This window comes from Dendropsophus ebraccatus, chromosome 8 (assembly GCF_027789765.1).
Source record: "Dendropsophus ebraccatus isolate aDenEbr1 chromosome 8, aDenEbr1.pat, whole genome shotgun sequence".
NCBI lineage: Eukaryota > Metazoa > Chordata > Amphibia > Anura > Hylidae > Dendropsophus > Dendropsophus ebraccatus.
The window spans coordinates 38,401,960-38,474,048 of NC_091461.1; the positions used below are offsets into that span (position 1 = coordinate 38,401,960).

The 72,089-nt window shown below is 42.4% G+C and overlaps 1 protein-coding gene across 1 annotated transcript; it reads right to left on the bottom strand.

Moving 5' to 3' along the window:
• Nucleotides 1-1,425: 1,425 nt before the first annotated feature.
• On the bottom strand, nucleotides 1,426-42,682 carry KAZALD1 (Kazal type serine peptidase inhibitor domain 1). Its single transcript, XM_069980184.1, has 5 exons — nucleotides 42,433-42,682; nucleotides 29,221-29,824; nucleotides 18,434-18,594; nucleotides 4,775-4,922; nucleotides 1,426-3,660 (listed from the first exon to the last, which is right to left on the bottom strand). Exons 2-5 carry the CDS (start codon nucleotides 29,720-29,722, stop codon nucleotides 3,569-3,571), a joined length of 903 nt encoding a protein of 300 aa, XP_069836285.1. The 5' UTR covers nucleotides 29,723-29,824; nucleotides 42,433-42,682; the 3' UTR covers nucleotides 1,426-3,568.
• Between the last annotated feature and the right edge of the window lie 29,407 nt (nucleotides 42,683-72,089).

Below are 72,089 nucleotides of genomic sequence, written 5' to 3' on the forward strand. Positions count from 1 at the left end.
GGACTACCCACTACTCTATGTCAGATTTACATTAGGTTTCTGGAGTGAGACCTCGTGTGATGAGTAACTTTTGACATATCAAAGGCAGAAGGTACTTGAAATTACATTAACACTTTAATTCAATGGCCTATCAACAGGACCCCCCCCCCCCCAAACGTGCAGAGGAGCCCATTCTTTTCAATACGAACACATATGTTTGTTGTTTTGTCTACTACTATGGGTTTTCCAAGGTCAGCTGCTCCCCAAACACCACTGCTGTCTCATTCTGTCGGAAGGCTCCAGGGCTGTTATATCCACAATTATACATAAGGGCATCAATATGGAGTCACAGAAAACGTCATTTTCATTATCTTTTATAGGGGGCGGCTGCATTATGAAGTTGCAATAAACTTTCAGGAGAGGTTGGGATGAGGTCAGTGAACACATGGGACAGTCCGTTCACATGCATTCTACAGTGCATGACTGGTAGGAGTCGCTCCGTTACAGATAATTCAGGTTATTGTAGAGATGATTGCTTAAATAGAAAGGTTGAGCTGCACAACCTGCGGAATCCTTGGACTATAAAGCAGTATTTTGGCTTTTGGATAAATCATCTCACACTTTTGTATATTAAAATAAAATGTGCACTTCCCAATGATGTCACAAAATGATTTTTCACTCTTTGGCTGACATGGGCCGATGTAGGTGTTACCGATGAGTGTAGGCCAAGTGAATAAAGCAGCTATGGTCAGTACGTCCAAAAAAAAACGGGGACTGCGAGGTTGCCAGAGTTAACCAGGTTATTGTGGAACATTCAAAAGTAGACTTTATTTTTATATAACACTAGTACAAAGAATGATCCACTCCATTGTAGGTAACAAGCAGCTGATGCACAGATTCACATGGACCAACCATGGTGGAAAAGGCAAGGATGGAAACATATCCCTTTCCTTGACTCCATGTTGTCCTGCTCTTAGAAACCAGGTTCATTTCACTAGGACCAGACACTACTGTTTGTATGGAGGATGGTGGTGACCCATGGTTCTTCTCAGACCACCCTTGAGATCCAGATTTACCCCAAGCATGCTAGCCCTTACCTAAATCATCAGAATGATCAAAATAGCAACGAAATCTGAAGAATAAACTGATGTCCTGTGCTGCTAATCTATGTGAAAGAAACAGATTGCAATTGATAGAAAAGAAGGAGGAAGAAGACATATTAGAGCGATATTGGGAAAATCCATTGCTTAGCTACACCGGGAATTCAAGGGCACATCCATGGGTTTGTTTTTGGATTTTTGCTCTGAATGTTGTGGATATTGCAGCAGTTTTGGATACAGATTAGGTCAATACAATGGGGCTGGTATATGTCCTGCCAACCCAACATGGTTTACACACACAATCAATGTGGACTGTCAGTGAGAGACAGTTGTAAAAAAAAAAAAAAAAAAAAAAAAAAAAAAAGAGACTCACTGCTATATAAACTAGGAGGAATTATAAATAAAAATAAGAGGACATTGTTTTGAAGCAGAATACACAAAGATTTTGGCATGGAATACATAAAGATTCCCCACCGAAATCAGTGTGACCAGGAGCTTAGTTTTAAAGAACAACAGATCACTGATGCAATACTCCATTGCTATGGAAGGTATGAGAAGGAGGAAAAGCGGACAAACACCGTTTCATTGTGGTAAAATGGGGTGACCGAAACTACATCCTAAGGCCATGTTCCCACTGCGTCAGTTTCGTAATATTCACAGCCGTTGTAACAACGGCCGTGATTACTACGGAACTTACGTAGTGGTACCTTCTAAGTAATCCCTGCTGGAGTGTATTCACATGGTATACACTCCTGCCCAGATCCCTAGTGGCGCCACAAGAAACTGACATGCCAGTTTTCTGTGGCCACTATTCATTGAACAGTGGCAGCAGGAGACATGTCAGTGTACACAATGGAGAGCAGCAGTGCACTCCATTGTGAGCAGCGGGGAATTCGGATTCGGGCACACACGGATGCTCCCGCATCCGAATTCTGTGGCAGAGAAAATCATCCGGCCGGTACTGCAGTACTGGCCTGGGATTATCTTCTCTGACACTGGCCGTTCTGTGACCCGGTCGGGTCACGGAACGGCCGGTGTCATACAATGTGGGAACATAGCCTAAAGGTGGACCACTGTTTTCCTCTGGGTGTCATGGTCAAAGTTGGCCTGGCCCACTAGAGTATTCTTGCATATTCAGGCTCTGACTACAAATGTGTAAACGGATTAGACATGAATCTCAATGACTGTTCAGACCCCGACCAGTCAGACGAATACATGGGAAGAGAAGCACGCTGCCATGTCTATGAGAGACAGCCCTATACACTTACTGTACATTATGTGGCCTTCTCAGTCACGTATCACGGAGCCAGGAGAGAACACGTTAAGCCTAGACTTCTCCTTATTCCTCGTTCTCCTGATCAACCCATGTCTGACTGATTTCTGACATATCAAAGGATTCCATTGTGAAAGTTCCAATTTAATTCCAAATTTCTAAAAAAATATAGGCAATTTGACAAATCTAAAAATTTTGAGATTTCTAGGGCTACACGGCCACAGACCTCCTGCGTTGTCAATCATGTTCTATAAAGTACTGCTATGATCCCTACCCTGCACAGGATAAATAAAAATATAACCCTGAAACCTAGAAGAACTCAGAGTTTCACATGACTTTAGATCAATCATGGCAATCTCAACTTGGATGAAATTAATTCGGACCTTATCAAATCTGATGGCCGATGCCAATTATTAAGACCAGAAATGGATTTGGGGAAAATTCGCTTATCTGTAGATTTGACCCAACAAAGGGCCGAAAGGTCTATCAGAACAACAACCCATATGGAGTCTATCAATTGATACTAGGGTCTATTTCTTATTGGGTCATTCAAAGATAATCTTACCGATCATATGTCCTGTATGTACAATGATAACAAGGATTGTGATGCAATGAAGTGAGGACGTGCACAAGTTTTATATAGATGAAGGAGCACTCGGAAACATTTCCGTTGGTAGTCCTGAGGTTTTCTAGCACATGCTATAAAGTGCTCTCTGCCCTTTCATATTCCATCAAGTTATATTTTTCTACAACTGCACTTCAAAGCATGAAGTCTATTTCAGAAAATGATAGGTTGTATATATAGTAACACTAATTATCGGATCGGTTTCCGCATCCATTGGCAAAAATACAAAATGCACAGAGAGTGTGGTTTAGGCCGAGCAGTTGGTTGTAAATAATACATAATGCTCATTACAGACAATATATAAACATAGAGAATAAAAAAAGGAAATTCTTTTCGAAATCTGTATGTACAAATAGCACATGTAACACGTGTCTGTTCCAGTCTCAATTTACAAATCATTGTCATAGTAATACTGAAAAAAAGAAGCAAAATAGGCTATTCTACAGGCGGGTCGAAAAATATAAAGTGCTTTCAATTTGTCCCTTGTCGCAAAGTATATTGTTGTTGTCTTCATGGATTCCTTCCCTTGTAAAAAATGGGATTTTTATTTTTTATTCATAGCAGATTTCTGTGTCAATGGTACTATGGAATTCAGTAATAATCCGAATCCTCGCCGTCAGCATCGTCTTCTTGTAAATGGTTACGGAATTTTGGCAGCATCAGCCCAGTCATGTTCAGTTGATCTATAGAATTGAAAGAGCAGACGCTGCACTTTAATAAGTGTGAAGTATTTTTTTGTTCCTAACAGTAAAATGTATATTGTCTGAAGAAAGTATAAAAAGTCACATAAAATACATAGAGACATAGAGTTTAACAAGGAAATACTTTCCATTTGTTCCCACTTACACAATGCGTTGCTTTGTCTTAAGACAGAAAAAAAAGACAGAACTGTTACCCTAATTTGATTACTAGAGTACGTACACCTCAGTTCCATTGGTCAATGACTCTACCACTGTCATGAGACAGAAACATTCAACAAGGTATTTTCCTCCATACAGTAGTATGGATGCTGGGGGTCACCACTATAGAACTCCCGAAAGACAGCCTGGCGTACAACTGAGATGAACACAGGAGATAGTGTATGTCAGCATAATCATGAGCATTCCCTAAAATCCTGATTAATAGAAATTTGACAGACAAGGCCGTCCTCAACATGCTCCTCTACAATCTTTGCATTATTCTGACCTTTTATGACATCTTCTATATGCCCTTTCTTTTACCCCTTTGTGGTCAACCTAATTTTGGCCTCATTGGCCAAACTGTTTTCTTCAAATTTTATATCATTTTAAGAGCTGTAATTTTTTGTTAGCATTGGTAATTGGGACTTGTTTTTGTAGAACAATTTGGATTTTTTTTAAATAGAAGTTTGAATAACTCATTGATTACATTAAAGAGGTTAAAGAGGTTATCCAGCGGTTAAAAAAAACTTAATGAACATCTTTTGCTTACCGTGCTCCCCTAGTATCCTGCTATTTTAGAGAGGAACTTGTCCCAGGTGTGACAGCCTGCTCAGCCAATTACTGGCCACAGGGCTGTCCTGACTCAGCCAGTGATTGGCTGAGAGGGCTGTCACTCCTGAGACAAGTTCGTCTCGGAATTTGCTGATCTGCATTCAGCATCGGGGGAGCGATGAGAGGTAAGAATAATATGTTTATTATGTTTATCAACATGGCCAACAATGTATAAAATTTCTTTAACACTGAATAACCCTGTTAATAATTAAGACTAAAGTCTTAATAAAGCCCCCTTCAATTATTATAGCAAAAAAATATACATTACCTTTCTCTACACACGTACCTGGAGTTAGCACTGTGAGGGTAGCTCCTGCCACAACTTCACCAACTTTGTTCTTGGCAAAACAACGATAAATTCCCTCATCCGTAACGCGTACCGATTGTATCTGAAGCCATCCAGTCACTTCATACTTCTGAGGGCCTCCTCTAAACTAGAAAGTCAATGAAGATAAATTGAATTTGGAAGACGCTAAATAGAATATATGTTTGCAGAACTGATATTTAAAGGTTTTTTTTTAGCATCGTAGACAAGGTATAGACGGCCACAGAACTCAGGTAGGGAGCTACTGTTTCTTAAAGGGGTACTCAAGTGAAAAGCTTTTTCACAGTAATTGAAACACATTACAAAGTCATATAACTTTGTAATATGCTTCAATCCCCCATCTGCCCCCCTTCCCTATCTTTTCCCCCCTCAATACCCCACCAGGAAGTGAAGTAAACTCATTCTTTCCTAATGACTGTTGACCCCAGGAAGCCATTTTGTGACAATGACATTATCAAGAGGGAGGTGGGTCTAAGCCCTGTAAGGCCAGCCTTCCTTTGTCAGATGACTAGGGTTGCTCAGCTCTGATTGGCTGAACAAGCTGTAAGCCATCTAACAGTTCTACAGAGTCAGTTAGACATCATAGGAGACAAAGTGCATCATGGGAAAGCCCAAACCAGGAAGCAAAGAAAAAAATGAAGACACCAACTGGAGCTTCAGCGACCTGTAAACATCCGAAAATTTAAACGGAGACAGACTTAGGAGAGATGATAAATGTAAAAACTATGTTTGATTGATTTTTTTTTTTTTTCAGCGTCGGAGTACTCCATCTCATGAAGATTATCACTCTTTGCTTGAAATTCATGAGCCAAAATAGAGAAGAGCTCTCGATGGCCCAAAGAGTTGTGTCCCACCAAGCTGCACTCCTGTCCCAGCCATAAAATTTAAATCTACAAAACATATAAAGCTTTTACTATAATGTTCCTTTAAATCACCATCTAAACGTGCAGTATAGTAGGTGGAAAATATATGCAGTTTACAAAACTGAGAAAATAACATAAGTATTTCTTTACTTCCCACTACCCTTCTTATGTTGATCTCTCGCTTGGCATCTGGTTTAGCGGAATGAATCAAACCTTGTGATTTTAACTTACAAATAAGTTTTCATTAAAAAGTAAATGAAACTTCATAAAAACCTGACCTGCAATTTCCACTACACTTGGCTTTGTGACAAGTCCTCTTGGTAATGCTTAATTCAACATTAAACTGTCTTAATGATTAAACTCCAGACATTTCAATACACTGAATGAGAACCAGTAGCGAAATTTGATGGGGGGCAGAGGGGGCGGCCGCCCCCGGGCCCACTCTGGCAGGGGCCCACTGTGATCTCCAGAGATTATAATTTGACGCCGCTGCCCGCCGCTGTCCGCCGCTGCCCGCCGCTGCCCGCCATTGGATGGGTGAGTGCAGCCCCCCCCCTCTGTTACCAGCAGCCCGATGCAGCCCGGCCCCGGAGGCTCACAGCTCCAGCCCCGCCTCCTGCATCCCTCTCCTCTCCTGCTCGTCGGCAGACGTGTGACGTCATCCGTTGCTGCCCGCCCGAGCAGGAGGGGAGAGAGATGCAGGCGCCGCGGGTCTGGAGCTGTGAGCCTCCGGGGCCGGGCTGCATCGGGCTGCTGGTAACAGAATATGTAAGCAGCTAACGGCACCGGACCAGAGAGGACCTGCTGGATCCACCAGAGGTGAGTATACTTTTGTTTTTTTGTTTTTTACATGAATGCTCATGTGGGAGCTTCACTTGGGGCCTATAACATGTGGTTACAGAGGGGGTCCTATACTATGTGGGGGCTGTACAGGGGAAAAATGCCATGTGGGGGGCTACAGAGGGATGCTTTTACTGTGTGGGGGGCTTCAGGGGGGGATAATATGTTGTGATTATTCTATGTGGGGGCTGGCTGCACAGGGACCTATACTATGTGGGGGGGGGGATAATATGTTATGGCTATACTATCGGGGGAGGGAAATATGTGGGGGCTGGCTACACAGTGAGTGACATCCCCGTATACTGTGCATATACTGAGTGACATCCCTGTATACTGTGCATATAGTGAGTGACATCCCCCTATACTGTGCATATAGTGAGTGACATCCCCGTATACTGTGCATATACTGAGTGACATCCCCGTATACTGTGCATATAGTGAGTGACATCCCCGTATACTGTGCATATAGTGAGTGACATCCCCCTATACTGTGCATATAGTGAGTGACATCCCTGTATACTGTGCATATACTGAGTGACATCCCTGTATACTGTGCATATACTGAGTGACATCCCTGTATACTGTGCATATACTGAGTGACATCCCTGTATACTGTGCATATACTGAGTGACATCCCCCTATACTGTGCATATAGTGAGTGACATCCCTGTATACTGTGCATATACTGAGTGACATCCCCCTATACTGTGCATATAGTGAGTGACATCCCTGTATACTGTGCATATACTGAGTGACATCCCTGTATACTGTGCATATAGTGAGTGACATCCCTGTATACTGTGCATATACTGAGTGACATCCCTGTATACTGTGCATATACTGAGTGACATCCCTGTATACTGTGCATATACTGAGTGACATCCCCGTATACTGTGCATATAGTGAGTGACATCCCTGTATACTGTGCATATAGTGAGTGACATCCCTGTATACTGTGCATATACTGAGTGACATCCCTGTATACTGTGCATATACTGAGTGACATCCCTGTATACTGTGCATATACTGAGTGACATCCCCGTATACTGTGCATATAGTGAGTGACATCCCTGTATACTGTGCATATACTGAGTGACATCCCTGTATACTGTGCATATACTGAGTGACATCCCTGTATACTGTGCATATACTGAGTGACATCCCCGTATACTGTGCATATAGTGAGTGACATCCCTGTATACTGTGCATATAGTGAGTGACATCCCTGTATACTGTGCATATACTGAGTGACATCCCTGTATACTGTGCATATAGTGAGTGACATCCCCCTATACTGTGCATATAGTGAGTGACATCCCTGTATACTGTGCATATACTGAGTGACATCCCTGTATACTGTGCATATACTGAGTGACATCCCTGTATACTGTGCATATACTGAGTGACATCCCCCTATACTGTGCATATAGTGAGTGACATCCCTGTATACTGTGCATATACTGAGTGACATCCCCCTATACTGTGCATATAGTGAGTGACATCCCTGTATACTGTGCATATACTGAGTGACATCCCTGTATACTGTGCATATACTGAGTGACATCCCTGTATACTGTGCATATACTGAGTGACATCCCCGTATACTGTGCATATAGTGAGTGACATCCCTGTATACTGTGCATATACTGAGTGACATCCCTGTATACTGTGCATATACTGAGTGACATCCCTGTATACTGTGCATATAGTGAGTGACATCCCTGTATACTGTGCATATACTGAGTGACATCGCTGTATACTGTGCATATAGTGAGTGACATCCCTGTATACTGTGCATATAGTGACATCCCCGTATACTGTGCATATAGTGAGTGACATCCCTGTATACTGTGCATATACTGAGTGACATCCCTGTATGTTGTGACTTTACTATGTGGGGGCTGGCTACACAGGGACCTATACTATTTGGGGGATACAAGAAGGGGGGAATAATATGTTGTGGCTATACTATGCGGGGGCTACAAAGGGGGATATACTATGGGCGCTACACAGGGGGAAGGGCTATACTATGTGGGGGGGCCTATATTATGTGGGACTGCACAGGGCATCTTTATTATGTGTGGGGGGCTATATGCCTGACTACTATTTGGAGGCACATATTGGGCCTGACTGCTTATGTGGAAGCACAGAGGGGGCACTGTTACTGTGTAAAGCAATGGGGAATATAAGGTTATAATGAGGTATAAGGTTAGGATGATGCTAGAACGTGGAGCCTAAAGTGTTTGTCTCGCAGATTCTGGGGAGACGAGTCATGGCTGGAGAAATCTTCATGATGGGATGAGCCAGATGAAAAGAAAAGGAAAAAACAGACAGCTTTCACTACCAAGAACGTCACTTATGATTCATGTAGGAAGACGCCTCCTGTAAGTCACTGGAAGTAACTGCACAATCATGCATAATCACTTTTTTGGTGCATTCACACGTACAGGATCTGCAGCAGATTTGATGTCGGGTTCCGTCATTGAGTAATAGAACAGGAAAAGAGTTGTCAGCTCACCCACTCAGTCTTGCTTCACCTGATGTGTGGATCTCCGTGATGTGGAAGCTCGCGGGTACTAATATTGGAGACCGCAGCCCGAATCATCCATGATAAGAAAAAATGTGTTCATCCGCAGCTTCATAAAATTCAATGGCTTTATTCAACGTCACAAAACATAAAATAACAGGTGATTTAAAAGACACGCCGACGCGTTGCAGGGTGAGAACCCCTTAATCATGGGGATGATTAAGGGGTTCTCACCCTGCAACGCGTCGGCGTGTCTTTTAAATCACCTGTTATTTTATGTTTTGTGACGTTGAATAAAGCCATTGAATTTTATGAAGCTGCGGATGAACACATTTTTTCCGTCATTGAGTAACAAAGCTATCTGCAGCATCAAATCTGGTGCATATCCTTTATGTGTGAACACACTCTTAAAGGGGTAGTTCACCCAAAAAAATTTTCTTTCAAATCAACTGCTGCCATGAAGTGCCAGAGATTTGTTAGTTACTTCTATTAAAAAATCTCAAGCCTTCCAGTACTTATCAGCTGCTGTATGCCCAACAGGAAGTTGTATTATTTCCAGTCTGGAGAGCAGGAGATGTTTTCTATGGGGATTTGCTGCTGCTCTGGACATTTCCTGACATGGACAGAGGAGGCAACAGAGAGCACTTTGTCAGACAGGAAAGAAAACACCACTTCGTGCTGGACACACAGCAGCTGATAAGTACTGGAAGACTTAAGATTTTTTAATAGAAGTGAATTACAAATCTCTGGCACTTCATGGCACCAGTTGGTTTGAAAGAAATTATTTTTTTGGTGGACTGCCCCTTTAAGGTCTGTAGATCCTTTGTATAGCTGGATCTCTACCTCTATTTGGTCACTGCTAGAGATGAGTGACCTTACAGTAAGTTCAGGTTCACATGAACCCAAATTCTCTGAACTTCATCTCTAGTCAATGCTGAGGTAGAATATTGCATTTTATATACTGGTGCTATAAAGGGAATATTATTTATAGACAGTACAGCAGTATTATCCAGTCACTGTATGGTGATGACGGCAGTGGTCATGGTATTATTTGTCCTGTGTATACTCCTTTTATTGGTATTACTTGTGTTCGTGTAGTGGATTTTATTCAGTGACAGTATAGTGGTATTAGTCATGTTGTTGTAATGATGGTAGTGGCCATAGTGTTGAGGTATTATCTGTTACTTGTATACTGTAATAATGGTAGTATCAGTCTCTTTATAATAGATTGGCCAGTAACAGTAATTATGATATTCGCTTCCTGTATACTGGTGTTTTTTGGTAACTATAATAGCTATTTAGAGATATACAGTATTATCATGCATAGAAAATTGTCTTACCAGTGCTAACATTATACAGGAAATGTGTAATATTATTTTACATATCCTACAAATTTCCCTAGGACCCTACTTATATATATTATCACTGCTGTAACCTGTTGTTGCATAATAGATAGATAGATAGATAGATAGATAGATAGATAGATAGATACAGTAGATAGATAGATAGATAGGAGATAGATAGATAGAAGATAGATAGATACAGTAGATAGATAGATAGATAGATAGATAGATAATAGATAGATAGATAGATAGATAGGAGATAGATAGGAGATAGATAGGAGATAGATAGATGGATAGATAGATAGATGATAGATAGATAGATAGGAGATAGATAGGAGATAGATAGGAGATAGATAGATGGATAGATAGATAGATGATAGATAGATAGGAGATAGATAGATAGATAGATAGATAGATAGATAGGAGATAGATAGGAGATGGATAGACTTGGCACCATTTCTGTAAATAAAAATGAGTTGAAATACAACACAACACGACCTAAGTGTGTTATGGTATGTGGGCTGGAGGGGTGTGAGTGCCAGGGCTGATTTTCAGTCCCAGTCCGGCCCTGCCCCCCCATGTCACTCCGCCGCGGCCGCCGCCATCTTAAGCTGATCGGGTGCACTGAGGTTGAGTATGGCCTCAGCGCACCACTGCTGGTACGTGCGCCGCCCACCTGTCAATCACCTCCGGCGCGGCGCTGTCCCTCTGGGTTCCGTCTCCCGCGCTCGCACCAGGTCAGTCACTTGCTGAACAGCATAGGAGCCGGACGGCCGCCTATGACTGCTGCTGCTGCACACAGAACAGGGGAAGGCCGACCTGGATATGTGGAAAACGGGGTGAGGCTGGACATGTGGAAAACAGAGGTGTGCTGGACATGTGGAAAAGGGGGGGTGGTGCTGGACATGTGGAAAAGGGGGGTGGGGTGCTGGACATGTGGAAAAGGGGGGGTGCTGAACATGTGGAAAAGGGGGGAGCTGAACATGTGGAAACAGGGGGAGCTGGACATGTGGAAACAGGGGGAGCTGGACATGTGGAAAACTGGGGGAGCTGGACATGTGGAAAACTGGGGGAGCTGGACATGTGGAAAACTGGGGGAGCTGGACATGTGGAAAACTGGGGGAGCTGGACATGTGGAAAAGGGGGGAGCTGAACATGTGGATACTGGGGGGGCTGGACATGTGGAAACAGGGGGAGCTGGACATGTGGAAACTGAGGGAGCTGGACATGTGGAAACTGGGGGAGCTGAACATGTGTAAACTGGGGGAGCTGGACATGTGGAAACTGGGGGAGCTGAACATGTGTAAACTGGGGGAGCTGGACATGTGGAAACAGGGGGAGCTGGACATGTGGAAACAGGGGGAGCTGGACATGTGGAAAACTGGGGGAGCTGGACATGTGGAAACATGTGGAAAGCAACCGAGCTTCAATACCACACACACACACACACACACACACAAGATAAAGACAGGGGTGGTGTTTTTTTTTTTCTAGAAGAGAGCAATCATGTTTTTCTTATCCTGAAGAACCTCTTTCATTTTATGTGTCTATATATGTAAATGTAGAAGCCTCTAACACTGCTCTTTATCTTAATTCACTATGAGTAATGGAGCAGAATATACCCTTTATTATTTAGAAAGCATTGTTGTTAAGTGAGGTTCCCTTTGGGTAACATAATCGGTTGGGGGCCCACTCAGACTTGCTCGCCCCCCCTAGGCTGAACCCCTAGCTACGCCCCTGATGAGAACACATGCTGGGGCTACACAATGTCCATGTGTGTACAGTGCAGTCAGTAAAGGGCATTCTATACGGCTCATAAGGGAGAATCTCATTCAATTTAAACTTCACTGTGCAACAATGGAAAGGAAGGAAATCCCCAATCTGCAGGTGGTGGTCTATGGTGGTCTGCTGTCTATGGGGACTACAATAGAATCCCAATCCAATTCATATACAAGAGAGAATTTACACGCTCCAGAATAATATACAAAATATATATTTATGAATCAGTCCACAGGATAGGGGGGGTCCGACCTACGAACCTCCCGGTGATCTCTGTATCGACCCCTGGCTTTTGTGTTATGAATAAAGCTGAGGCTACGGCACATGACCCATGGCTCTATACATTCCTATGGACATGCTGGAAAGAGCTGAGTAGGCCAGAAAAGCTCTGGATTCTGCTCTCTCCGGTGGCTCTGTTCATTCCTATGGAGCCTCTGGAGAGAGCAGAGTACAGCGCTCTTCTGGCCTACTCGGCTCTTTCCTATTCTTTCTGACTTTACTGCTTTACTATTGAAGTATGTTGCACTAGCATTGTCCAGTATTCATACAATTTATTGTATGTACAGTATATAATTGGGGGGGGGGGGATTTACATCTGCAATATTACTATTGTACACCTCTTGCGTGTTGCTTTTCCATGCTTATTCGCAATATTGTATCATCACAGAAAATAGCCAAAATACAAATACTACTGAACAGATTTTAAAGAACAATAAGAAAGACGACTGATTAGGATTTGTCCCCTGACATAGATGCAGCAGACAACATGCCGACTGGAGGCTTTGTGAAGATGTGTCTGGAGTGGATTATTAGGCTAGGCTAATAGGCTCCAATGTGCTATACGATTAAGTGGGCTTCAATAAGATTTTTTGGCATATGAAATTTTTTTTTCTATTTGATCCTAAAAACATCAGCTCATCAGTCCACATATCACCTCACTATCCCTAGATAGAATTTTCTTTAGTTGCAGTCACTTCTTATTCATGCCAGACAAGTTTAGAAAAAAGCAGATTCCAACGTTTGCAATAAATGTTCATTAAAATAACTTAGACACAGATTTTTTTTTTTAAAGGTGTCACTCGTTTTATGACTAAAGTATTTACTATATCAACCGTCTTACTGTAAGATCAGATCCAATAAAATACAGTATTGGCTTCCTAGTCGGACATACCCTAAATAAGACAATTCTGCTCTGAGCTAGAATTGTGCAATGGAGGTTTGTCACTGTCCTCAACCGTCCTTCTATCAAAGTGACTACCTCCAATAGTGTATTTCAGTCGGGAGTTAACACCTTGAGGGTATGTTCACACAACGTTTTTTGAGGTATTATTTAGACAAGCATCATTTCGAGGTGAAAATACGCCTGCATTTTTAGGCTATGTTCACACTACGTAAAAAAACACGGCCGTTATGAAATACGGCCGTGTTTTTTACGTAGTGTGAACATAGCCTTATAGCGGTAAATAGAGGGCATGTTTATTTTTATAAGTTGTGTGCACTTTTTGACAATTTCCCATTGACTTCAATGGGGCACTTTATATTTTTGAAATTACAGCTGTATTTTGCCCTTATTTTTACACTGTGTGAACTTACCCTTATAATGTCTCCAATCAGTTGATAGACAAGCATGTAAAAGAAACATACTGGAAGCCTGGAATGAAGATCCATCTAGGCAAAAAGTTTGATAATGACATGGAATATCCATGGAAAATCAGGACTATTAGAAAACCTTTAAACCCCTGTGCAAAAAGCGGTATTTTACAAGCTGTTAATCTGACATTGCCTCTGCCTAACTTGTGCATAATACACTGACTCTCCTGTCCACTAAGGTGGAACTGGTGCCACCTGTCATGACTCCCCTGCCTTGACCTGACTCAGCTACACGGCTGCTAGCCTTCCAACCGCAGCAACTTTGCCTCTGCCAATGCACTGGTCCTTTCATCGGATGTGTCTCACGCCAGGCATATTAGAAAGACTTTTGGGGTAGCATCCTCATGCCTTCTAGCAGCAGAAGTCCAGCTTCTGCATCTTGAAGCCAGATAAAAGGTAAAAACCTAGAAGGTACTTAGACTCCCCTCCCAAATTTGGCCCTAAATCAGACTGGTGTGGTAGCATAGTGGCTGAACACCTGTTAGACACATGAAGCCCTATCCTCAGGTTATGACATAGTATTAGACGAGCAGGGGCCCAACTCTCAGGAACCCAACAATGAGTTGTTTGAAAGAGTCGTGGCACTTGGGCAAGGGTGGTTGCCTCTTCATCATTTGTATTAGGTCTTGTCCTGCACAGTACATTACTTTTTTTGCAACTGTTCTTGGTATTACACCTATTCACTCATTGCAATATGAAGCAGAGTAGAACAAGTTGCTGAGGTCGCCTGAGTCCCATGGCTCCTTTAAACAGCTGATCGGCAGGGGTTCTGCGAGTTGGACCCCCACGGATCTAATATTCTGAGGATAGGCCATCAATTTTACAAGCCTGCAAAACCCTTTTAAGTAGCAGTCAAGAGGTTGTACTAAGTAAATGTATGTTATATGTGTTACATTGACGAAGACTCAACATTTGGATGTTATTACAGTAGATTTCCCATTGGGACTTTACATCTCAGTCAGATCCAGGTCAAAAAAATCCAACTGTTACTGTACAGAAAGCAAGAATCATCAATTTCGATGTCATGAAATGTATAAGTCTTTTTCTAGACAGACAGGAAATCCCTAAGTAAGAGCAGTAGAGCCTGTTATATAGAGTCCTTATTCTACAAGAAAACAGTACAGTATCACTTCCCAGAGGAGCAGCAGCTGCAAAACACACAGAGATTAATTCTCAACTTGAAAGAGTTAAATTTTCTATTTCTGTTTATTATCTGTATATGTAGATACGCCCACGTTACAAAGCTAGTGAGGGTCAGACTTTTACCTGGAAACTCCTGGCGTGTGGTTAACAGTACATTTTCACATTATTGTGGTCACGGGTGCGAAGATAGCCAAAGCCTGCTGGAAATACATATGTGGTGCCAAAAATAACATGGTCAAATCTAACGTCAAGTGGAGTCATTTTAAGTATTTTGCAGTATGATTCTACGTATGACGCCAATTGAGTAACCTCATGTCAATAATTCTACTCCTGTAGCAGATAACTTATATGTGGAAACAATTTCAATATTTATATAATATTTATATAAATTTCAAAATTAATGTCCTGGTGTAATTCATTCATAACATACTGGGCCTCATCCTTGAGATTCTGAGGGTCCCAGCAGTTGGGCATCTATCTATAGGATAGGGCATAAGGGTCCTTTTACATGGTTGTGCAAGGATGCAAGCAAGCACCGATCAGCAAGATCAGCACTCGTTTGCAGTGCCTTCAGATCTCCACAGTCAGGTCGCATGAACGATCCTAGTATCGTTTGTACGGCCATCTAAATATATTGTTAGGGGTATGGATGCCAAAAGGGGCATTTTCCCACTCCTGGGCTGATCGCTGACAAATTTACACAGGCCGATTATTGAATTTCTAGCAACGTTTCTTGCCAATAATCGGCCCTTGTAAAAGGGGCTTAGGTTATTTTAACTTGTCCAGAAATAAAAATCCAACATTGAAGCGGCAACTCACCGTCCAACTGCAAATTTATTTCAGGTGTTCATCGGTTAACAGGCAAGGTGATCGTACAAGGCCAGTTGAAGGACGGAAGTGTGAAACGGCCATAGTCTCAGTGGGACACTATCGTCTTGCCTGTTTACTGATGAACAGTGTTTGCCTGAAGTATAGTTGCACTTGGACGGAAAGTTGCCGCTTCTATGTTGGATTCTTATTTCTGGATTACAAATGGTCTCTTTGGCTGTCCACCACCTGTAGTGCTATAAACATCATACTTGCGAAGACTGCTCACCAGCAGCCCCCAAGGCATCGTATGGAGACATAGTGCCTAGCGTCTCCTATGCTCTTTATGAACTATGTTACTTTAACTTGGAATACCCCTTTAAAGGTCAGGGCCATGTACCCCATAGCAGTCACAACAGCCATGATAGATTTGGATTTTTAAACCTCAGCACTGTATTCTAAACTCATCCCGAACCAACTCTCGGCAACATAGGGGAGAACACAGACAAGGACTCATGGGCCAAGAATGGAATCCTCTCAAGTTACACTGACCCACATCAGGGCAAAGTGCTCACTCTGACTATATACTGCAGACACAAAAAAGCATGTATGTAACAATTTAAAGGGGTTGTATCATACTCTTACATATTACCCAGCTATGGTGGTCACCCATTCTAAATGTTTAACTGATAGGCCTCCGACCACTTGCCCTGGCCCTAAGAGTTCCAATTGCTTAAAAAACAACAACAATGGGGCAGTAATAGGTGCCTCTATAACCAGATTCAAGTACATGACAACCAGACATACAGGGATTGGTTATTTCTAATGTGTATTGTTAGAAATTCTGAATAGTGAATACCTTTTGCATCATGATGTAGAAATATCTAGAACATTGTTTTGGTCTTTGTTTCAGTTTTTTAATTTGTTGCTTTTCTCTAAACTACATGGTGTATAACGTTACAAACTAAAGCTAAACAGCTTTTTCCACAGTTACCATACAATCCCTTTAATCACTGACAATATTTTGCCAAATGTGAATGTTTTTAATTTAAGTTCATCAACACAAATGAAAACCTAGAGCCGGAGATCCATTCAGAGCTGTCTGATTAGCCGGACTCTTGGAAGCTTGTTATTTCAGTTTACAAAAATTTGCTCTAATTTGCTGGAATTCCCCGGCCCTATGTGTCAGTATCATGCAATGTCAATGTGAAGGAGGAAAACAACCAGCATGCATTGTATTAACTCCAAAAATGAAATGAAATGAGCTCTATGTATTACTATGAACAGATCCAGCAGTGTAGCTAGAGGGTGCATGCTCTCAGAGTGTAGAGGGGCTGGGGGGGGAGAGTGGCGTTTGCACTATTAGGCTATATTCACACTCTGTATGACACTGGCCATTCCATGACCCGGTTGGGTCACAGAACGGCCAGTGTCAGAAAAGATCATCTCGGCCGGTACTGCAGTACTGGCTCGATGATCATTACCACCGCTGAATTCGGAAGTAGGCGCATCTGTTTGCACCCGCATCTGAATTCCCTGCTGTGTGGCCAGAGCCGTACGCTCTATTGTGTGCACTGACAGGGTTTTCTGCGGCCGCTATTCATTGAATAGTGGCCGCAGAAAACTGGCATGTCAGTTAGGAATCCCACACGGAGTGTATACCATGTGTATACACTCCGGCCAGGATTCCTTAGAAGGCAGCACTACGTAGATTACTACGGTACTTACATAGTGTGAACATGGCCTTAGGGGGACAATTATCAAGACTGGCGTTCTTGTCCATCAGTCCTAGATTAAGCCCCGTCTCCTTTTTCCAGGCCTCTGAGTATAGGTGTCCGGCCTTGTGCCTGGCATGGCCATTGCGCAAAAGTCTCCACCTGCTCTTGAGTACATGTAGATTTTTTCCCCGTTTAGCCTTAATAAATTAGGCATAGGAGGAGGCCACGTCTCCTCCCTGCCTTGACACCCCCCTGTCCGCTCTTCAGGTGAGCAGGGGATACGTCTGGCGTATACCAAGGGCGCATCTTGATAAATGTCTACCTTAATGTTTTAATAGTAAAGAGGGACACATGTGGGTTAACACTATTCAGCAGAGGCAGTGACAGGGTAGGGAAGGCAAGGGCAGGCAGTTTAATCCATGAATACATGCCAGAATATAAGGATATCTATCACATTGTGGAGAAGAGGCACCAAACTGAATCCTTGCTCTGAGTGCCAAGGGGTCTCCACAACAATAATCTGGCTAAATAATTAGCAGTGATCGGAATCAATCTAAATTTCACCACAAATTTGGATTTGTTAGAATCCAAACTTTTTGTGATTCATTTCAGATTTGTATCACCCTGCTCCTGGATGCTGAGTGGCCCAGATGTAAGCAACGATGCTCTATGCATTGTGGTTTCCAATCACTACGTTCACTTGACCAGGCAATTGGGGCACTTCCAAATTGGAATCAGGATCCAAATCTGAAACAAATCTGATAAATTCTCCGAACTGAACCCAGAATAAATCTCAAGAAGACAGAAAGTGTTATATTTTCCAATAGATACATTGTTACATATTCCAATACACAAAGTGGTGCATATTGCAATACAGATAATGTTACTTGGGCCCTTACATACAGGTACATGTTCTAATTTCTCTCTAACTCATTAATATAAGTAAATACCTGCACAGAGATATGTGGATCATCTCCTGGGAGAAGCAGCTCTGACCCTTCTTTCCTCCATTCTATGGAAGCCATGGGATAGGCAAAGACTTCACAGCCAAATATAGCATCCTTCCCGGTAACATTCCAGATGTCGTAGGGTGGGCTGAGGATCTGAGGTGCTGGAGAGAAGAAATATAATATGTTTAGGATTTGGACATTGTTACATACAGTCACTTATGTTGTTTATATTCAGCTCTTTTTATGTACTGGAAAGTTAGATTGGAATTTGTATCAGTATTATTGGAATTTGGAATTGTATTACTGGGAATTGTTAGATTTGAATTCGGATTGAGAGAAACTGATAAATATTCCAAAGTCAAGGACCCTTATATCATTATACCATGCTGTGAACAATAGTTTAAAAGATGAGCAACACTGCCAAAAGTTTGGGTTCGCACAAACCCAAAGATCAGCATTTGAATCTTGAACCTAACATGGCTGTATCCATGTTTATAAGTAACAAGGCCCCATAAATCACAAAATGAACAGGTTCATATACTTTGCTGACTGTTCTGCCTTCTAAAGGTTAGAGCGGTGAGGCAGCAGAAAGGATCCTATTGTTGGAAGATGAAATGATAGAAAGACATCAATTATAAGGCTATGTTCACACAATGTCTTTTTAAGGCTAAAAAAATGGCTTTTTTTAATATATAATCATAGCCATTAATGATGACTATGATCATTGTGCTAACAGCCTAATAGTGTTAATTTTAATGGTAAAAAAACTTTTATTAAGACCATCATACTCTAAACTGTAGGATACAAAAGTCAACAATAATATAACAATGTTACTGATTGCCAAGGGCAACAAAGTCTTTGATTATACTGACACATTGGGGGAGATGGTGTAAAGTAGAATTTTCTTAGTTGCCCCTAGCAACCAATCAGATTCCACCTTTCATTCCTCACATATTCTTTTGAAAATAAAAGGTGGAATCACATTCATTTAACTTAATAGAAAACATTTGAGGAAATTGACAACATTTTTCATAGAAATCAATGAAACAAAAAAATCTGACAGGTAGCTATGGCTAATGCTCTAAATGTGTGTATTCCACTGTAACATATGCCCTAGGTTCCATGGAGAGTACCTCTAAAACACATAGAGACATTGTCAGGAACCGGTGACACCAAACACACAGAGACAGTGAGCCCTGAGCTCAGCCCCTCCCACTGTCCCTACCTAATTGCCGCAATCTGCCCTAAAATGGCAGCGGACAACTTGGCAGCGATCCCTGGCCTGGATACGTGATACAATAGACAAGACAAAACGAACAAACGCAATAAGAATAATCAACAATCAGGGTCACAACAGTCTGGCAGCAAAGGTACAAAATCAGGATCCAAAAGAGTAGTCAGAAAACAGGCAATAAGGTCAGGGGCAGGCGGCAAGCAAGGGAGGTCAAAGATACAAACCAGGAATCAGGAGAAACCAGAAAACAGAACACACAAGCAGGCAGAGACTAAGTCAATAACCGGCCAGGCACAGGCAGAAACAGAAATCTTAAATAGGAGACCAGGAACCAAGTCCAGAAGATGATAGGAGGGACCAGCTGTCAATCACTGAGGCAAGGCAGGTTAACCGTTACATGACCAGGGAAGCTTAGAAGCACAGACACGGGTGGGGCAGGGAAAACAATTAGCAGATCAGAAAAAACAAGACACAGTTCAGACAGGGCAAAAACAAGGCAAACAAAACACAGAATAAATGGAAGATTATGGCCAAAATCGCAGTCTTTGGCGCAGAGGTCGAATCTTCGCAGCAGAGGGTGGCACTGATGCCTTTTCAGGCGCGATCATGACAGACATTTAGTAATAGCTGCTATGCATCCTTTTCAGTGGTGCTGAAAACTTTTAATGCATTATGGAGTGGAGGCCACCGATAAGACAATCATCACAATATTTTAAATAGCATGCAGACAATCTCAGCAATATGGAACCAACACTTTAAGGTGAATTTGTACTGTTCTGTATAAGAAAATCCCAAGATGGAGGAAAAAAACAGATGAGAGGGTCAAAAAGAAAGAGAAATCAGGTCATACAGGCTAGGTCAATACCAGGGGGTCAATGTCAGGTCCAAAGCTTGGACAAACATAGGCTGAATACCGAGAAACATGGATGCTAAACTGGATACATGCTGGTGAGGCTTAGAGAGACCATTCATGGGCATCTGTGGTCAGTAGGTGCCACGATACACAGAGGCTAAAGAGACCTGAAATGCCAGGAATGGATCTAAGGTCTTATTCTCACACTCCACTGTGCAACTTCACAGACTATATAACCTTAGTGGAATACTCAGCACGAGAATAAGGCCCCAGTGGCCCAGTACTGTGTATGAATGAACAGCACAATGATGCTGCACACGCATTCCCCTGAAAACCTGAGGAAGCATGGCCAGGCTCATGGGAACAGTCAGGAGAGGCAAAGAGATGGGCAGAGAGGACGGCATATTGCGGGGATGGAGGATTGTGCAGGCATATAGTGGGAGAAGAGGATGGTGCAGGCATAAGGTGGGAAGAGAGGATGGTGCAGGCATATGGTGGGAAGAGAGGATGGTGCAGGCATATGGTGGGAAGAAAGGATGGTGCAGGCATATGGTGGGAAGAGAGGATGGTGCAGGCATAAGGTGGGAAGAGAGGATGGTGCAGGCATAAGGTGGGAAGAGAGGATGGTGCAGGCATATGGTGGGAAGAGAGGATGGTGCAGGCATATGGTGGGAGAAGAGGATGGTGCAGGCATATGGTGGGAAGAGAGGATGGTGCAGGCATAAGGTGGGAAGAGAGGATGGTGCAGGCATATGGTGGGAAGAGAGGATGGTGCAGGCATATGGTGGGAAGAGAGGATGGTGCAGGAATATGGTGGGAAGAGAGGATGGTGCAGGCATATGGTGGGAAGAGAGGATGGTGCAGGCATATGCTGGGAAGAGAGGATGGTGCAGGCATATGGTGGGAAGAGAGGATGGTGCAGGCATATGGTGTGGGGGGAGATGATGATGCAGGCATATGGTGGGAAGAGAGGATGGTGCAGGCATATGCTGGGAAGAGAGGATGGGGCAGGCATATGCTGGGAAGAGAGGATGGTGCAAGCATATGGTGGGAAGAGAGGATGGTGCAGGCATATGGTGTGGGGGGAGATGATGGTGCAGGCATATAGTGGGAAGAGAGGATGGTGCAGGCATATGGTGTGGGGGGAGATGATGATGCAGGCATCTGGTGTGGGGGGAGATGATGGTGCAGGCATATGGTGTGGGGGGAGATGATGATGCAGGCATATGGTGTGGGGGGAGATGATGGTGCAGGCATATAGTGGGAAGAGAGGATGGTGCAGGCATATGGTGTGGGGGGAGATGATGATGCAGGCATCTGGTGTGGGGGGAGATGATGGTGCAGGCATATGGTGTGGGGGGAGATGATGATGCAGGCATATGCTGGGAAGAGAGGATGGTGCAGGAATATGGTGGGAAGAGAGGATGGTGTAGGCATATGGTGGGAAGAGAGGATGGTGCAGGCATATGGTGGGAAGAGAGGATGGTGCAGGCATATGGGTGGGGGGAGATGATGGTGCAGGCATCTGGTGTGGGGGGAGATGATGGTGCAGGCATCTGGTGTGGGGGGAGATGATGGTGCAGGCATATGGTGGGAAGAGAGGATGGTGCAGGCATATGCTAGGAAGAGAGGATGGTGCAGGAATATGGTGGGAAGAGAGGATGGTGCAGGCATATGGTGGGAAGAGAGGATGGTGCAGGCATATGGTGGGAAGAGAGGATGGTGCAGGCATATGGTGGGAAGAGAGGATGGTGCAGGCATATGGTGGGAAGAGAGGATGGTGCAGGCATATGGTGTGGGGGGTGATGATGGTGCAGGCATATGGTGTGGGGGGAGATGATGATGCAGGCATATGCTGGGAAGAGAGGATGGTGCAGGCATATGCTGGGAAGAGAGGATGGTGCAGGAATAAGGTGGGAAGAGAGGATGGTGTAGGCATATGGTGGGAAGAGAGGATGGTGTAGGCATATGGTGGGAAGAGAGGATGGTGCAGGCATATGGGTGGGGGGAGATGATGGTGCAGGCATCTGGTGTGGGGGGAGATGATGGTGCAGGCACAGGATGGGGAGAGAAGACAGTGCAGACCTATGGTGGGAAGAGGACAGTGCAGGCACAGGATAGAGAGAGAGGATGATGCAAGCACAGATGGCGTGAGGGCCATCTGAATGATTCTTAGATCGTGTGGGCTGCCACTGCCTATTACATGGAGCGACACGTTGCAAACCATCTCTGACGTAATCGCGCCCTTTTAGCATGTTGAAAGACCACTATCATTCGTCATTGTGCACGTTGGCTGCTAGCTAAGGTCAATAATAGTTTAAAGCTATAGGGCCTTTATTATTATTATTATTATTATTATTATTATTATTATTAAAAAGCGCCCTTAATTCCAGAGCGCTATACAAGTGGTAGGGGTAACAAACAGGTACAATATCAAAAACACATTACATGAAGGAAAATGGCAGACTGGTACGTGGGGGAAGAGGAGGGGTACGTGGGGTAAGCCCGCGAGGGCTTACAATCTAAAAGGTACTGGGAGAGAAACAGGAGGTGCAGCCAGTTAAGTGTGATGAGAAGTGTTAGTCTCTTATTTGTATTTTCTATACTTCTGAGGGGTTTCCCTATAAGAATGTAAGAATATAACTACTGAACATTGATGACTGTAGGAGGCTTTCACAGGTCCTGTGCTTGGAAGATGTGCTACGGACCGCAATGCAGAACTCCCGTAATCGCGGAACATGTGAATGCTTCCTTACTTCCTTCACAAAAGTGGTTGAAGTGCTAAGCGGTTACCAATAAAAATTTGAGCTTCATTTTGCTTCCACAGTAATTGTTGGCATTCACCTGTCCAACTGTACCCCAATGTCACTTTGCATAGTGTGGGTCTGGGTCCTTGTGGCCTCTACACTACTACTACTACTTTTATGGAATTGCACATAGCACATAGCGTTCAACATACACATCACCCAACAATGTATATGGCAAGAGAACGGTCTCCAGGCCACACTGTAGCCAGGCCAGTCTCTAGATCTTCTCAGTAAGGGTACCATCTTTAGGACTGCTCACACTCCACTTACGAAAACATGTATATAAAATAGTTGTTGTGGTTTTGTGGAATTGTTTGGAGGGTTGTGGGTACTAATGCATATATACAGAGATGCTTGTTGGTGTACTTTATGAGCCAATTAATAAGTATTGTTTTGTACAATGGAAAATTTGGTTTTATTTGCCTTATCCCGGCCATGCTTATACTCTCATTAAATTGGATGGTTTCCCATCAAATGTGGTTGTGGTTGGTCATGTGTTGTAATGACAAGTGATAAAGTGACAACAGCATTCTTGGGTTGTAAGAAAAACGTCACTGGCACAGCGATTGTGTAAGAGGAGCAGAAAACAGGATGTGCAGAGCCGGGTCGGCATCGAAGTGAAAAAGCTTTGACTATGGGGATTGAGTCTTGACTTGTGAGTCTTCCATTTTGTTGAGCCTGGAGTGAGGTGTTAAATGAAAGACTATGGGGGACATTTATCAAGATGTGCCCCTGGCGTACGCCACTGAGAAGGAACAGATCTGCTCCTTTTCTGTGGTGTAGGCCAGGTGTATCCCCAGCTCGCCAAATGGGTGGGCAGGGATGGCGCGGGAGGAGGCCACTCATTTATCAAAGTTTATGCCTGTTTCCAAAGCAGGTTTACAGCAGGCATAAATTTCTGCGCTATTCCAGCACCAAGCTCAGGTGCGCCTCTTAGTGAATCCAGCAAGGTAATTGGGATAGGGGCCTCATAAATGTCTCCCTATGTGTAATGATTCTGTGATGCTAGGGCCTAGTATTGGTCTGAGGGTTAAACCTCAATTTTTAAAAGGGTTGTGTCATGAAGAAAAGAAGGTATATACCCATAGTATACACTCCGGCTGGGATTCCAACCGGCCACACGAAAAACTGGCATGTCAGTTCTGTGCGGCCACTATTCATTGAATAGCGGCCACACAGACCTGTCAGTTCACACACAATGGAGAGTGTTGCTCCGGACACATTCTCCATTGTGTGCAATGGTGAATTGGGATGGGCGCGCACCCACCCAAATATAACAGAAATGATGATCATCCGGCTGGTACTACAGTACCAGCCAGGATGATCTTCACTGACACTGGCCGTTCTGTGACTCAGCCGCGTCACAGAACAGCCGGTGTTTTACGTAGTTTAAACCCTGCTGGTGCCATACCACAGTGCATACACTTACAATCCCCCTTGTGAAATAAAACAAACTGCCAGTACTAATGGGACAGATCAGCAGACTGCAACTGAACTGAGTGACCCAACATGGATGCCAGAAGGTGAGTCATGACCAAGGACAACAGGGGGGACATGGGGGAATAGTGAATCTATATATTTCAAGTGATATGTATGCTTGTACATTTGAAATTTGTTTCATTTAGCATAAAGTACCAGCATAGACCTAATATTCTTTGTAACACAGCTGCTTAAAAGATTGTGTGCCACTATAACTCCCAGTACAGGGGGCAGAGATTATAAGAGACATAAAAACAAGCATTCTGTGACTATTAGGGTCAGTTCACAAGTACAGACTCGAAGCGTAAATCTCGCTGCGAGTCTGTCAGGTCCTGGCAGTTCACTGTCACTACATAATCGCAGCTGTCTGATCGACCGCTGCGTATATGTAATTCTGCCGGCCCCTTAACCCCTTCTGCTGCCGCCCGGCTCCCGCTCCGCTCCCGCTCTGTATACATTACCTGTCCTCGCTGCACGGGGTCCCGGCGCACTGCTCTCCCGCCCGGCCAATAAGTGGCTGCGGCAGGGCAACACACTGATTGGCCGAGCGAAAGAGCAGGACGCCGGAACCCCGTGCAGCAAGGAGAGGTAATGTATACAGAGCGGGAGCCGGGCAGCAGCAGAAGGGGTTAAGGGGCCGGCAGAATTACATACACGCAGAGGTCGTTCAGACAGCTGCGAGTATGTAGTGACGGTGAACTGCCAGGACCTGCCAGACTCACAGCTAAATTTACGCTGCGAGTCTGTACGTGTGAACAGAGCCATAAGAGAAGTATTCAAGTGAAAACCTGCCAGGTGTTGTAAACTTATATACATTTACTAAAACTGACAAGCTTGAAGTCAGTTGGTTAAGGTGTTCCACCATTTGCGAGCCAAATGTCTGTTTCTTCAAGTTACTGTCATGCCATTACGCCAGTGAGATGGTTACTATTAGACCACTTGCCTCTTTACCAGTACTCTGTAAAGATCCTCATTAGGCTGGGTTCACACTATGTTTTTGCAATCCGTTTTTTTTGCAAAAAACGGATGAAAAAAACGGATGCATTTGTGTACATCCGTTTTGATCCGTTTTTCCATTTACTTCCATTGTAAGGCTATGTTCACACTACGTAAAACTACGGCTGTTGTTGCTGATGGCAACAACGGCCGTAGTTTTTGGGCAGTGCAACACAGCCTATTGAGCAATGGGATCCTGGCCGGAGCGTACACACATCATATACGCTCCGGACGGGATCTGTGCAGCCCCGCAAATAACTGACAGGTCACTGAATTCTGGCCGCAGAAAGACCTGTCAGTTCAGGTCACGGAACGGCCGGTCTCATACGTAGTGTGAACATAGTCTAAAAAAAAAAAGGGATTAAAACGGATCAGTTTTTTTAACATACACAAAAACGTAGCTGAACCATTGACTTTTACAATGGAAGTCAATAGAAAAATGGATCAAAATGGATGCACACAAATGCATCTGTTTTTTTGTCCGTTTTTTTTGCAAAAAACGGATGAAAAAAACAGATTGCAAAAACGTAGTGTGAACCCAGCCTTACATGTATTACTGATACTGCCCCATATCTAGTAGACTGGAAACTGTGATTTCTGCTGTCTGGCTACTCTGACAAGACACGTGGCAACACAATATACCAGGAGCTACCATATGTATAATCAACATGGGGCATAGTACAGTATATACACATATTACATAGCAATTACAGAGCAATATCAATAAACTGTGTGTGGTATATGCCCAGTTTTCCCATAAGACGGGTCGGTATACGAGATTTGCCCCCAGTTATTTGTTTACTGAGAGCCACAGGTCCGACTCCTGACCCAATTCTGCTTTAGCTGGCTTTGGTGAAAGTGAAAAGTGGAGCCAGTATAAGTGGTTAGAATATGGAATTCTACATCTGTGAGCGATTACAAGGATTTCTCGGCTTTTTATGCTGTGCAGACACCAGGCATTCTACTGTATAATTAAAGCAAATAATCCCATTTCCCCTATTAAATGAAATATGTGACCAATGGTTTGTGTATCTTTTACACTTACTAAAATGTATGAAGTGTTTGGGGGGGTGATTGACAGTCACTGGCTACTGCTTTTTTTTTTTTTTTTTTACTTCCAGTTATTTCTATAATCTTGCAGGAGGGAATGAACACAGTGTTGTTTTGTGAGGCACGGTCTGTTACTCATTATATGCGAGTCTGTCGACTTATAGCTACAAATGCCCGGCAATAAATTCAGCTTTTCTTGTACCCAATATTGAATAAAATGCCTTATGAAAATAGTTGACTCAGAAGACAAATCTGTACTAAGTGTCTGGCTGCTTTGTAACTACAGTACTTGCAAACCACCAGGAGCGATGTCCAACAGACAGCGGCACCAGGGGCACCAGGGACACCTGCCCTTGCTATTTTTCTGAAGCCTGGGTGGCACACAGATTGCCTTTCAATTTCCTGCATTTCCTGCAAATATGATTAAATACTAGTTAAAGAGGTACTCCATTTCTTTGTAATTTACTTCTATTTAAAAATATTGAGTCTTCCAGTACTTATCAGCTACTGTATGTCCTGCATGAAGTGGTGTATTTTTTCCACTTTGACACAATGCTCTCTGCTGCCTCCTCTGTCTGTGACAGGAACTGTGTAGAGCAGTAGCAAATCCCCATAAAAAAAACCTCCTGGAACAAATACACCACTTCCTGCAGCAGCTGATACTGGACTGGAAGACTGGACCGGTCTCACCTCTGTGACTATTTAGGGGAGCTTCAACTCCGATGTGATAGCCATGATTAAGGGGGGGGGGGTGTTGCACTTGAAATGCGTTAGCGTTCTGTGGGGACCAGTTTGTACAGTATGCATTTTGATGGTGAGCTATAATAAATTTTGGATTTTATGTCTCCGCACACTGGACTCAAGTCTGCTTTCCTGGATTGATGCATGCATTGGAGTGAGAGCCGGGCAGGGCGGCAAACACCTGCGGTAAGCTAGCTAATCTTCAATACTGCAGCGAGAGACTGTTGCAAGATGCTACAAACATCAAGGAGATTGGAAACACTAGCTGACCAAGAGGTGGGGGAAGAAGGAAGTTGGTTCCTCAATATAATTTTTATTAAAGGGCTCTTCCTTAAAGGGAATAGAATGTTTTTGATATAATGCTGCCTGTTGGAAAAGATAATAAACATTTTATGCATACCTCCCCCAGTGTCTTGCAGCAGAATTTCTGGTGCTCCCCCACGACTGCAGCTACCACTTCCGAGACTGACTCGGCTTGAGACGAGACAGCACCTCAGTCAGTGATTGGCTGAGTGTGCTGCCACTCCAGAGACAAGTTCATCTCGGAAGTGGCGGTGGCTGCAGACAGCGGGGGACGCTGGAAATGCTGCAGCAGGACACCAGGGGAGAACAGAGAGGTAAGTATACGATGGTTAATATGTTTTCCAACAGAAAAGCATTATATATAAAAAAAAAATCCTAATGTCCTATAATCCCTTTAAGAAAGTAACGACTCATAGGACAAAATACTGGGGGCACTTGCCTTGACATACTGTATTATGTTCCTACAACACCTCTATGTCATTGATCACTGCAAAAAACTGATATACTGTAAGATTTCCTGCAACCCTTAAGGGAGTTATCAAGATTTTTTTTTTAAAGAAAAAAACTTACTTTCTAGCAAAAATGGCAATACACTGTCCTAAAACTCTGTGTTGTACAATTCAGATCTTCACTATAAGAGTGGTGCTGTTTCTACAAGAAGGCAGACATGTTTTTTTAAGCTTGGATAACCCCTTTAATTCTCTTTGAGCTATGTTTTTTTGTAAGAATTAATCAATGTACAGTAGCTGATATGTATATGTATGTACATTGTTTAGTTAAGAAGAGGAACGGTCTAGACTGTATTCAGCTGGATTCATTTATACCGGCTCTCTTGTGGTTTTCTGCCTGACGGCAATCAAGCCTGTTCCAATGGTGAGAAAATAAATATACAGAGAACATTAGAGAGTTGTAAAACTTAAAACTGGATAATCCAATGAGAGAAAAAACTGCATTGAAGTAGCTATAGACATATGTGCTTATATGCCTATGGATGATTTGATAGGAGCATAATACGGACAGAAGTCCTGACCCAACCATGGGTCTGACGATTTCAGCTCCCGCAGTCGGGCCAGGACTTTTGTCTATAATACAAAGATGTCATATATGTATGTGCAGTAGAAATAACTCATGCTGTTATCTATATGAGTGTGATCCCTTGATGGTTTTATCCTTAGGCTAATTGTCCTTTACAGTCTAGTAATCACCCGGCTCAGTATTTCTCAGCAAACTGAGAACATGATACTTGTAATTGAGCCGGCAATTGAACTTCCCTTTGCTGTTTGCTAAGTAGAACACTAATACAAACTGTTGTTGTTTACTGTACCTGATTCACACGGCCCCTCGTGGACAATTGTAAGATTTCTCCCCGGCTGGGCATTGGCCATTTCCTTGAATTTGCACAGCTGGGCATAGGTCTTGCCATCAGATCCGCACACAGCTGTGTTAGATAAGCAGACACACTGAGGTTCCGGCACCTCCCCATGGCGCAGGTCCCCCATATCCAACTGGCATTCCAAGTTATCTCCACATTTCCCATAGAAGTGGTTAGTGTTGTCCAAATCACATATTTGCCCTTCCAAATTGGCACATTCTAAGCAGCAATCGCAAGTGTCCCGTACAACTCCAGCAAGACATCCCCTTGGTGTAGGACATTCTTCTGGCCTACAGTCAGAGCAGCTTTCTCCTTCTTCTAGTAACCTCTGCCAGCCGCGTTGTAGGTAGTCAGGGGCACTGGGTAGTGCCAAGCCTGGGAATAATTGTAGATAACTGAGGTATAGTAACAAAAGGAAGAATTCAGGACAGCTCCACGTGGCACATCTATGCATTTTCAAGAGTTGTCCTGGACTGCACAGCAAATTCCCATCACTTTCTGGGTCATTACTTCTGCATTTCTGCTGTCAATAATTCCGACTTCTGGCTGAGTGGATCTGAAAAGAAGAGAAATGTTTCTTTGATTTCCTTTTACAAGGGCCGTCTTTATATTGCAATTCATCTAAATTCAGCTATGCAGATGCTCTGTTAGCCAGATAATAAGGGACATCAGAATAGCTGTCTAGGAAATATATTGGGTCAAACAGCAGCAGTGGTGAAAAACTATTAAGGAAGGGTATATGACCATCACAATGTACAGACAATATACCGGTAAGGTTTAATACTTTATATAGGTTGGAAAACTCTTGTATAAGAAAATCCATGTGTAAATGATTTATTACATTTAAAGCGACTCTGTACCCACAATCTGCCCCCCCCCCCAAACTGTTTGTACCGTCAGATAGCTGTGATGCAGTTATTTCCCTAATAAACAACTTTTAAACTTGCAGCTCTGTATCAAATTGGTGCGGCCTAGAGTGTCTATGCCCTAGGCCTGCGACGCCTCTCCTTTCTTCCTCCCTACCCTCTTCATCATTAGGAATGCCTCTAGACTTATTTCTCCTAATCATTACTTGTCTGAACACTACACATGTGCTGGATCGTTAAGGCACAGGTGATGATTAGGAGAAATCCTTCTAAGGGCATTCCTAATGATAAGGAGAGTGGGGAGGAAGAAAAGAGAGGCGTTTCAGCCGCCAGGTAAAAGGAGGCCTTTCTCAAGTCTTCTGACGCGTTGTGTATCTTAAATAAATCTTTTTTTATGGAATAACCACGCTATCCTGTGGTCTACTGAGCACCAGCGCCCTACACAAGTCGGGATTCCCATGGTCCTGTAGCCTGCTGCGGCTGGCACACTACATTGCTAACTGTGCGACCTCCTTGATGTACCCCGGCAGGAGCTGCGGTGCCTCTCCATTCATGTTTCACATAGAGTTGTGCCTATAACTTTAGCACAACTCTACTAGGTGAGTGCTACTCATCCTCTCTTTTCCTGGATACCTTTGCTGTCATTTATTGCACCAGGAGGCGCCCCCGCTCTCTCTCCTTTTATCTCCTCTATTGTAAGGTTATGTTCATACGCTGTAAGATACTGGCCGTTCTGTGACCTGGCTGGGTCACGGAACGGTCGGTCTCAGAAAAGATACTGGCCGGATGATCTTTAGCGCTGCTTAGTTCTGATGTGGGTGCATCCGTGTACGCCCGCATCAGAACTCTCCACTGCACACTATGGAGTGTGCACTGACAGGGTTCTTGTGGCACTGTGCACTGTCAGTTTCTTGCGGCGCCGCTAGGGATCCCAGCCGGAGCGTATACTATGTGTATACACTCCGGCCGGGATTCCATAGGCGGCAACGGCATGTATATCTTTTTGTAATAATCACAGCCGTTGTTGCAATTGGCTACAATGGCCATAGTGTGAACATAACCTAAGGCAAGATCTAATGTTAGATCTCCCTAAAAAAAAACAGCTATATGAGAAGACCTAGACTAAATCTTAAGTGATGGATTATATACTATATATTATACTACTATATATTATTACTATACTATATTATATACTACCATATATTTGTTGTCTCAAAGTAGTTGTTTTAGCTGTTTATCCATAGAAGTATGCCTAAAATAGCCAGCTCCTTCTTCACTTAATACACATGCCAAGTCTCAGGACTAAATTCCACTGAGCTACTTGAACAGGCATTTGTCTATTGTAGGAATCCAAGTACAGGAATACAGTTACTATGTGACATTTGTCTTTTTCAATTATTTATCACCCATGACATTGGATCTGACACTGGAGGTAACTCTTTCTTAGAGCTGTCTGTGATGTATGTATTGCCCCTCTAATGCCTAGATTTTATTCTACAAACAATTTCTTAAAATCATATTCTAATATATTTGTATAGATCTTTAGATCATTGGGTATGTAGGTTTCCATAAGTCCTAAGAATTGTAAAAAAAAAAAAAATAGTAAGGATGGACCAGACCAATGAAATCACATAAGGTTTGCATAAGCCAATTTTTTTGTGGCCACATCTGCACCTGTTCCACATATAAAACCTATGCAAATGGAGCATGTAAACATACCTTAACGGGGTACTCTTTTACTTTCAAATCAACTGGTTTCATAAAGTTATATAGATTTGTAATTTACTTCCATTTAAAATTATCAAGTTTTCCTATACTTATCATTTGCTGACACAGTGGTTTAGTAGGTTTAGCAAGTTTTCTCATGACTACTTACCTGTCCACGCTCCCCCAATGCCCTCCTATGGGTCTCTGGTGTCGCCCGCTGATTGCATCCGCCTCCAGCTCACTCAGCCAATCACTGCCTGAGATGGGACAGCACCACAGCCAGTGATTGTGTTTCATTTATTCTCCAAGGAGCAGCTGAACATTTCCGAGTATACAAATTAGAAATGTTTGGCCCATGGGGGATGGACAGTGTGCGGCCACTATGGCACAGTGAGCGCTCCAAAAGAAAATGGTTCAGCATTTCTAATAAAACAGGAAATATTTGAAATCACAAAATACACCACATACTAACAAAAATATCCTCAAAGGTGTCCGTAGCCTTTAAAGACGGGAGGGATTAGAACATTGTTTGCCAGCTAAAAGATGTATTGAATCTCCCTGCAGATCCCCTGGAGCCTATTCCCCTTAGGAGGTAAAGTCTGGGAACATATGCTGACTGCAGAAAAATAAACAATAGGCCGCCCACATGAGACTGGAACACATAGGCAAGGTACATTTGTTTTAGCTTAACCACAGTCAGATCCTAAACCGATTAAGAATTATATAAAAGAATTCTTTATATGTGTCTTTTTTTTAATTTAATTTTGTCACTTTTGGTTAAAATAATGTACATGTAGGAATTGCTGCACATTACCGTGCAGGAAAATGTATATGTAGTTCAACATAGCCATAGGCTGTATCTAAGTTTTCCCTTACTCCCTAGGGTTGCATCCAACTTCTTCAGCCACCAGTATTCATATGCCAAGTGGTTAGACTCATGTTGCATGTTCCAGTTGCGCTTATTTCTAGTAGGTGCTAAAAAGAAATCATAGCCAGCCCCTATCTTCACAGTCCTCTGTCAGTGGAGAGTTGGGAGTCCCCTATATAGCTTACACTGATGGCTCATTATGAACCAAAGGTATGAAGAAGGAGTTTACCCCAAACACAGTGTGAACACAGCCTGACCTAGATCTATGACTTCCAAGCATCCTAAGCAGTAGGTTCTAAATATTTTTATACCATTAAGCCATATTTTACCTAACACACAGCAAAAGGATACATGAATAATATAAATACAGAGGCACCTCTGTTCTCAACCACAATTCATTCTGGAAGGCTGGTTGAGAACCAAGCAGTTTTTTCCCATAAGAAGTAATGTAAATGTATTTAATTGATTCCAGCATCCACCAATAGCTACTACTGTGCCCATATGTGTCATTGAAAGTTTACAATTTAAAGGGATTTTCCAGTCAAACATAACTTTTGATATGTTGCTGCCTATGGCGAGACAAACAATTCATTCTATACTTAAAGGGGTAGTGCGGCGCTAAAAAATTATTTACAGAATAACACACATTACAAAGTTATACAACTTTGTAATGTACAGTATGTTATGTCTCTGAATAGCCCCCTTCCCCGTGTCCCACCACCCCCACCAGTGTACCTGGAAGTGTTGGTGCATTATACATTACCTGATCCGTGTTGAGGGCCGTCCGCCATTTTGTGCCAAACGTCATCTTCGGACGGACGGACGAGTCGCTGCCGCCCGTCCCACCTCCGCCGCGTCACAACTGTGCTCAACCAATCGCAGCTGAGCATCGGATGACGCTGCAGAGGGCGGCCGACATTCGGAACAGACTGAGCTGTTCGCCGGCCGGCCGGCCGGAGTTGACGTCACTGAATGAAGATCAGAGACGGGTGTTGGCACGTGACAGGTGAGTATAGCGCACCACACTTCGGGGTACACGGGTGAGGGTGGTGGAACACGGGGAAGGGGGCCATTCACAGACATAACATACATTACAAAGTTGTATAACTTTGTAATGTGTGTTTTTCTGTGAATAATTCTTTACCGCCGCACTACCCCTTTAATATCTATTCAGTCTTCTTTCCCCTGTTCTCAGCTGCTGCTTTCTGCTGAAAACACAAAAATCTGCGTGTGAGCTTTTCTCTCTGACTCCCCCTCCCCTCTCTTTTGAGACAGCTGATATAAACAGCTGGCAGGCTTTATCTGCAACACTCTAGCTTCTTTGTAATGCTGGAAAGGATTAATCACAGTGAGTTTATTAGCAACTTGACCTTAGAACAACCCCCCAGCATTACAAAGAAACTACAATGTTGAAGCTTAAAGGACAACTCCCACGAACATTTTTTTTAGCTTATTTAACACACATTACAAAGTTATATAACTTTGTAATGTGGTTAAATACCCGGTCTGGCCCCCTTCCCCCACTTTCGGACCCCCGACCCCCCCGCCCGGAAGTTAAAGAATATATACATTACCTATTACGATCGTCACGGTCCTCTTCTCCCGGGCGGCATCTGGTGACGACGACGTCAGAGCTGGGGGCGGTCCGGGTCTTCTTCCTCCTCGGCGTCTTCATAGAGAGTGAATGGGACAGAAAAGGCTGCTGGTGCACATGCACACCAGCAGCCTTTTCATTGGCTGGAGCGCATCACATGGCTTCCAGCTTCGTCAGCCCTGATTGGCTGAGGTTGATGGAAGCCATGTGATGCGCTCCAGCCAATGAAAAGGCTGCCGGTGCGCAAGCGCACTGGCAGCCTTTTCCATCCCCAGGACCCGGAAATCAGAGACATCGCTGGACGGCGGTGACGGTGAGGCAGACGGCGGGCGAATGGAGTGGCGATCGTCACCGGAGGGATGGTGAGTATGGTGTCTGTGTGTGTCTGTTTTTTTTTTTGGGGGGGGGGTCCCACGGGAGTTGTCCTTTAAGCCAGACAGGGACTTGTTTACATCAGCTGTCTCAGAAGGAGGGGGAAGAGGTAGAGACAGAAAGAAAGGTTTCGACATAGATTTGTGTCTTCAGCAGAAAGCAGAAGCTCAAAACTGGGAGAATGAGACTGAATAGATAATAACCAATATGGAATGAATTGTTAGTCTTACCATGGGCAGCAACATATCAAAAGTTATGTTTGAGTGGCATACCCCTTTAATCACTACAGTACATAATTATAGATGTACAGTAAAGGGGAGGACTAGAAGGGAAGAGAAGTTGGTAAACAACAAAGAACACAAAGCATAGCAGCCACAAAGTGACGCCAACAGCACCTGCACTGTGTCAGTGTCTCTATGTGTGATCTGTGGTGTGTTATACCAGTTATATACAAGATTTCAAGACTGGGTGCCGAGAGAGTGTTTGAGAATCGAGCAAGTGTTTGGGTTTTGAAGCAAAATTTCCTTGAAGATATTGTTTGAGAACCTATTTGTTAGAGTTCAGAGCAGTTTGGGAACCAAGGTATCACTCTATAGAATATGTACTACATACACCTGGATGCCAAATGAATGAGCTAGAAAAATACTACAACCAGGGCCCTCTGGAACTTGGTTAGGGGCTCCTTGCCATACAGGAACAGGGAAGAATGTCACTTATACAGTAGGAGAGCTGTAGAGGCTCCCTAGGAGAAGGAAAGAAGTCCACCATGGAAAGAAGGCCGAGCGTCGGGACTACTTTTGGCAGTAAATTCCTAATCAGGCTCAGAAATAGAACATCAGACAAGTTAATAAAGATGGAAAATGGATTCCTTTTGTATTTTAATGTAAAATGTCTGAATTTTGGGTAAAATAATTCTGGGTTTGCCTTTGAAAACCACAATTAAAACGTAACTACTGAATAAGCCAAGACTACTGCCAAACGTTCTGAATGGAAAAGTAGAAAAAGAAATATGAGGTTGTTAAGAAAGAGAGTATCCTGGAAAGAACAATGTGCTCAGAACTTATCTGATTGGGTAGAAGCTGCTAAGTGAATGCCCTCATATAACCTCCTACTATGGGAGCCAGCTAGGGTCATGACCTTTGTGACCTATGTCGCAATCCAGCTACTATAGTTCTAGTTGTGTGAATTAGGTTTTATAGATTCTGTTAACCATGAAACTACCTTCAATTACTATAACAATGGCCTTAACAAAGGCAGGAAAGTTTATGATTGCCTGTGGATATTGGTGAAAGAAAAATACTGCAACTCCTGCTGTCCAACAAATGTAATCCACCCAAAGTGACTATTTATATTTATCAGGTGTCACCAGTACATTCTCGTATGTTGGTGGACATAGGGGGTCAGGCGTGACGGAAAATGACTGACCCACTTCTTTGTTCTCAGAGAGAAAAGCTGCAGTCAGGCCAGTCTGGCTGCAGCTTACCCTCCCCATAGAAAACACAAGAGTTGGGCAGACTTAAGTTCAGCAACATTTCCTAAACTTGAATTCTCAGCATTTAACTCCCGTCAGCTGAAGAAGTTGGATGCCACTGTGGGGAATTTTTGGCAGAGTACCACTTGAAGCCATAACCAGTGTGCTCTGGCTGTGGCTTTTCTAGAACAAAGAACAAAGGGGGTCAGGCACTGATTTTTGGAGGACGATCCTGCAGATTCCATTCCCTTAGGACCCTACAGATGATGAGAATTGGAATCGAAATGGTTACTACAGTATTAGCAAATGCTCGACTTTTTCCCCTACACTCATTTCGGTGATAGAACATCTTCAAGGCGAAGAATTCTTTACATAGTAAATGACAATCTTATTATTGTTCTTTGATCCATAATTACAGAGAATATAGGAGTTGTTTACACAGAATTTAACATATGAAGATTGTTTCTGACACAATCTTTGAAGACAAGTTTATGTCTAGGAAGGAGCCCCATTTCAGATACATTAACATTCCTACACTCCGCACAATCTTCATTACACAGATTTCTGGACGGATTTTCACCCTTAAAAGTATTTACAATATATTTTTTTGACGTCCATTTGAGATCACAGATAATTCCTAATCGAGCAGCCGTCAAAACTGGTGAGATTTGCTGGAAGTAAATTCTTTTTTCCGATGCTTCAGTATACTTATCCTTCCCATGATACCCGGAATATTGTAAACGTCTCTTGTTTCTTCACATTCTTGTCCAGAAGTCTACTTTATGAATGTGATCTGGCATTGATCCCTATGGACATTGCTATGGAGTTATGTGGGAGCCAGAGGTATAGTTAGGATTTCATTTATACTCACTGCCCTGGCTCTGTGTCTATCATTGTTCTCCAGAATAGAGAACATGCTCCTCCAGCCTACCCTAGCTACATCCCTGCATTTTTACCCCATTAGGCTCGGTTCACACTATGTAAAAATGACGTCCATCTTTCATAACAACGGCCGTCATTGCACAAATAATGCACTGGACGGTGGCAAGGGCAGAAAGACAGATACACAGAGACAGTGAGCCCTGGCTGATTTCACCCGAGGAGCGCCAGTGCACAGTCCTGACATTTTTTGCGTTGAGCAATGATGCCCGTTGTTATGAAAGATGGACGTAATTTTTACCTAGTCTTAAAGGGATTATTCAGGATTAGAAAAACACAGCTACTTTCTTGCAAGAAAAGCAGCACCACATCTGAGCTCAGGTTTTGTGTGGTATTACAATTTAGCCCTATTAACAATAATGGAACTGAGCTTTAAAACACCCAAACTGAGAACAGGAGTGTCGCTGTTTCTGGGAGAAAGCTGCTATGCTTTTGCAAGCCTTTTGTTTAATACTCTCAGACTCATGTTTAAAAGGAGAAAGTTTTTTCTAAACTAAATAACCCCAAGCTTGATAACCTATATGGTACGGTAACCCACCCATCCCCTTAATGACCTCAATAGGTGTGAGAAGAAAGCCTTAGGCTGGGTTCACACACACAGTATTTTTGCTCAGTATTGTGGTCCTCATATTGAAACCAAAACCAGGAGTGGACTGAAAACACAGAACGGCTATGTTCACACACTGTTGAAATTTCGTGGATGGCCGTCATTTCATGACAAATAATGGCCGTTATTTCATAACAACGGACGATGTTTTAAAATAACGCCAATTATTTGACATTAAATGATGGCCATGCATTAAATTTCCACAGTCTGTGAACATAGGCTTTCTGTGTTTTCAATCCACTCCTAGTTTTGGTTGCAATATGAGGACCAAAATACTGAGCAAATATACTGTGTGTGAACATAGCCATAGACTGCAAGACACCTCAAATAGGAGAAATCCTATTTTTATACTTGGCGTAATGACCAAAGAAAACCAAAACAGCATCCAAAAAGTCTGAAAATGGTCTGGTTGGCTTCTCTATTCATTGGCATCCTCCGGCTACTATTTCCAGTTTATTTAGCCTGCAGTGTGCAGAATTTGGCATTTATCTCAGAGGAAATAGGATTATTCAAGGTGGCCTCTGCCTTCCACCTATACAGCCTAGAACCAGGAAATACTTGGAATAGCCCGGGTCTTTCATTGTGTATTACATAAAGAAAACCAATAAAATGCTTATTGATGGAAAGTCCAACACTTCATATTTTAATTGATTAAAACAGAACAATCTTTTCTTTGCCTTCGAGCTGAAAACTTTTTTTTTTCCAAGAATTAAACTGAAATGACCACATGATGCATTTAAAGCACTAAACGTCCAAAAAGTGAGATGATTGGCAGCGCGCTCAGGAAACTCTGCAAGTCTGGTTCTAATTGAACATACTATATCAATACAGAAAACGTGTCTAAGGGCTTGGAAAGAAAAATGTACTCGTGTTTAAATCCCCTTATCTACTAGAGTAAAAAAAAAACAAAAAACATTATATAACACAAAGATAGTGCATCTACAGTACAGTAATAAACACTTTGTTAGGGCTTATTCACACAGTGTGGTGTTCTGTAGTCTAGAATGCAGTTTTTTCCTAAAGGTTTCAATACTCTAACTACAAGGAGTAGAGGGCCTAATGGGTCTCCTTCCCAGGGCCGTATTTACCACTAGGCACCCGTGGTCCGGTGCCTAGGGCAGCACCTTGCAGGGGGGCAGCACCAGGGAGCAGGGGGACAGAAAAAAACTTTTTTTTATTTTTTTTTTATTTTCCCTCCTCACGTTCAGACTTGCCAGTAAATCTGGTGTCTTTTCCATGCGGGTGGGGGGTATGGTGGTATTGGTCAGGTCTGGTATCACCAATAGGTGCGTGTAGATGGGGCGTCTTCAGGTTTAGTGCCTAGGGCAGCAGCAGCTGTTAATACAGCCCTGCTCCTTCCCCTATGAAGATAGGGCTACCATAAATGATGCATGACAGTTGGGGGTCCAGATATCACACTCGGGACCAGGAATGCCCAAAGGTGTAAAAGAGTAACATTTCTCCTTGAGGAGAGCACCATGAAGACATGTTGAAACTTCTAGGCTGTTCATGCTGCACTGGGAATTCTGGGTAGAAGGATATACAAATAAGCTCTCTGACATCACCTTTTGAAAGTAGCTTTCCATTTAAGTCAGTGTTTACCTCCCTTTACACAGGACAATTATCGTTCCTAGGAATGCTCCTTCACCCATAATGACACCATGTAAAAGGGCCAGTGATTAGCAGACAAGCAAGCAAACTCATTGATAACAATGTATTTAAATGGCCACACAAACAATACAGTGATCATTTGAGTGGTCCAGCTGCCGGATAAATTGTGCCTTGTCAAGGCACTGCAAGCAAGCGCTGATATCACTTCTTGAGATATGTAAAAGGGCCCTTACCTTCTTGGTTGGGGCTTTAATAGGCCAACCACCTCCCCAGAAGGAGAAGTTACCTACCTGTAGACAGCTGTTTCAGGGTTATTGCCCTTCGTCAGTACAGAACAGTGATACCTTTTCCATAGCATTACTATCATATAAATTGCTTAGAATTGCTTCTTCTGCATCACAGTGATGGTGGCAAAAAGTAGGAGATCAACTATGATATAATTCACACCATTAACGAAAAGTGAAAACACTACTTTTCCAGCCCCATTTTGCTACCACTTTGGTCATTATATCTAGTCCCTCTATCTTTTTAAGCTGGCCGGCACCAGAGTTATCATGCTCACTCACCAGCTCTCATCTATTCTTTGCGTTGCAGCCTTATTTGCCCTGAGGGTGGCCATTCCAGTCCAGCTGTGGGGCTCATGTTACCCAATCTCTGACCAGTAGCATCTCACTGCTTCTATGGAGAGAGCGGGATTGGCATCCCATAGAAAAATATATAGAGGAGTGACTTCAAGTTTCTCCAAAGCAACATTAAGAGGAGGTTGGCTGGTCAGATATCAGGTCACATGGACCCTACAGCCAGACTAGAATAATCAGTATCATCATAAATATAAATGGCTGAAAACCACAACAATCTTTCAATTGTTCCATATTCATAATGAAGAAGTGACTACTAGTACACTACCTTAAAGGGGTATTCCCCTCTAAGATATTTGTAGCCTATCCACAGAGACTATAATGGATAGTGACCTCTCTGGTGAGAATGGGTAGAGCCTTCCAATCCGACTTTAACTAACAAGCCATAAAGGTCTTTATTGGGAAAACCCAACTGCAATGACTCCAAGCCAAAGATTTACTTTAATCTTCTAGATAATCTCACGTTGCGGGACACTTTCTTATCTGCTGCAGAACTTTCCAATAAAGAAGGTTTTATTTGGTCTGGTTTAAGAGCTGGTTTAAAGTGAACCATTCTTCTGGATTACATCAAGATCACAGAGATGGGAGTTTTACAGCTACAGTGATGCCGTCTTCCTTCTTTCACAAAAATAAACCTTTAACCCATAAAATACAATCATGTCCAGGTTTACATGTTTGCTAGACACTAAGGCACATGCATATTTTATACATAATGAACTTCATAGTGTACTTGATAGTGTACTTGATAGTCTACTTCATAGTGTACCACATAGTGTACTTCATAGTGTACTACATAGTGTACTACATAGTGTACTACATAGTGTACTTCATAGTGTACTACATAGTGTACTACATAGTGTACTACATAGTGTACTACATAGTGTACTGCATAGTGTACCGCATAGTGTACTACATAGTGTACTTGATAGTGTACCACATAGTGTACTTCATAGTGTACCACATAGTGTACTTTATAGTGTACTACATAGTGCACCACATAGTGAACTTCATAGTGTACCACATAGTGTACTTCATAGTGTACCACATAGTGAACTTCATAGTGTACTACATAGTGCACCACATAGTGAACTTCATAGTGTACTTCATAGTGTACTACATAGTGTACTTCATAGTGTACTACATAGTGTACCGCATAGTGTACCGCATAGTGTACCACATAGTGAACTTCATAGTGTACTTCATAGTGTACCACATAGTGTACTTCATAGTGTACTACATAGTGTACCACATAGTGTACTTCATAGTGTACTACATAGTGTACTACATAGTGTACCGCATAGTGTACCACATAGTGTACTTCATAGTGTACTACATAGTGTACTTCATAGTGTACCACATAGTGTACTTTATAGTGTACTACATAGTGCACCACATAGTGAACTTCATAGTGTACCACATAGTGTACTTTAGCACCAGACTAATACCAGACTAAGTAATACTGAACATGATGTAAATCAAACATTCCATGCAGCTAATAGGAGATGACAATGACAAATATATATATATATATATATATATATATATATATATATAAATACTTTTTTTTAAATAAGTATTACTGCATGAATTGTTCTTTCTCCAGCCAAGGAAACACTAAAGGTCATCCAGTTCACTGTTAAAACTTCAATAACTTTCATCCAATGGAACTATTTGGCACTCTCTTTGTAATACAATGCATGGTAACATTTGGTTCCCAACAGCTGATCTTAGAAGTCTTCCTGGGGGGTAGTAGATAGTGAGTGTTGTTTTACATTACACTTCACACGTGCAGTTTTTGATTATGTTTTTTTATGCAGTATTTTTTTTTTTTTACCCAAAAATGTCAGAAATGGGTCCAAAGTGTAAGAAAAGAAGCTACATCAAAAGCTACATGTAAGGCAGTCTAATGCAGAACAGACTACTGTATATGAATGTAATGTACTAATACCTGTACGTTCATGTCATGCCATATGTACATGCATAAGGTAAAAGCAACGGTTCCCTAAAATGGGACTGCATTTTACAATATACTGCACCTATACAATTTACAAGTATACGTATCTATACATAAAGATGTCCAATGTCATTATACTCTGTATTAGTTATTATTCACTCCGCTTTGCTTCTGCATATCCTGATGACTTACATCAAATGACAAACTCAGCAACAGTACATCCAGCTCCACAACATCTGTATGATTAGTGATCATATATGATATTTACTATCATGACTGTAAAAAAGGCACTATATGCAGTATATATATATATATTTAAATAAATTGATACATTCTATAAAAATGGCATCGATACAATCTATAAAACAATACTGCAGGCAGGAACAAATAAGGATTCCACTTCTGAATATCAATCATTATCCATGCATTCAATACAAATTCATTCCACAAAGGCAGCAAATAAATGCAATTTTATGTAGAATAGAATAAAATAGAATAGAATATATGCCTAGAGGCAGAGAGAGAGAGCTCCCTTACCTGCTGCACAGCCCCTGCTGGAAGGCACAGCTGGCAATTGTGGTGCTGGCTGCTTATCTGGCAGCAGAAGTGCGCTGTGTGTTAGAAGGTGCTGGGAATCAGTCAGTAGTAGTTTGTTTTACCACTGATGTGTTAAAGGGTTACAACCTCTGCAGTGTGCGACTTTGCTTTTCCAATACCCTTTATACTGTCTTCTGTTTGAATGAGAAGTAGTGATGTCAAACTGAAATGTGATTCCTCCCAGACCCATCCCCCTATCCACAGAGCACTGTTCAGATCTCTCAGTGCTAGTGCTCCACTGCTCCCTGCACAAAAGAAATACAGGAGGGATCCTGAGTCCATATGTCCACATACTACCAATAAATAGTACCAATAAATTCATGGCTTTCCTTCTGCTAGTACTGGTTGGCACAGGAATAACTAGAGTGCCCCAGTGCAAAATCTATATAGGACTTCTGCCTTCTATGTGCCCATTGTAACAGTAGTGTCTTATATGGCACCAGTGCCCAGACAAAATTGGCATCATGGCACCCAGCTATTTGGAAATCTTTGGGGGTGCTATGTAGAAACACAGTAGGAAGAGTCAGTTTGATGCTTTCACCCAGATCACATGCCGAAACTATGGCCCCTATTTATAAGCATCATGTTTGTGACTTCCTTGTTTCCATAGTTGATTCCTCAGAAATGAAAAGCATCCTTGGAAATTTATTTTACAAGGTATCTCATATATGTCTTACAGCTTCACCTTGAGCAGAGACTGACAGCTTTTAAGGGGGTAAACATTATGCCTCCTTCCTTCAGGAAAAGCAGACAGTGTCTTCTGTGTTAAAAGACTGTTCCTATAAAGGGCTGTTCTAATGATATCAGTTTTTCAGGGTATATAAATATGTATATACATAAATGTTATGTTGTGCACGCTTACTAAATGCGCTAATGCAGCAGAGTCCGGGAGACTGTAAAAGATCTGTTTCCAGGAAGTGCAGTCAGTGTGTGGTTGAGACCTCATGGAGGTCGGGATTGAATAGTAAATCACCTGACTAGACAAAAACAATTTACCAAGCAGTACAGTGGCGTGTCATATAATCCCACAGATGGCTGACTAAGAGGGGGCACTAAAGCTGGGCAAATGCCTTCAATAGTTGTCGACCAAACAGTCATTTGACCAACAGCCATCTCTCCCAACCTCCTCTTAGGGTACAAACCCACTTGACGTATTTGCTGCGTGAATCAGTCTTAAAAATAAGCAGGCAAAACGCAGGTTGGCTTTATACGATTGTTCTGCGTTAAAATACGCAATTGCATATTTTTGAAGCATGAAGCTTGTTGTTAGCAAAGCATCAGTTGTTAACAACCTGTGTGAAAAACGCATGTAGCTTCATGCTTCAAAAATACGCAATTGCGTATTTTAACACAGAACAATCGTATAAAGCCAACCTGCGTTTTGCCTGCTTATTTTTAAGACTGATTCACGCAGCAAATACGTCAAGTGGGTTTGCACTCTTAAACAGATTTAAAATAAAACATTTTCTGCATGACATACAGCAGCTAATAAGTATGGGAAGACTTGAGATTGTTTTAATTGAAGTAAATTACAAATCTATATAACTTTCTGGCACCAGTTGATTTGAAAGAAAAAGATTTTCTCTGGAGTAACCCTTTAAGATGAATTAGGCCCATAGATGACATGGACAGCTTGAGTTCATCAGCTATCTGCTTTCATTCATAAAGGTGCATCCTCATAGAAATATGATCAAGAATCACCCTGATTTACCTGTGATAAAATGATGTGTTAGGCAATAAGGCAAACAAACCTGCCACATAATGGTTCACGTTTGTGAATTATGACTGTAAGTGGTAAATCCAGGTCATCATGCTTCATGGCGTCTATCCCTAGTGACTCATTTACACTTTATTTGGAGGAACGTATTATTGGCCTTTGTTGATATTCATCACAATTACTTTGTCATATAAAGAATTTATTCATCCCAAAGGCTACTCTTCCAGCTCAGCTTACAATCTGAAGTCCCCATGGCCGGCGGTCACAGACCAAGAGCATTTATGGAAACTGGAAGCAAGTTGGTTGAGCAGAATGTTTTTGGATTGTGGAAGAAAAACATACGGAGAGGACATCAAACAAACAAAGGAAGATGAACGCTGCAAATGTTCAAAGAAGGAGAAAAGCAGTGATCCCTAGAGGATGCAACCACTGAGGCACCATGAAGATACTGAGTGTCAGCATGACTGCCAAAAACAGCTGTCAAAAGAGTTCTAGGACACAAGCTTTTAATTTTTTTTGCTGTTTTTATGGGGGGAGGGTATTTTTTGTAGAGAATGTCGGTTTACTGCACTGAACAGTTTAATTACTTAACACATTAACATCTATGACAGGAGCGCTTCCAAACCTGGTAATGTACTTATTACATCCAGCGTAAGATATTTCCTAACAATTTAATAAGGCCAAATCAGTCACCAGGGAGGGAAAAGGGGGCAAGGTGACCACTGCGACCATTGCGTAATTATATGAGCACAAATGCTCTGTGGGCAGTGTTTTTGTCTGTTATTGCTTTTGGAGCACTTAAAGGGGTTGTCCAGACTTACAAAAACATGGCCACTTTCTTGCAGAAACAGCACCTCTCCTGTCCTCAGTTTGGATTTTGCAGCTCAATTCCAGTGAAGTTAATGGTAATACTACACACAACCTGAGGACAGGAGTTGAGCTGTTTTTGTAAGAAAGGAGGTGTGCTTTTTAAAATCCTTGATAATCCCTTTAAGTGTTGCCGGTGTAGTATGAAGGTTATTATTGCTAAGGGTAATTTTCATAGACAGTCCAATAACTCTGCTGTAGAAAATTCCTGCAAAATTGTCAAACTGCACTGTAGTGAACTGAAGAAGATTTTACTCATGTATGTGGAGGTTAGATTGTGGCTCGATCTTATATAAAGGACATATGCAGAAATTTCAATGAGATTAAATACAGGAGAGTTCTTGAGGGTCTGTTACCTCTCTTGCAGACAATTTTCTCTGTCCAAAATAGAATAAGGTGCTTGAGCAAACCTTTATCTAAGCATGGACTGCAGGCAGTCTTGGGTGACAGCTCCTGACTCCACACAATGCCATGATCCCCCATGCATGCTGCCCAAAGGTGACCTGTAGCAAATGCAGCAACTGGAACAGTGTGATGAGTAACTGATATCGGACCAGGTTCAGGGGCCCAAAGAGGAAAATCTTCTCTGTTATTAATCTTCTTGCAGGTACTGAAGACTCAAATGAGAAACCTGGCAAAAAATAATAACATAATAAACAACCTATACTTACCGGTCCCTGTGCCTTGTAGTGCCACATCCTTCTCCTGAACCCCCGCCGGGACTCTTCATCTCTCCCCTCCTGTTATGTCACGACCCGGCTGATGAATGCCCCTCTTAGCCAGTCAGTGACTAGGGTGGGTCACTGCTGCAGTTACTGACTGACTAAGTGAGCTATCTCCCACTCTTTCCTGTAATGTTGTGACATAGTAAGAAATACAGAGAAGATGACATCCAGCAGGGTCCGGGAGCTCAGTGATGCGGTGCTGCAGGGGCACGGGGACTGGTAAGTATAGGTTGTTCCCTGCACCCACTGCTGGCCCAGTAATTAGTAATTTGCCCAGACTTCTCCTTTAAGTTGATTAAAAGAGGCCTGAAGAGGAAAAGACATCTCTGTGGTTCAACTTCTCTTACACAGGAACTTCAGAGAAATGCTGTTCTGTGTACTCTACAGGTAAGTATATGAATTGCATTTACTGACAGTTCCCTGTGTGCCTTGTAGAGGTTACATCAGACATCCCTCCTCTAGGCTGTGCCATCAGTAAGCTGAACATGGAGGACCATGGAGGAGCCCCTATGTCTGCATCCTTTTAACATTGGTCACACGTGGGAAAGTAAATACTGTATGTCATCAAATGACATTTTCTCATTCATTTTACTAGAGGTTGGGGTAGCATGAATGACGACATAGAGGTTGCCCCAAAATCAGAACCTTCTCATTAAGTCAGAGCAGACAGCCTCTCACTTTCATCCAAACCGCCACCATGTACAGCTACCGTTTTCTTATAGTGGGTTCTCCTGGTGATATGTGCTTTTCGATTGGGGATTTTAAATCTGTACCAGCCTGATATGCAAAGGAACTTGTGGCAGTAACAAAACCCCATAAACTCGCTACTCTGAACAGTAACAATATAAAAATATACTTTATTCATGTATTTTTTTAGTTATTAATCATTTTCCTTAAAGGGGTTTTCCAGCGAAAATCTTTTTCTTTCAAATCAACTGGTTTTAGAAAGTTATACAGATTTGTACTATACTTCTACTTGAAAATCTCAAGTCTTCCCATACTTATCATCTGCTGTATGTCCTGCATGAAAAGGTGTTTTCTTTCAGTCTGACACAGTGCTCTCTGCTGCCACCTCTGTGCAGGATAGGAACTGTCCAGAGCAGTACAAAATTCCTATAGAAAGCCTTTCCTGCTCTGGACAGTTCCTGTCTCAGAAAGAGATGTTAGCAAAGAGCACTGTGTCAGACTAAAGAGAATACACCACTTCCTGCAGGACACACAGTAGCTGATAAGTACTGGAAAACTTAAGATTTTTTTTTTTAAATAAAAGTAAATTACAAATCTAAATAACTTTCTGAAACCAGTTGATTGGAAACATTAGAATTTGATTGACAGATCATGACATTTATGGAGATACAAATCACATGCAGATGATCTTTGGTATAGTTATAACTCTTTCCTTTTTCTGAGCAGTTCTCTATTTCCTATTAAAGTCAACGGGAGCACAGGTTTTTTTTTTTTTTTACAGCAACAACCATGCCGTTATAATCCATATGAACAGCCCTTAGTTCAGCTCCAGTAGGGCATTTAGCTGGGAAAGAACTAAAAATATTCTCTTCTATCTCATTTTATATGGTAAATATGTGAAGTCATGTTGCTTACACGGCTGAGGATACATGAGCACTAGATAAATATGGGAAAGGTCAGGGTATGTGCAGAAGCAATGTGAAAGTGCAAAAAAAATATACTTCATTCATTTACCCAATAGCGTAGCGGTTGTTGACAGGACTATCAAGCTCAATTCACTCAATGCATACAGAAGCCAATGGCATGGTGTGTGGGTTTACAGGGCTCCATTCATTGCTCTTGGCAGGCTTTTTTTTATGATGATTTTTAATTTTTTTTAATTTTTACAAATAGCATACATTTTTACAAATAGCATACATATAAATATATATATATATATATATATATATATATATATATATATATATATACAGTGGTGCCTTGGATTACGAGCATAATTGGTTCCGGGACCGTGCTTGTAATCCAAATCCACTCTTAAACCAAAGCAAATTTTCCCATAAGAAATCATAGAAATGCAGACAATTGGTTCCACACCCCAAAAATAATTATTTTTTATTCTGGATAACATGTAAAACAGTAGAAACAAACATTCAGAAACAGCAGAATATGTGATATTATAAGTTACTGTACAGTAATGGATAGGATGGGGCACACAAGGGCTGACAGAGACTGCAGGGAGCATGAAGGAATGAGCAGGGGATATGTGGGCACAGTATAGCAGCACTCTCTGTCCGGGGAGAGAGCGGTTACAGCTATGGAGAGATTACCTCCACAGTCCTGTCCCCTGATGCAAGCCCCAGCCTGAAGTGGATCTGATATGATTTGGAAGGTGAGGGAGACTTCCTGGGTCAGAGTACAGTGCTGTAGACCCTGCTATGCACACCATGCCCCTCCCCCACTCCCCCTCCCACCCAGTACAGGGAGCTCTTAAACCAAAGCAATGCTCTTAAACCAAGTCACAATTTTGAAAAACTGTGAGCTCTTAAACCAAGGTACCACTATATATATATATATATATATATATATATATATATATATATATATATATATATAGTGGTGCCTTGAATTACCAGCATAATCCGTTCCAGGACCGTGCTTGTAATCTGAATCACTCTTAAACCAAATTGTCCCATAAGAAATCGTCGAAATTCAGACAATTGGTTCCACACCCCAAAAATAATATTTTTAAAAAATTTGGAACAACATGTTAAACAAATGAGAAAAACATTTAGAAACAGCTGAATATGCCATATTATAAATTCCTGTACGTTATAGCAATTAGCATGTGGTGTATAATGTATAGTAAGTGTATAATCCCGAAAATACACCAGCAGTTTGTAGATACAGAATGGAGATGCAGATCCGCATAATGCAGTAGTTGTACAACAGGCTAGAATAGAGAAGCAGGGCTGCTGTCAGAGGTCTGTGTGGTCACATGACAGCAATGGGGAAGGGGTGTGTGTTCAGCATGGACCAATCAGGAAGTAAGAATCACAAAGCTGTGCAGGTGAACAGTGACAGAAACTTCTCTATACAGCAGTGTGAATGGCTGAGTGTAAGTGCAGGCACATTATAGAAGCAGTGTGTATAGCCGAGTGTAAGTGCAGGCACATTATAGAAGCAGTGTGTATAGCTGAGTGTAAGTGCAGGCACATTATAGAAGCAGTGTGTATAGCTGAGTGTAAATGTAGGCCTACTATAGCAGGAATGGAGAGGATGGGAAATGCAGGGGCTGACAGAGACCTCAGAGAGCATGAAGGAATGAGCAGGGCAGATGTGGGCACATACATGCAGCACTCTCTGTCCCGGGAGAGAGGGGTTACAACTATGAAGAGATTACCCCCACAGTCCGGTCCCCTGATGTAAGCCCCAGCCTAAAGTAAATCTCCCATGATTTGGAAGGTGAGAGAGACTTCCTGGCTCAGAGTACAGGGCTGTAGGGGGCTCTTAAACCAAGTTACAATTTTGAAAAACTGTGAGCTCTTCTTGTTAAAAACGCTCTAAATCCAAGTTACTTTTAAACCAAGGCACCACTATATATATATATATATATATATATATATATATATATATATATCTATCTATCTATCCCTGGTGAGACTAGTGACCATACGGTACATTTCTTTGTTTCAGTCTGGGAGGTAGCTATGATGTCATTCATTAGGCAAACATTCAGGAACATAAGGGGGTCTGCTAAGAAAAACAGAAGAAAAAAAACTGCAAAAAAATAAACCAAGAATTTCATCAATAAATAATCAGGATCCCTTGTATGTAAAAGGGTAAGAGTCGAAAACAGAAAAGGTAACCTGATCGTGTATGAGGATTCCAAGCGTCCCAGTTTGTTATTGTAAGGGAACGGGAGGAGATAGAAGATAGTAACTGGTATTAAAGTACATTACTCTATACTCTGGAGTTGAATGAATTGCAGAAATTTTTCCCTCAATTAGATTTTATTGCTCTTTTTTAGGATTGTAACTTAATCAATGTCAGTGCTGCTTACAGAAATTTACATGTAAAAATCTTGGTGGTCTGTAGTCTCCGTTAGTTCGGGGTGGGGGTGGGGGGTGGGGGGGGGTGGGGGGGGTTCACAGCTGGCCGTACATTAGAGACGAGCCTGACAGCTGATCTGTTGAATCTTCATATACACATACACACTCAGCTTGGCTAGGTGCGCATGTACTCTTATCTTATATCTGGCAGCATGGGACAGTTAGGAGCCCCTATTTGCATTGGAATCAAGGGTAGGGAACCTTTGCTCTCCAGATGTTGGAAAACTACAACTCCCATCATGTCTGGACAGCTAACGCTTTAGCTTTGGCTGTCCAGGCATGATGGGAGTTGTAGTTTTGCAATAGCTGGAGAGCCAAGGTTCCCTACCTCTGCATTAGATTTAAATCATTGTGGTTGGGCCAAAATCAATCTAATGTTTATGGCCAACCTAATCAGTATATAGCTAGATCTCACCAATCTCATATAAGACATTGAACCTATTCACACTGTTTGGTAACGGGGTACTTTGGACAAAGAATAGTTTTAAATTAACTGGTGTCAGTAAGTAATGTAAATTTGTAAATGACTTCCATTAAAAATCTCAAGTCTTCCAGTCTTTCATAAGTCTTACTTATCAGCTGCTGTATGTCCTGCAGGAAATGCTATATTCTTTCCCATCTTTGCTCTCTGCTGCCACATCTGTTCGTGTCAGAAACTGTCCAGAGCAGGAGATATTTGCTTTGCTCTTAATTTGGACAGATCTTGACAAGGACACAGGTGGCAGCAGAGAGCGCTGTGTCAGACTGAAAAGTATACACCACTTCCTGCAGCTGATAAGAACTGGAAGACTTGATTTATTACTATTATTTTTAAAAAGATGTAATTTAGAGATGTCTATAACTTTTTTCCATTATGTTAGGCTATGGTTGATCAGTGTGAAAAAAAAAGATATATATATATATATATATATATATATATATATATACTGTATATATATATATATATATGTATATATATATATAAATATATATATATATAATGATTCGGTACATACAACACTTCGGTACAAATACCCTTTTGCAGACAACACTTATGTCTACATTTGTAACTTTATCCCTCTCCCCACTTGCCTGCCCATAAATATGATGCTTTGACCATTCTCTGCAGGGGTGACAGCCGCTGAATGCTCTGGTCCCCATGATGTCTTTAAGCCCATGAAATATGGAGCAGAGGTATGTATTTGGTATTCATCCAAGGCTGGACGTCCTCTGAATCATCCTGGAGAATGTTTCTTTAAGATGACGTTGTACTTTAATAATTCCTGCCTACCTACAATCTATAGCTCCCACATCCTATCAGACAGAGAAGTAGCTACGGATTGGCGACTAATATTACCGCAATGTTCTTCCTCTAGTGAGCCGTGCATACACCATTCTGACAGATGGCAATATGTTCCTAATTTAAAGGTACCTCACACAGACAGGAGAAAGCCTACACTACCAAGGAACCTTCCACACTGAATTCCTGGTGTGGTTATGCAACACTGCTTAAGTATGCATAGCCCTCAGCTGGTTAGAATGTAATGTATTATTACAACAGGCAGCATAGACCACAGTGGACTCCGTTGTCATATCATTGACCATAATGTATTCAGATCCATCAGGCATGAACATTATTGATTCCAAAGAAAACACGGGAAATGAATGCTGTATAAAGGAAATAAAATAAACAGCAAGAATCCAACGGGTTTTTGCTCATGCAGCAAATTTGCTGTCACCACATCCATTATGACCCCTATAGAAAATTATTATAATAAAGAAATCAGTAAATTAAAAAAAAGGTTTCCTGGTTGGGAGTATGTGCACACTACAGGACTCGGGTGGATCACTCGCCGTGGATTCTCGCGGTCGCACGCATCTCCGCCTGTGCCACAGACTCCATTCTATGGTCAGGCAGATTCCGCCATCCGCCTAAAGGGTTCATTGTTCAGGCAGACAGCGGAATCTGCCTTACTATAGAATGGGTCTTTGGCACAGGCGGAGATGCGTGCAGCATTATAGATGGACATACATATCACGTCATTTCATTTCATTGCAATGTTCAGGTAAAGTGTTGTTTCGCAATGAAGACCATGCTTTGTGTGTGGGCAGAGGAAGGAATCAAATCTATACATTGCTTTTCATGGGTGAAAGTACCGAAATTGATAGTAATCTGGTAGGCATACATGATCCTGATGGTATGACACTATAAAGTACAGAAATGTAAATTTATCGGTGGTACAGTAAGGCTGGGTTCACACTGCATAATTGCAATCAGTTTTTTTCTTCCGTTTTTTTGCAAAAAAAAAAATATATATAAAAAAAGGATGTATTTGTGTGCATCCGTTTTTCCATTGACTTCCATTATGTATATAAAAAAAGGATCAAAATGCATCAGTTTTTGTAACATACATTGTGTACATTAAAAAAAGAGAATGCTTTTTTTTTATAATGGAAGTCAAAGGAATAAAGGTTAAAAACGGATGCACACAAATGCATTCAATTTTTGGAACCGTTTTTTGCCATGTGATCTGATCATGTTAAAATCCCTTTAAGGGTCAGTTCACACGTACAGACTCCCAGCGTAAATCTCGCTGCGAGTCTGTCAGGTCCTGGCAGTTCACTGTCACTACATACTCGCAGCTGTCTGAATGACCGCTGCATGTATGTAATTCTGCCGGCCCCTTAACCCCTTCTGCTGCTGCCCGGCTCCCGCTCCCACTCCACTGTATACATTACCTGTCCTCGCTGCATGGGTTCTGGCGTACTGCTCTCCAGCCCGGCTAATCAGTAGCTGCGGCAGGGCAACACACTGATTGGCCGGGCGGGAGAGCAGTACGCCGGGACCCCATGCAGCGAGGAGAGGTAATGTATACAGAGCGGGAGCCGGGCTGCAGCTGAAGGGGTTAAGGGGCCGGCAGAATTACATACATGCAGCGGTCGTTTAGACAGCTGCAAGTATGTAGTGACAATAAACTGCCAGGACCTGACAGACTCGCAGCGAGATTTACGCTGGGAGTCTGTACGTGTGAACTGACCCTAAAGGGGTTATTCAAGGCTACAAAAACATGGCCACTTTCTTCCAGAGACGGCACCACTCTTGGGTCTCCAGTTTGGGTGCAGGTTTTTTAACTCACTTCAATTGAAGTGAAAGGAGCTTAATTGCAAAAGATACCTGAACTGGAAACAAGAGTGGTGCTGTCTCTGTTTTTGTAGCGTTGGATAATCTCTTTAAAGTTCATCTGTCATTTCACTGATGCAGCAGGACATGTTGTCAAACCGTAGGCAAGTACACTTCTGAAGTGAGTGGGCAATAAAGATGCCAGAAATGCCGTAGACTGCATTATACGTCTATCACAATGCAGTCTATGGTGTTACCAGCAGTTTTGTTGACTGATTGCTTCAGGAGAGGACTGCACAGTTTTTGAGAAGTTTAGAAAAGACACCATCATTTTGCGTTATTTGTAGTTTAAATAACAAAAATACTTAATTGTAATATATAACTGTACTTAATATACCAAACATAATTATTGTGTAAAGTAAACTAAAAACCACACACACACACACACACACACACACACAAACTACCCCACCTGACCCCCATCCCTCCCCCATCCACTACCCCACCTGACCCCCATCCCCCCATACACTACCTGACCCCAATCCCTCCCCATACACTTTCCCACCTGACCCCCATCCCTCTCTGTACACTACCGCACCTGACCCCCATCCCTCCATATACACTACCCTACCTGACCCCCATCCCTTCCCATACACTTCCCCACCTGACCACCCTGTTAAAAAATCTCATTATTAGCTGCTGTATGTCCTGCAGGAAGTGGTATTTTTTACAGTCTGGAGAGCAGGAAAGTTTTCTATAGGGATTTGCTGCTGCTCTGGACAGTTCCCGATATGGACAGAGGTGGCAGCAGAGAGCACTGTGTCAGAGTGTAAAGAATAGACCACTCCCTGCAGGACATATAGCAGCTGAAAAGTACTGGAAGACGAGATTTTTTTTATACAAATAAATTACAAATCTCTGGCACTTGCTGAGACCCCTTTTTTTGTGAACTACCCTTTTAATAGTTTCTTCATTGTTCTTAGCTCTGCTTCCCACATACAGTATATCGTAGCACAGGACATTCAACAAGGACGATTCCTGGAGAGCTGCTATAAATTTTTGAATTTTTTTTAACCACTAACAGTATGACTAATATGTAAAGGTAGTTATTTATGTGTAATAAGACTTAGATATATACTACCAGGGTTTCCTACAGAACCTGTACATATTTTCCATGTCATAGGTCAGAACATAAATCACACAGCAGGAAGTTTGTCTGAAAAAAAAAAAAAAAAAAATCAGACATTTAGATAAAGAACGTAATACAGAAAAGTTGAAAATGAACTATGAGAAAGCATTCTTAATGCCCAGTTTAATTTCATTGTCTTTAATATACTGGTTAAACTATAATGGTTACAATAGGTTTTTAATCTGATTTTTGGCCTTATATAAGACAGATAAGGCAGTTTATTTCCATATATTTTACAAAATGTTACTGATTTGGCATTCAGGCTCTGGTCAACTGTTCAGTCTTTCTTTTGGAGCACACAACATGTGACCTCTTCTCCCTCACAGCCAATTAGCAGCCTCAGTAGTCACATGATAAACTCAGGCAGAAGAGCAAGCTGACAGTTCTCTCTTCTTTAAACAAATAATTTATTTGGTTAACCAGTAAATGAGCTAAGAAGATGGTTAAAGAGAGAAAAGAGAAGGGCTGGAGAATGAGATGTCAGGTTTTTTGGTGGATTTTACTGTCAAGAACATGCTGCACATGTGAAAGCAAGAAGGCTGCAGAAGAGAAAAGAGCGATATTTTTTTAATAAAGACCTATGGGAATTTTTTTTTCAACACAATAATAAGTACAATATGAAAAATGGATTCAGTGGTATCCATAGCCTTAAAAGACTCACATTCCATTCCATAGGAAAATATTTTGACACGCTGTCTGGAGGAATGTTGTTTTGTTGGTTCACCCTTCTCAGTAACTAGATCAGCATTTCTCCGCACTTGGTAATAATTATCAGAAATTAACTGTGCAAACCGCAAATTAAACCTATCTGTGACTCCAGGACTGGAAATGCAGAGCTGATAGATTCTATTCTTGCTATTCTCCTTCCTACTAATTAATCAATTAATACTAATTGATTAATTAATTATTAATTAATAAAGCGATATTACAAACAAGTATAATAATTTGCAGCAAACTAGCCCTGGATATGATTTTATTCAGCTTGGCAGTGCTCTGTAAGCTTAATAGTGTCGATACGCATATCATGCTTGTCAACCCCACAGACAACTAAAGGATTGTAAGCAGATTATTGCATGCCACTGCAGAAAAATAACTAAGTGGCATGTGACATGTTTCTGACCAAAATTACATTTACAAAAATTACAATAGAATAGAATAAGATTAGACCTGTTTCCGTACCTGGTTTTTATTAGCCTTTAAAATATGTCCCAGCTCGATCACCAGGAGTCATATTTATATTAGGGCATGCTTAGGATGTGATCCACTAAATGTTTTGTGTCGGAAATATCCATACAGCCCATGAATAACACTAATACAACTATCAAAAATACTTTGGGCTCCTAAGCCTATTGTGTACTTTGGACTCTTTAACTGTCACTGTCATTTCAGGTGATATTTATAGAGACTCTGTCAGTAGGTTTCTGCTGTCCTATCTAAGGGTAGTATAAACTAGTGACAGAGAAGCTGAACAGAATGATTTATCACTTACATTGTTCTGTGCAGCTGAATAACATGGACAATAAGTAGTCTTCTCCATTATGTGCATGACCCCAGGATATCCTGGATCCTCAGGACCCCAGGATAATCCTGGATATTCATGAGAAGCAGAAAACTCCGCCCACCAGCTGCTGATTGGCAGTTATCTATCCATGCAGTGTATAGGCAGCAACTGTCAATCAGAAGCTGGAGGGTGGCATTCTGTGGCAGGAATCCTCTTCTCCTGCATATTAGGAGAACGGCTGAACAGAATGATGTAAGTAATATACTGATCTGTTCAAAATCTCTGTCATTAGTTTATGCTGCCCTCATTTAAGGTAGAATAAACCTAGTGACAGATTCCCTTTAAATTTAAAAGGACAGAAAGGCCAGCAAAAGAATCAATGGAGTACTCATTTAAGAGTCTCTATTGATACATTGCCCCCTAAAAAATTTGAATATGCAAAAAAAGGGGTCTATCGAGCCTCAGTCACTTGTTTCAAAACATGGGAATAGCCAGATATCTCTCCTGGGAAGAAAACATACAGGAAGATGTTGAAGTTATGGGTGGGGGTCTACATCACCTCTGTTAGAGAAATTTCCCATTCACTGCAGCAGAACTATATTGGACGTACATTACTTCCCAAATAACCAATTGAACCATGTCTTGGTGATATCTCAAAAGATGTTTAAAATTGAACCTTTTCTTTAAAGGGCGACTATATATATTAATAATATTCTTCTTAATACTTCTTAAAGGTGGCAGTAGACCAGCAAGAAGCCTTGTCTCTCTGCCTGAGGTTTTCAATGATAAGCAAAAAGTGAATGGTATATGTGTCCCCTGTGAGGTTTTTACTTACTTCAAACAAAGAGAATGAAATCACATGTCTTAAATCATCCCAAATAGAAATCGCTTGTCAGCATATCCTGCTATTTTTTATCTTGTTTTGACAACCACATGCCGAAGCTATGGTGTGACTGTAGTGTACAGAGCTTAACGTCTGGCTTAGAGCCCTATTCCACAGTAACGATAATCGGCCAAATCGGCCCGATTCGGCCGATTATCGCTCTGTGAAATAGAAAGAACGATCTATCGTTCATTTAGGGCTAGACCTAAAATCATCGTTCCCCCACCGCGCATTGCGTTGAATTGCGGTGCACGGCGGGTGACCGACGATTTGAGAAGCAGCAGCTGCATACATTACCTGTCAGGTCTTCTGCTCCGCTCCGTATTCCTCCCCGGGTCCCACGCGCTCTGGCTTCAGAATGGCTTGTCAGCTGACAGAGTGCTCAGCCAATCACAGGCCAGGATCCCCGCGGCATGTGATTGGCTGAGTGGCCTGTCAGCTGAAAGGCCATTCTGAAGCTAGATGGCGTGGGACTCGGGGAGGAGGACGGAGAGGAGCAGAAGACCTGACAGGTAATGTATGCTGCAAGGACATCGGTAACAATGTCCCTGCAGCCCTCGCTCAACGATCATCGGGCCGTGGAATAGGCCCAGTAAACGAGCGGCGATCTACCAGATCGGCGCTCGTTTACATCATTGATCAGGCCCTCCTCGGCCCATGAAATAGTACCCTTAGTCACCAATTACATGGACATCCAAAGAATTGAGTTATTTTGATACATCTAGATAAGAACTTTTTAAAATTTAGGAGTACAGTGGTACCTTGGTTTAAGAGCGTTTTGGTTTAAGAGCTCACAGTTTTTCAAAATTGTGACTTGGTTTAAGAGCATTGCTTTGGTTTAAGAGCTCCCTGTACTGGGTGGGAGGGGGAGGGGGGGAGGTGCATGGTCTGCATAGCGTGGTCTACAGCACTCTACTTCGACCATGGAAGTCTCCCTCACCTTTCAAATCATGGCAGATCCACTTCAGGCTGGGGCTTACATCAGGGGACAGGACTGTGGAGGTAATCTCTCCATAGCTGTAATCCCTCTCTCCCCGGACAGAGAGTGCTGCTATACTGTGCCCACATCTGCCCTGCTCATTCCTTCATGCTCCCTGCAGTCTCTGTCAGCCCTTGTGTTTCCCATCCTCTCCATTACTGTACAGTAATTATAATATCACATATTCAGCTGTTTCTGAATGTTTGTTTCATCTGTTTTACATGTTATTATGAATAATAAATCATTATTTTTGGGTTGTGGAATCAATTGTCTGCATATCAGAGATTTCTTATTGGAAAATTTGCTTTGGTTTAAGACTATGTTTACACTATGTAAAAGTACGGCCGTTGTTGCCATCGGCAACAACGGCCATACTTTATGCAGTGTTGAACATTGCCTAGTCCTCTATGGGATCCCGGCCAGAGCGTATACACATTGCAAACGCTCCGGCCGGGATCCCGTGCGGCGCTACAATAACTGACAATTTAATGAATTGCGGCTGAAGAAAACCCTGTCAGTTCACACAATGAAGCGAGCGTCTCCGGCCGCTTACTTCATTGTGTGCTGTAGGAGGTTCTAATGCGCCCGCACCAGAACCTTGTGGCTGGATGATCCGGGCAGAGACCTGCCGGTCTCATACGTAGTGCGAACATAGCCTAAGAGTGGATTTGGACTACAAGCACAGTCCCCGAATTAATTATGCTCGTAATCCAAGGCACCACTGTATAGTGTAAAAATAAATATGCAGCCGAGGAGGTCCTGCACAGTCCTCCTGTTCACCTTCCTTCAGTCCTTCAGTGCCCAGGAGCAGGACCACCCTCCTCACCCAATGAATGGCCACTGCTGTGTCTAGCTTGGGTAAATGGTTGTTTGACATGAATAGCGCCCCCACAGGTTTTTGTCTGGCTCCTCTATGGTGAGGGTTACTGGTGTTGCCTAATTGGATGCCTTGTGATAATTGCTTAAAGGAGTATTCCAGGAAAGATTCACTTTCCCCTTATCCACAGAATAGGGGAAAAGTTGGAGATTGCGGGGGGTCTGTTATGAACAGAGTCACTGGTACAGCGTGTGACCGGAGGCTCCATTCATTCCTATTGAGCAACGGTAAAGCGATGTACTCGGCTTTTTCCATCAGCTCCATTGGAATGCCGTCGAGAACCAATACGGAGATTGGCAGTGGACCCCCCATGATCTCCTACTTTTCCCCTGTCATGTGGATAGGGAAATAGTGAATTTTTCCTGGAGTACCTTTTTAAGCTCTAGAATTATGAGTCTTTGTGCACACTATGCAGTTTGGATGCATTTCCTGTTGTGGAGCCCCGATTGGCATCATGGATGGCTAGATAGCGGTTTATATTACATTGTGCCCCTACACTGTGCTAGTTTTGTTTTACGCAGTATTAAAGGGGTTGAATGTTGCACATGGGAAGGAAAAGTCTTCTCTGGCACAATGCTGCATCTCTTTCCTGCCGACCAGACGAGCTAAGTGCAGACCCCCTCAGTAACCACTCAGTCATTCATTTATACACACCCTCCATTTATGACCTACTCCTGGGTTTGTATTCAATGTAAAACCTAAACATGTGAACATGCACTGAGACAGCACCCCTTAGAGTACCTACTGTATTAGGGTACAAACCCACTTGACGTATTTGCTGCGTGAATCAGTCTTAAAAAAAAGCAGGTAAAACGCAGGTTGGCTTTATTCAATTGTTCTGCGTTTAAATACGCAATTGCGTACTTTTGAAGCATGAAGCTACATGCGTTTTTCGCACAGGTTAACAACTGATGCTTTGCTAACAACAAGCTTCACGCTTCAAAAATACTCAATTGCGTATTTTAACGCAGAACAATTGTATAAAGCCAACCTGCGTTTTGCCTGCTTATTTTTAAGACTGATTCACGCAGCAAATACGTCAAGTGGGTTTGTATCCTAAAGAACAGAAACAGTGACAACCTGTAACAAATACAAGAAAAGGTGATCCAAGATTGATACTGTATGTGCAATGCACTGCACGTTAGAAAACCCTTAATTTTTTAGGGATATAGTGGCACCAAGTCTGGAAGACCTCTGACATGATGGATATAGTAGTGCTGAGTGTGACGCCCTTGGTTATCTCTTATTCTGGGATCCACATAGGAGTTTATGTAAAGGCCCCATCTGCCTTTCTCATAATGGCGTAAACCAGTTCAGGATTCCTCATCAATACATACTTGTACATTTACCATATGAAAAACCTATATAATCTACCAGGAATGAAGGAGGGGGGGGGGAGGGGGGCAGAAATAAAACCTTTTTGGAAAAGGAGACTCCTTATTTATACCACAATGATGACCAAGCAGCGAAGCTTCGCTGTTTTTCTGATCAGTAGATCCCAGTTATTGTATCCTAACCAATAACACATTGATGTCAATTGAAGGGACATGCCTTCAATGTTAAACCCAGAAAATCCCTTTAATGCTTTGCTACAGACTCTAAGCTTATATCCTGATACAACTTCCTTCCTCATAATCAAAAACAAAACCCCACTGAAAAATCTACAGGACAAGAACCCATACCCAATCCCTTGAAATCACAATGCCTCCAACCATATTTAACTGGACCTTTTTATAGTGAATAATGGTAGGAAGTATTTCGGGCATCAACAATTTTGATCACTTACTGTAATCATGTTTATTAATAATTTACTGGACATATAAGACAGCTTGTACAGTATTTGTGTTTTGGTCCTATAGCTATCATTTGTTAACTATAAGTAATACTTGCCAACTGGCTACATTCTTACAAATTCAGTATCATATAATCCAATTGATTAAATTATTGAAATTAATATGGTCCTTTACGTTTTTTCTCCTTTTTTAAATAATAATAGCTAGGGTAGGATCAAAAAAATGAAGAAAAAAGCTGTACTTATCTGTGACAGGGTAACGCAAGGACAGGTGAGTCCTAAAGCTGGCACCCGCGTCGCTGTCCCTGCTTACTTGCCTCGGGAGCCCTAAGTGGCAACGGACAACTGGATCGCAGTCCCTGATCTTAACTAAGTGCAACACAGAACAAAATAAGACAAACACACGTCTAAATGACGGTTATAAAATTATCATCAATAAAACGTTGGAAAAACCTTTAACCCCTTAGCGACCCATTACGTATCTGATACGTCATGGCGCTGCGGGGGGTGTTCAGAGTGGGGTCCCGCAGGGCAGCCGGGCAGTGCCTCTGTTAGCCGGCGCGGGTCCCGTTGCCGCGCCGGCTAATTAAGCACTTCAATGCAGCTGTCAAACCTGACAGCTGCATTGAAGTGCTTCATGAACAACATCCCTGGTGTCTAGAGGGTCGAGATCCGTTCTTCTGGCCGGGCCGGCACTCAGCGTTGCAATGACGCTGATCCCAGCTCGGCAATAGATTGCTATGGCCTGCAGCAGGCCATAGCAATCCATGACTAATGTAATCGATCTTTGCAGTGTATATACACAGCATTGATCTCTATGAGAGATCATTGCTGTGGATATACAAGTCCCCCAGGGGGACTCCTAGTTGATGTAAAAAAAAAAAGTAAAAAAGTGTTTTTATTACAAAAAAATCCCCTCCCCTATTAAAAGTCCAAATCACCCCCCTTTTCCCATTTTATAAATATAAATTAATAAATAAACAAATAAATAAACATATTTGCTATCGCCGTGCACGTAATCGCCCGAACTATTAAATTATCCCATTCCTGATCGCACACGGTAAACGGCGTCAGCGAAAAAAAAATCCAAAGTGCAAAATTGCGCATTTTTGGTCGCATCAAATCCAGAAAAAATGTAATAAAAAGAGATCAAAAAGTCGTATATGCGCAATCAAGGTACCGATAGAAAGAAGACATCATGGCGCAAAAAATGACACCTCACACAGCCCCATAGAGCAAAGGATAAAAGCGTTATAAGCCTGGGAATAGAGCGATTTTCAGGAACGTATATTTGTTAACAATGGTTTGAATTTTTTAAAAGCCATCACATAATATAAAAGTTAGGCAAGTTATATATCGTTGTAATCGTAACAACTTGAGGAACATGCATAACATGTCAGTTTTACCATAGGGCAAACGGCGTAAATGCAAAACTCCCCGAAATCAAAACAAATTTGTTTTTTTTTCAATTTGACAGCGCAAATGATTTTTTTCCAGTTTCGCAGCATATTTTATGGAAAAATAAAGCCTATCATTGCAAAGTACAATTGGTTTTGCAAAAAATAAGTGCTCATATAAGTCTCTAGGTGAAAAAATGCAAGCGCTATGGACTTTTAAACATAAAATGGAAAAAGCAAAAGCGCAAAAACGAAAATTGGCTTTGACCTTAAGGGGTTAAAGCTTCTTAAAAGTCCACTAGCCCTAGGTTATCTTTTTATTCTTAATTTATATAGAAAGTCCAATTAACAATTGTAATTCCAATTACAAAAATAATATAATTGCATTTTAAATGTTCTTAGAGCTAGGTCAAGATGTCCATATACATTAGATTAATGTTGACCAAACCTTCTGGTTTCTGTGGGATTACACTACTATCTAAAGCCCTCCTGGCATCAGATACAAAAGGACGGTGGCAGCTGCCTTTTCTCCCCATTGAGAACACGGGAGACATAGCTGTCGGCTGAAATATATGGCCAGCTTTATTGTAGACTCAGAATTACCATACATTCTATGCTAACTCCATTTTGAGGTCATCACATACTAAATTTCTCTGGCATCTTGTATTCTGATCAGTCATTTCTGATCTATCTGTTTTTCCAGCGTTAGTGGCAGCACTAATGTAAAGCAGCCTTCTGCAGAACCGTCATAGTATATCCATCTATATTTATGCCCAAACCCTCAACAAAATAAGGTTCTACTTGTGTTAATGTAGTTCTTAGTCTTCTTCACTATAATTCTAGACACCTATCCTTGAGGCACAGTCCAGTACAGTCCATCTCTATGTCCCACTGAGTTGCCACCCCACGGAAAGGTGCAAAACTAATGGATATATTCAAGCACGTAAACAAGCCAAAGCTCCAGCATGATACATGAGCCGACTATGACAACAATATAAGTGTAGTTTCATCAGTTATATCACATAGAAAGCTGACCAAACTTACAAAGTGTGGAACAGAAGGACTTTTCGGTTCTGTGGGGTCTAATATGACAAATACTGTGTCATCTTAGAGTCTGCAGGGTTAGGGTATGCGCACACTATGCAATTCCAATTGAACACCCGTCGTAGATTCCATAGCTCGCAAACTCTCTCCGCGGACATCTCCACTGCTAGCATAGATTCCATTCTATGGTTTGACAGATTCCACCGTCTGCCCAAAGAATGAATCCGCTCATTGTTTGGGTGGACGGTGGAATCTGGCAAATCATAGAATTAACCCTAAGGGAGCAGCAGAGATGCATGCGGCCGACAGAGTCAGCGTGCTGGTGCGAGCTGCGGAATCTGCGACGGGTGTTCTGTTGGGATTCCGTAGTGTGCACATACCCTGACTTCTGCGGAGTCTATGGTCACAAGATCTTATTCTAACCTGACGGTTCTTCTTTCTGGGCTGTGTAGATGGTGAATAAACCTGCTAACTCCTGAGCACACTGCTGTCATTTACCTCTCAGCTACCGGTTATTAATATCCTGTAATTTCCCAGATTAAATGGCTATTTACACCTAAACCATGTCAGATTGGCTGGAATACCCAAAAATAAATCCGAATGCCGACTGCAGTGAGTATATGCCTTGTCTTGTGCCGGCTATGATAGCCATAATTAGAAGGCAGCCTATGTGAGAGCTGTCTGGCACACAGGGCTGGAATTACTCCGACCACTGTTTTGTTTGGATGTTTTTATCTTTATTTTAAGATCAAGAAAAAAAATCCAGAGTGACACAGACTGGAGGCATGAATACCAGGCTTGTGCTCGCAGCTTTCGAGTAAATTATGGCTTCATCTATCAGGCTCTGGCAATATTCTGTACTTCATTCATTTGTAGTCTGAATAATGAACCATAGAGGAATAGCTAGGAAATGTTTTAGTTGCATGTGTTAGGTGTAATAAGACCTCGGAAGGAAGGAGTGCAAACCCATCGAGAAGATCATCTGTATTATCAATGGCAGGCACGTCAGTTTGTGTGGAATCTATAGATGTCCAGTGATTGACATTGCCCCTCTATAGAGGTTTCATGGTGACAAACAGAAACGTTAAACTTATGTGTCTATGTTCACATCTAAAAAGTAGCCTATGTTAATGGGTACATGTTGGCATATGTGCAGAGTGGAATATCATGCCGTCCCCTTGCCAGATTCATTGACTTTGAATCTACTTGTGAATACACTCAGTCTATTTCCCAGCTGATACTGTTTCTTTGAGGAACTCCACAGCACAGGCGGAAATGAACATTTGACAATTTGAACTCAATGGACGCGGCATAGATATGCAATGGTATACATCAGCAATTCATACTGTTTTGCCAATGTATACCCCAAACATAAGTTACTTTTTAGATATTAAAATCGCATTTCATTGCCATAATTAACTTTCCATGAAATCAGAATATAATCGTAAAAAAAAGACCTGGAGGTACAAGGTATAAGGTCAGAATATAAAGTTACAACAACAACTGAAAGCTTGAATAAGAGTTATGAAACACAACTAGAGTTATGTACTACCCAAGTTATGTACTGAACTAGAGTTATGTACAACCCAAGTTATGTACTGAAGTAATCTCCGTTATTGACTCAATTTTCCCTGTTTTTGTATATCATATTCCGGCTTCCAGCTATGCAGGTGACTTCTGATTTTAACCTTATTGCTTGGTGGCTTAATGTAGTTTCATGTGTTTCTCCATTATCCTATTTGCTTTTCAGAGCTTATCTCCAGGAGAAGAGACAATCTAGATTCTAGTCCATCATTTTTTCAGAGGAGAACAGATAGAGGGTATGCAGTAAGAAGTAAGACCCATAGACAATACTATGCATAGCTGGCAATATTAATCAAGCCATAAATGGCAATATCATTGTATCACTCAATGACATATTGCAAATAAAATTTAAAATTAAATCTATATGGGATCTAAGGCCAAACCTCCAAACTGGCCAGTTCCACATTTCATATACTGTACATAATCAGCTCTGTATTTTACATAACACTTATCGAAATTATATATGTATGCTGAACTATGTAACATTGACTGTCCATTCAGGGGCAATCTTTAGGGCTGCAGAAGTAATAGTCACACACAGAGAAAGAATCTCTGCCCTGATTGCACATGGCAGATGGTGGTTCTATTATAGAGTCTGTACTGGGGACCTCTGCCACCATTTATTACTCAGAAACATTTCTTTAAAGTGACTGTACCACTAGGTACATCGCTTGGTGTTTATAACATGACTAGACTGACGCTGGCTCAGGGATGCTGGTGTCGCAGTGCTTTTTTGAACAGCCGCCCGTTTCCGGTGCACGTCGCCAGTCTATTCCCAAGCACCAGCCCAGCACAAAGCCCTGGGGGTGGGCCCGGCGGCCTCCAACGTAACAATCTCCCCCCCCCCTCTGTGATGTGGCTCCATTAATTCTAATGGAGCCATGTCACAGATGGGAGGGGGTTTTGTTACAATGGGGGCCGATGGGTCCACCCCCAGTGCTTCATGCTGGGCCGGTGTTCGGGAATAAACAAGGAAAACCTTCGGCAGTTCAAAAAAAGGACTGCGGCACCGGCATTCCCGTGCCGACGCCGATCTATTCATGTGAAAAAAACAAAGCAGTGCACCAAGGGGTACAGTTGCTTTAACAAAAAAAATAGTATTTTTTTTTTAAACTTCTACTGAAATTCCTTATTTTAAGGCCCTGGATTTTCTTCATAGCTGACATTGCAGCATCTGGAGTGGAGTAGTTTTGTAGTCTCTGTGCCTGGACTCCTACAGAACTCTGCAGACTGGTCTGTGATTGTTTCTTTTTGAGCAGCACAAGCCTTCAGTGTGCATGGGATAGTATGCCCAGTATACTGCTGTCTGCTCACCAGATGACATTGTAGGATATGGGGGTTGAGGGAGCGCTGCTACTTTCTTGGAAAGTTAATGTATACTTTTGTAATTTTTTTTTAGAAAATTTATTGCGGCACGGCCAATAAAATATGTTCCGATGTAAAGAGATCTTGTTAATATCTGGAATAACTGATCTGTTTGAATTAGTTATGACAATCTGGACATTTTAAATATGATATTAGTTATTTATGTCTGTTATAGTCTTATCGGGAATTCACATGAATCCAATTCACTTGGTACACTAATATTTTGCTGAAAATATTGCATTTCCTATAATATTGAGTATTTTGATCAGTCCATATGCAATAAACGTCTAGTACCCCTGCCAAACCTAAAAACCAGGTAAAGAGGCTTCATAGGCAGCTGCAAAGAATGAGGCATGTTGGGGTGGCAAGACTGAGCTGGGAGTATCAGAGGATTGGTTGGGATCTAGGATGTTCAATTGCATATTTAAGCCTTCACTTTCTATCCTGGAAAAATACATCAGAGATTATATTGTGTAAGTTAGCCTATTAAGTTTTTGTGTGAAAAAAAGACAAGTGGCTCTATGTAAGTGACATACCTGTCTGGGTTCCGACAGTGCAGATCTTCTTCAACTTCTGTTGCTTTGTTCAATATGGCAATGGGAACTGCCTTTTGGTAGGCTGGTGGGCCTATGTGTTGGTCTGGATTCCAAGCCAATCAGGGCTTTGGCTTGACGTCCAGGCTGGTGCTTGGTGGTGTATTTATAACAACCATTTAACCATGGTAAGTGTCTGTGATTCAAAATATCAAAAAAAAAGAGATAAAAACATGTCATAGTAGGACACCAACACACTAGCAATGAGCAAAAATCATCAAAGGATCCTTATAAAATATAATCATGTGCATACAAAGGACATCATAAAAAGTAAAAACACAAATTAACTAAACTTAAGCCATAAAAGAAGGGGTCCCGGTTGGGGGTCCACTGAGCCCCATGCATTCCGTCTCGTAAGAGACTGACCCCCGACCGGGACCCCCTCTTTTATGGTGATATTAATGCTTTGCTCTACCCCTGCTCGGGTTTGCTATTCACAGTTTCCTTTGTTGTGGGTTGCATTATTTTCTGTGCTTATTTTCTATACTTTTATTAATTTTCGCAATATTTGTGTACTGTTTATGATTTATTAGGGACAGTGCAATAGTATTCACATTTGTTACATTGGGTCTTGTGTACATCAAAGTCGTACGGTCTTGGGGCCGTTGTTACATCAGGGCTTTCTGATTATGTTTTTAGTGTTTTTACTTTTTGTGGTGTCCTTTGTACATGATTATATTTAATAAGCATCCTTTGATTATTTTTGCTCATTAGTGATGTGCTGGTTTCCTTATATGAGTTGCTTTTTCTCTTTTTTGATATTATATTTTGCTCTCATGTCATGATTGTCAGCACCTCCTACATTACAGAGCTGGGCATGGCCCCATAGGTTGTGTCTCAGTAGCTCGGCCTGTGATTTGAGTAATCTTCTGGCTTTTGCATACAGTATTTTAGTGGTGGATTTACTCTTCTACCTTCTTACTCTTTGGACCCTTGTCCCATGCTGACCTTGTCTATACGCACTATCCTCATCTTTGACCATTGTACTGCGGACCTGTTTAACCCCTTACTTGCAAATTTTGACTTTACATGCTGTCTTGGTTTTTGCCCAGGCTAGCAAATTGTTAATATGGCCATAAAAGATGGGGTCCCAGCCACGGGTAAGTCTCTTACCAGACAGAACGCTCCCCTCATGGGTTCCCTGGCTTTTCTTGCTGCTTTTTCACTCACACCAGAATTCAGTCATTGCACTCTGCAAATGCAACTTGGTTCCCTGCCAACCAAATCCATCTGGCATTGTGACTGGTGCTGGTAAGGTCACCACCTCAGCTCAACACTAGCTTTCCTCTTGGTTACCAGCTCTATGCCTGTGCTATTACACCACAGACAGTGAGCAGGGAGTAGCAGAAGGGGCCATCCAAGCGATCCTTAGATCGTTCAGGTGGCCCAAATAAGTCAGCTGTGGTCTGCTGCCGCCACTCCTGCTGCACGGGGCAACACGGTGCAGGTCATCACTAATCTTTCAAACATGTTGAAGACCACAATCAGCTGACATTGTGCCTGATTGTTGTCTTTTTAACATTACATATTACACTAAACAATTATCGTCCTGAATGGTCAGTAATCGTCCAAGTGAGGTTGATAATTATTCAGTGTAATAGGGCTGTTAGACTATAGCCTTAGATTCTGTTAACTAGAGTAGAGTCACATATTGGTTGCTCCTTGGAGTTCATCTGGTTTTCATTCTTCCCGAACCTCTAGTGTATCATTATACAACACCCGGTCATAAATGCCAACACTTCTCATAAATCACTGAAGATCATTAACATAGTAAAGTTAGAAAAGAACAGAATTTAAGGTTCTGTCAGCTCACCAAAATGTTCTAGTGGACACTCTGTAGATCCCTGCACACCAATCTACTCCTCTCTGTCAGTGGAGGATGATAAGTTTGCATTGATTAGTCTACTCGCATGTACAAACTTCTTAACGACCAAGCCATTCCTGGCTTTGATGACCAAGACATTTTTCTGCTTTCTTTCATTCCGTCAGCCTTATCCTTTTTAATTTTTAAGCCTAAATGAGGACAAGTCTTATTTTTAGGAATCATTTTTAGGAAACTGTATGAGAGCATTTAAAACATACACATTTTTTAGTATAATAAATAAAATAGTAATAATATATATTTAATTGTTTATAGTATTTTTAGTTTTTATTTGGAAATTGGTTTTAGTCTCCTTAGATGACAATTAGTTTTAACATTTTTTTTAAACCTTTTGTTCTATCATACATCTATCTAATGGTGCATTATTGCCTGTGCATGCAAAATAACAGTCAGTCAACCTGACCAGACAGCCCTGAGGGTCCTTATTAGGCGGAAGTTGTTTCAATTACATACTGCTGGGACTGACAGGTCCAGGAGACTGGGAGCCCTCTTCATCTGACGGCACTGCAATCTGCGTTGATTGCTATGCTTAACGGTCTATTTACACAGAAAGATTATCTGACAGATTATCTGCCAAAGATTTGAAGCCAAAGCCAGGAATGTATTTGAAAAGAGGAGAAATCTCCGGCTTCCCTTTATGACCCGTTCTCTGTGTATAGTCTGTTCCTGGCTTTGGCGTCAAATCTTTGGCAGATAATCTGTCAGATAATTTTTCTTTGTAAATGGACCCTTATGGAATAACAGGTTTGAATCAGAGTTGTCTCCAATCTCTGCCAATATTGCTGCAGCCTGATTGTCAGTCACAGCCATCCACAGCCAGTGATTGTGTGGGTGTACCAGTGTGTCATCACAATGCAGGAAAAACAGGTATTCCCTAATGTACAATGCCTTGTATTCTTCATCATGACACAAGCAAAAATTTAAACAAAAAAAAAAAATCGGACAAATACTGTATGTTCTCACCCCCAAAGTAAATAATTTGTAAATCCACTATACAATTTTCATACAATTCCTGATGCAAGGCTCTTGAAATATGTGGCTATTAGCTTAGCACATCTGCACATATGTCCATTCTTCTAGACAAAACTGCTCCAACTTCTTTAAGGTAGATGGGCTGGGTCATGCCACAGGGCAATCTCACTTGGACTGGTGTCTGCTCTATACACACTGACTGTAAATCTTTCCCCTTAAATCACTCTAGTGTAGCATTAGTACTAAATATAGGGTCATTGTCCTGCCAAAAGGTGAAACTCCATCCCAGTCTTAAATCTCTGGGAGACTAAAAATGTTTTTCCTGGAACTGCCCTGTATTTGCTGTCATCCATTTATCCTGACCAGCTTGTCAGTCCCTCCTAATGAATAGCGTCCCCTGCTGCCACCATGCTTCTGTGTGGCAATGGTGTTCATGAGGTGATGGGAAGTACTGGGTTTGTGTTGCACATAATCTAGTATGGTCGGGGCGGATTAACTTTACCATAGACCCCGGGCTGTTCACCTAGCCTGGGCCCCCCAACCCCACTGTATGGCAGCACTAGCGTGGTGTTTATAGTACAGGATAGAGATTGTTATGATGTCCTGATTTGTGCAAAATTGTGGTAAAAAAGCAGTGATATTTGTTAATCATGGCAGAACTGTAGCCAGGAGCAGGGGCGGAACTACCGCCGTAGCAGCTGTAGCGGCTGCTACCGGGCCCGTGGCCTGGGCCCCCGGAGCTTACTGCCTACAGCACCCGGCGGCCGAGCGGGCCTCCCGGGTGTTCAGTGTTCTGATTGACAGCGCGAGAAGCCATAGGCTTCCCGCCCTGTCAATCACTCTTGTGACCGCAAGCAGCGTTTTGCTTGCGATCACAAGAGTGTTGCCCCTGCCCCCGACAGATAAGCAGCTTCCAGGCGAAGTCCCGGGCAGCGACATCACTGAGGTGTCGCCGCGGCTGGGACTTCCGGTACAGGAAGTGACGTGCAGTGGTGGCGCTGCCCGGGACTTCGCCTGGAAGCTGCTGATCTGTCGGGTGCGTATGAAGAGAGAAGAAGAGACCTGCGACCAACGGGGGATCGTGTGGTTAGGTGAGTTGTGAGGTTTTTTTATTTTTATCAGAGGGGAACACTGGGGGCTGTATATATATATATATATATATATATATATATATATATATGGGTGATGCACAGCACTAGGGGCTGTATATATATATATATATATATATATATATATATATATATATATGGGGGATGCACAATACTGGGGGCTGTATATATATGGGGGAGGCACAGCACTGGGGGCTGTATATATATGGGGGAGGCACAGCACTGGGGGCTGTATATATGGGGGAGGGTCAGCACTGGGGGCTGTATATATATGGGGGAGGCACAGCACTGGGGGCTGTATATATATGGGGGAGGCACAGCACTGGGGGCTGTATATATGGGGGAGGGACAGCACTGGGGGCTATATATATGGGGGAGGCACAGCACTGGGGGCTATATATATGGGGGAGGCACAGCACTGGGGGCTATATATATGGGGGAAGGACAACACTGGGGGCTATATGGGGGAGGCTCAACACTGGGGGCTATATATATGGGGGAGGCACAACACTGGGGGCTATATATATATATATGGGGGAGGGACAACACTTGGGGCTATATATATGGGGGAGGTAAAACACTGTGGGCTATATATATATGGGGAGGCACAGCACTGCGGGCTATATATATATATGGGGGATGCACAATACTGGGGGCTGTATATATATGGGGAGGCACAGCACTGGGGGCTATATATATGGGGGAGGCACAGCACTGGGGGCTATATATATGGGGGAGGCACAGCACTGGGGGCTATATATATGGGGGAGGCACAGCACTGGGGGTTATATTTATGGGGGAGGGACAACACTGGGGGCTATATATATATGGGGAGGCACAACACTTGGGGCTATATATATATGGGGGAGGCACAACACTTGGGGCTATATATATATGGGGGAGGGACAACACTTGGGGCTATATATATGGGGGAGGGAAAACACTGGGCTATATATATGGGGTAGGCACAGCACTGGGGGCTATATATATAGGGGATGCACAATACTGGAGGTTGTATATATATGGGGAGGCACAGCACTGGGGGCTATATATATGGGGGAGGCACAGCACTGGGGGCTATATATATGGGGGAGGCACAGCACTGGGGGCTATATATATGGGGGAGGCACAGCACTGGGGGTTATATATATGGGGGAGGGACAACACTGGGGGCTGTATTGGGGAGGCTCAACACTGGGGGCTATATATATATATATATGGGGGAGGCACAACACTGGGGGCTACATATATTGGGGTAGGCACAACACTGGGGGCTATATATGGGGGAGGCACAACACTGGGGGCTATATATATATGGGGAGGCACAACACTTGGGGCTATGTATATGGGGGAGGGACAACACTGGGGGCTGCCTATGGGGGAGGGACAACACTGTGAGCTGCCTATGGGGGAGGGACAACACTGGGAGCTGCCTATGGGGGAGGGACAACACTGGGGACTGCCAATGGGGGAGGGAAAACACTGGGGGCTGCCTATTGGGGAGGGACAACACTGGAGACTGCCTATGGGGGAGGGACAACACTGGGGGCTATATATACGGCGGAAGCACAGCACTGGGGGCTATATATATGGGGGAGGCACAGAACTGGGGGTTATATATATGGGGGAGGGACAACACTGGGGGCTATATTGGGGAGGCTCAACACTGGGGGCTATATATATATGGGGGAGGCACAACACTGCGGGCTACATATATTGGGGTAGGCACAACACTGGGGGCTATATATGGGGGAGGCACAACACTGGGGGCTATATATATATGGGGGAGGCACAACACTTGGGGCTATATATATGGGGGAGGGACAACACTGGGGGTTGCCTATGGGGGAGGGACAACACTGTGAGCTGCCTATGGGGGAGGGACAACACTGGGAGCTGCCTATGGGGGAGGGACAACACTGGGGACTGTCAATGGGGGAGGGAA

Coding starts and splice junctions, on each gene's coding strand:
- KAZALD1 (XM_069980184.1), bottom strand. CDS start 29,722: ATGCATAGATGTGCCACGTGGAGCTGTCCTGAATTCTTCCTTTTGTTA. Junction 4,923..18,433: donor ATCCACATATCTCTGTGCAG/GTATTTACTTAT, acceptor TTGACTTTCTAG/TTTAGAGGAGGCCCTCAGAA. Junction 3,661..4,774: donor CCTCACAGTGCTAACTCCAG/GTACGTGTGTAG, acceptor TCAATTCTATAG/ATCAACTGAACATGACTGGG.